General features: G+C 39.6%; 2 protein-coding genes across 3 annotated transcripts; both read left to right on the top strand.

The window, feature by feature from the left end:
* Nucleotides 1-17,786: 17,786 nt before the first annotated feature.
* Nucleotides 17,787-45,580, top strand: LOC132106691 (protein naked cuticle homolog 1-like). Of its 2 annotated transcripts, none has more exons than XM_059512614.1 (10): nucleotides 17,787-17,954; nucleotides 18,064-18,096; nucleotides 18,303-18,442; nucleotides 32,657-32,714; nucleotides 35,978-36,081; nucleotides 36,672-36,767; nucleotides 37,218-37,365; nucleotides 38,397-38,478; nucleotides 38,696-38,814; nucleotides 42,619-45,580. In XM_059512614.1, the coding sequence occupies exons 1-10, from the start codon at nucleotides 17,930-17,932 to the stop codon at nucleotides 43,122-43,124; spliced, it is 1,311 nt and encodes a 436-aa protein (XP_059368597.1). In that variant the 5' UTR covers nucleotides 17,787-17,929; the 3' UTR covers nucleotides 43,125-45,580. The 2 variants fall into 2 exon arrangements, with proteins under 2 accessions (XP_059368597.1, XP_059368587.1); XM_059512604.1 differs by having other exon boundaries at nucleotides 42,616-45,580.
* Nucleotides 45,581-61,162: 15,582 nt separating this feature from the next.
* On the top strand, nucleotides 61,163-67,889 carry LOC132106685 (nucleotide-binding oligomerization domain-containing protein 2-like). The gene is made up of 12 exons (XM_059512591.1): nucleotides 61,163-61,355; nucleotides 61,524-61,566; nucleotides 61,929-62,457; nucleotides 62,835-62,961; nucleotides 63,248-65,012; nucleotides 65,370-65,453; nucleotides 65,557-65,640; nucleotides 65,779-65,862; nucleotides 65,950-66,033; nucleotides 66,217-66,300; nucleotides 66,412-66,495; nucleotides 67,072-67,889. The coding sequence occupies exons 3-12, from the start codon at nucleotides 61,978-61,980 to the stop codon at nucleotides 67,142-67,144; spliced, it is 2,949 nt and encodes a 982-aa protein (XP_059368574.1). The 5' UTR covers nucleotides 61,163-61,355; nucleotides 61,524-61,566; nucleotides 61,929-61,977; the 3' UTR covers nucleotides 67,145-67,889.
* Nucleotides 67,890-72,089: the final 4,200 nt, after the last annotated feature.

Raw genomic sequence — 72,089 nt, 5'->3', positions numbered from 1 at the left:
CATGCACGCACACCCATGTTCTTATCACTAACAAAGAATCACTCCACATTTTAGTTCATGTAATCCTCCACAGAGGTCATCATACTGGTTATGTTAGTGGTAGAAGTGATATGAGTAGGCTATAAACAGTCTGGCCTTTAGTTTGTATAGAGCTGTGCTTTAAAGGGTCCCGAGTTTGAATCTGCTGCAGTGCAAATCAAAGCTTCAGCTGTTTTGGCTGCTAGATGATGACAGCTATAACTAATGTTGATTTTGGCATTCATCTCCTGCATCCTCTCATGCAAGTGATCCAGGGCATGCTGAAATGGGTCAGGGCAGGAACAGAAGATGATATGTGCTGACATGTGCATGTCTGGGTGCATGTGTTCTGTATGTTGTGTATTAAATGCCTGTATATGTGTATTAAATGCCTGTTGAGGTTTGAACTCTGCAGTCTACAGAGAGCCTAATGAGAAATTTAAAATGTAAAAATCATGTAGTGAAAAGAAGAGAGAGAGAGCGCGTAATTAAGGCCATGTTTATTTGTTCCCCTTAAGGTCTGCTCCTCTCTGCTTAGTTGAGGGGGTTTGTCACATTAAGGGAAAACCAAAAGCTTGGCTGTATGTTTAAATTTTCTTCTCTAATCCCACTTGTTCATAGTATAATTTAATAATATTATAATATTATAATTTCAGTGAAGCATGTGGAAAACAAACATCCAAACAAGATGTCTTTCCAAACAACTGTCAATTGTTGTGTAACAGTCTGCATTCTTTTTTCTTTTTAACAGAAAGCAGAGATATAACAAAAGAATTTGACATGGATGAACTTGTTGGGGTTCCACTGAGACAATGGGAGATTTAAGAGAAGATATAGGAAACAATACAACCCTACAGCAAGACTGTGTCCTACCAGACATTCTGCTTTGCCGCACATTTCCCCATCGCCCACAAACTGCCAAAGCATACATCACTGTGGAAACACGCAGAGGCCACAGGCCCCTCATCGTCTGCTCTTAATTACACACACATCCAGTGAAAAATCCTCAGAACACTCATAGTTGGGAAACAGCTTCAGAAGGTTATTAAACCTGCTAGAAAGACCACCTCTAAATAAACCTGCTGTGGGGCAGCAACAGCAGCCAGAAAGCTAGGAGAACTTGGGAAGCAGAACATTGCTAGGTGTGGAGTAGCAATTAGTATATGGTATGTACTATGCATATTGCAGTATCAAGTCAAGTCAAGTTGAGCTTAATTGTCATTCCGCTACATGTGTGAACATACAGTGGAACGAAATGTCGTGCCTCACAGGACCACGGTGCTACATAAATACAGACAATGAAGTAAAACAGTATAAACCTATACACAACAAACCTACTGACAGATTTTGACTATAAATATACTATGTATAAATGTTTGCCTATACATAAAATAAAAAAATACAAACTTTACGAATGCTTCACATAATACTGTACATGTGCAAAGAGAAACATGGTAAGTCAAGAAGTTGGCTGGGGAACAGTGCAAGATGATTTGTATTGCATGAGCATGTAAACATACACATATTACACAAGTCTTTTGTGGCATTATGTACACACAGCAGTGTGTGTGAAAAGTGTCCAGTGCCCACAGAGGAGAGTGTGTTAATACAGGCAGTTTGTATAGGCCCACTCACCTGTGTGTAGCAAACTTTGAATTGCACAAAAAAAAAAAAAAAAACAGTAGCAAACTTTGAATTGCACAAAAAAAAACAGTTTTTCTGTGATGTGATAGGTTTGGGAGGCGTTGAGGGGTTGGGGTGGGGGTGATATGGTCCATGTTTCAGGTGGTAGGGGGTTTTGTGTGGTGTTTCAGAGTGGGGCGGGGTAATTTGAGTTCAGGGCTCTCACAGCCTGGGGGAAAAAGCTGTTGAGCAGTCTGGCGGAGCGGTAGGAAGCTGTGGGAGAGATGGGTGGGGTCCTTCACGACACTGTTGGCTTTGCTGGAGCATCGTGTAAGGAAAATGTCCAGGATTGAGGGGAGAGGGGCACCCAGGATCTTTGTAGTTGTGTCCCCTGGAGGGTCTTGCGGTCTGCTGCAATACAGTTCCCGTACCAGACAGTGATGCAGCTGGTCAGCATGCTCTCTATGGTTCCCCTATAGCTGTGGTTCCCAATCCTGGTCCTGGAGAACCCCCAACACTGCACATTTTAGATGTCTCCCAATTCAAACACACCTGATTCAACTCATCAGCTCATTAGTGAAGACTTCAAGACCTCAAATGTGTGTGTCAGATAAGAGAGACACCAAACAGATGCAGTGTTGGGGGCTCTTCAGGACCAGGATTGGGATCCACTGCCCTATAGAATGTGGTGAGGATGGGAGGAGGGAGACTTGCACTTTTCAGCCGGCTGAGAAAGTGTAGGCGCTGTTGTGCCTTCTTGGAGAGTAACATGGTGTTGGTGGTCCAGGTGATATTCTCTGTAATGTGCACCCCCAGAAATTTAGTGCTGCTGACTCTCTCCACAGTCAAGCTGTCGATAGTCAGTAAGGTGGTCAACAGAGTTTCTCCTGAAGTCCATCACAACCTCCTTTGTCTTCCCCACATTGAGGGACAGGTTGTTAGTGCCACACCATTCAGCCAGCTTTGCCACTTCCTCTCTGTAGTGCGTTTCATCGCTGTTCCTTATGAGACCTCACTTCTGCTTTAGCTACTGTAGTTTACACTTGAAATTTGGCGTTTCAGTGCAGGGAATATTGTTGGGTTTTATGATACATTGCTTGTGCTGTTCCATATTTGTAAGTCACTTTGGCTAACAGTTTCTGCTTAATAAATAAACAATAAACAAATTGTTAAGCCACATGCAAGTGAGAACATACACATATATTTGATTTTTGTATGTTCACTCTGTTCTTTATTCATTGTCTTTCAGAATTCTTTGGTTTTTGCCAAAAACTATTATTTTTGTAGAAAAGTGCCAGTATTTGCCAGTAAGCTGTTTCCCAGTAGTGTAGTTATCAAACTTGCAGGATCCTTGGAATTCTGGGTATAAAAACAAAAAGCAAAAGATACCTTCATAATTCTTCTTGTGTTTTTCTTCCATTCTGCATCTCTTGGTCACATACTCACTCTTTCCTGCATTCTTTATTTTTCATGGCTGACTGGCTTCCATTTTCAGTTTGGCAGGGAGTGATGTTTTGAAAAGCATTCCTCTGATTAAACATAAAGTGAGAGGGTTTAAACTCATATCGGTATATTAGAATATTCATTTGGGATTATGGCAGAGTAAATGGGGAAGGATCAAAGTTCAGAATCCTTTGAAAAGAGAGAACAAAAGTAACTTGATGGATTGTTATAAACACTGGAAAGGTCAACTTCAACTGCAGAGTGAGAGAGTTTAAAATCATTGCAATCTCAGTTTGTCTGGCATACATAAAAGTATTACATTTATTTTTTTTTACATATTATTTTTTAGGACCATGAAGTTACCACAGAATCATTTGGGCCTATACAATGATGCATTCATGGAACAAATATATATATCTGTGGTGACTGTAACAGTGAGGGTTGTGTAGATAAGGTAGGATCCAATTGCAGCTTTTTATTCAATCAAAGAGATTAGTCAGACAAATTTCCCATAATAATTTCCCATAATACACTTATTTCCCATAATTTTTGGAATTCCTTTTGGTGTCTCTAATGGCACGGAAATGACTAAACTTCACCTTTAAAAACAGATGATAAAAAAAAAAAAAGTATTCAAAACCTTAAAGGGTTAGTTCGCCCAATTTGCAAAATTATGTCATTAATAACTTACCCTCATGTTGTTCCAAACCCGTAAGACCTCTGTTTCTTTCTGAAACACAGTTTGAGATATTTTAGATTTAGTCCAAGAGCTCTCAGTCCCTCCATTGAAGCTGTGTGTACGGTATACTGTCCATGTCCAGAAACGTAATAAAAACATCTTCAAAGTAGAGATGTTCCGATACCCTTTTTCTATGCCCGATACCGATTACGATACCTGGGCTCAGGGTATCGGTCGATACCGAGTACTGATCCGATACCTGGGTGTGTATCTGTATATACAGCTGTATATACTACTAGCCCTGTGTAAATTGCTAGAATTATTTTATGGTGTGCTTCAGACGTATCCCTTAATAAAACATTAACAAATACATGGTGAACTATTGTATTTATTATTTATTCATTTATTTATTTAGAAATAGGACAATGTACATCAATTAACATTCATAAATGTAAATGTACCCAAATTAGCCCGAAGGCTAGTTTTCATTGGTAGTCCCTTTGCCAGATGTTATTAGGCTCTAAACTAGTGTTTTTATAATCTGAGATGAATTTGACAGTAACATTATTTATTTTCTTAAGCAAAAAAGAACTTAAAATGCAGCCAAAAATCTAACACTATAAAAAGGTATTTTAGTTTTACAATATAACTGTATAAAAAACTGCAACATATAATTCTAGGAATATAAAAAATGATATATTAATCAGATAATCTCTTTACAACAAAACAAGTAAAAAACAAGCAACCGTCTAGGCATAATTCTTATTATTAATAGAGACGTATTATTATTACTACATAGAGACATAGCTAAATCTACTGTAGGCTACAACAGTAGCTTAATATTTTGTCAATTTACTCACGTTAAACCGAACAGTTTTCTCAAATGAAACAGTAAATTCTCATGAAGTGACGGTTTATGCGTTCGTGTCCTCATATAGTGACACACGGCAGAGACTACAAAACAGCGAGTTCCCGCGTATCTGCGCCCGTCACCCACAGAGATGTAAAATTTGCAGGAGTAATATTTAAATAGTATATTGCAGTTTAATATTCACAGACACTAGTATATATATTCGGCAACAGTCTGGAGCCCTGCGCTTAGACTAACACGGAAGCGACTGAATGCAGCTGCGGGTACTGAATATACTTGAACTTACTACCGGTACTACAGAGACGCTGGTATCATCACATTTTTTAATTTTCAGCACCAACTTGGTAGTGAAGTGGCAGTACTTGTGGCATCCCTAGTCACCGTTTTACTGTGTGGTTGGTCCAGTCTGAAATACTGCTAAACAGCGGACATACTGCTAACCACTGATCTATAATATAGAAGTGGCTTCTCTGTCTGTTGGCAGTTTAGAACGCGATGAGCGATCCAGTCATATATAGATCAGTGCTGCTAACGCGTTTTCATTTCTTCTTCGCTGCTCTAAACAGGGGTTGCTTGTGGCAACACAGCACAACTTCCTGTGTTTGCAATGCATTCTGAGCAGCGAAGAAGAACTGTGCAGCGGTTAGGCAAAGCTAGTGGTCATAACTAGGTCTTGTTTAATAAAATGGTATAAAATGGTAAAATGGTATTGTGGTACCGGTGATATTTCCGATACTAGTATCGGAATCGGAACAACTCTACTTCAAAGTAGTCCATGTGACATCAGAGGGTCAGTTAGAATTTTTTGAAGCATCGAAAATACATTTTGGTCCAAAAATTGCAAAAACTACGACTTTATTCAGCATTGTCTTCTCTTCCGTGTCTGTTGTAAGACAGTTCAAAACAAAGCAGTTTGTCATATCTGGTTCGCGAATGAATCATTCGATGTAACCGGATCTTTTTGAACCAGTTCACCAAATCGAACTGAATCGTTTTAAACGGTTCGCGTCTCCAATACGCATTCATCCATAAATGACTTAAGCTGTTAATTTGTTTAATGTGGCTGACACTCCCTCTGAGTTCAAACAAACCAATATCCCGGAGTAATTCATTTACTCACTGACTGAACTGCTGTGAAGATAGAGATAAACACCGAGCCGAGCCAGATAATGACTCGTTCACGAGTCAAGAACCGGTTGCATCGGTTTCCAGATCACCAGTAGTTCTTTCTGACAGTTCGATTCAATAAACCGGTTGAAGAAAACATTTCACCGATTCTTTTGCGCTCGACGTAATAGCGTTGTTGGCGATGACTGCAAGCCTTCGGTTTACCCGCGCTCATAACACTAGCACAGAATCAGTTCAGAATCAATCACCAAAAGAATCAGTTCGGTTCAGATGCTCTGTGTGTCGTCTGCTTCACGCTGAATCACATATGCGCAGTATCATCAGCTCCTCGGTTCTTGAATCGGACACGTCTGACAGAAACGGTTCTTGACTCGTGAACGAGTCAGTCTTTTGTTCGTTATCTGGCTCGGCTCGGTGTTCATCTTCAGTTCTCTCTTCACAGAAGTTCAGTCAGTGTACTGTTTGAGTACATGAATTACTCCGGGATATTGGTTTGTTTGAACTCAGAGGAAGTGTCAGCCACATTAAAAAAGTTAACAGCTTAAGTAATTTGTGGATGAATGCGTATTGGAGATGCGAACCGTTTAAAACGATTCAGTTCGATTTGGTGAACTGGTTCAAAAAGATCCGGTTACATCGAATGATTCATTCGCGAACCGGATATGACAAACTGCTTTGTTTTGAACTGTCTTACAACAGACACGGAAGAGAAGACAATGCTGAATTAAGTCGTAGTTTTTGCAATTTTTGGACCAAAATGTATTTTCGATGCTTCAAAAAATTCTAACTGACCCTCTGATGTCACATGGACTACTTTGATGATGTTTTTCTTACCTTTCTGGACATGTACAGTATACTGTACACACAGCTTCAATGGAGGGACTAAGAGCTCTCGGACTAAATCTAAAATATCTTAAACTGTGTTCCAAAAATAAACGGAGGTCTTACGGGTTTGGAACAACATGAGGGTAAGTTATTAATGACATAATTTTGCAAATTGGGCGAACTAACACTTTAAGACTATCCTAAACTAAACCTAAAATCTACCTAATTTTAAATGTTGTTCCAAGACCAAAAAAGTTATTGATTCAGGAACATTTGAGTCACATTATACATCATCATAAAAGAGCTTATCAATTACAAATGCAGAGTACAATATAAATCAGCTTTGATGCCATTTATCAACTCTGCTTAGTGTGTGTGATTCATTATTTTCTAGAGTAAGAGATTGAAGTGGAGTGATCATGGGAAGGAGAAATAGAGTGACAATAAGGAAATCAGGCCTATCAGGAGTCCCATACGTTCTCCAGATGTTCCCCTACACGCAGCTGAGACATGAAGGAGAAAAGCTTCACAGAAGGTCCCGACACACACACACACACACACACACACACACACACACACACACACACACACACACACACACACACACACACACACACACACACACATACTCAAGCTCTCTTTATGGTAGATCAGGACTGGTTAGCATCAAATCTATGCTTAAGGGCACCTCAGTTTTGAGTAATGAGGGTAGAAGAGAGGTCTGGTCATTCAGTCCCCCACCTAAATTTCCTGCCAGTACTGAAACTTGAACCTGCAACCTTCCGGTTACAAGTCTGACCCATTAGGCCACAACTGCCCCTTGTGGTCAGTAATAAACCAACATCTGTACGAAAGAACAATCAGCTCTCAACATCTCAATAAAGACCCATCCGTGCTTCATTTTCCCTTTCCATCCTTCCCACATTCCTTTCTCTTTCCCTCTCTCACCCGCCCTCATTTTCAGGGAATACATTGAATGCCATTGTTTCTTTGCTCAGGCTTTGTTTTCCCTTAGTACAGGCACACACACTCTAACAAACACGTGACCTTACACTCACACACACAGATGCTGTCGCACTCCGAGGAACATTTTCCCAGACCTTGAAGGGGCGACACAACACCATCCTGATGCTTGGGATCAGATGACATCATCAGGCCCTTCAAGAAGATTCCTCCCACACCCCCACCCCTCCATTCACACACACACACACACACACACTCTCCTGCCCTCTCACTCCCTATTAGCTCCACGCCATCATCACAGAGGAAAACCAAATCAATCAGTTGATCAGCTGGCATCCTCTTATATGAGAAAAGCTCTTCTCTTCTCTTCTCTTCTCTTCTCTTCTCTTCTCTTCTCTTCTCTTCTCTTCTCTTCTCTTCTCTTCTATTGTTTCAGGGAATATGTGTGTGTTTCCTGGAGGATCACTCAGTTGGGTGGGCCCATGCTGGACATCAGGGCATCACATGTTGACCTTTCCTTCAAGGGTCAGTGAACCCTGTGTCTATGAGTGAGCTCATGGAAACTATCCTCAGAGCCTTTAAATGCACCATCTCACCAGCACAGAGAATGACAGTATCTGGTTTAGAGTATCTTCTCTGTTCTGTCTGAAACTGAACAAATGCAAATTATATTGGTCACGCAACCAGTTCAACAAAATTTGTATTCAAATATAAAACCATTACAAACAAGCACCCAATTAATTTTGTTTCTATTTTCCTTTCTTTTAATTGTCATTGTTGGTTTGGCAATATTGCAACTGATGTGCAGAAGTCATGCCAATAAAGCACTTTGAAACTGAAAAATTAGAGAATAATAATATCAGCCTTCCACGTATTATACTGGCTTGTTCCTTATGATTTTATTTCTAAAATGATTTTATATTTACACAGATAGTACATATTTGCCAACCTGTGCTGTTTATTTTTTTCCCACATCAAGGTGAACCAAATAAATCACGTTAAAACAGTTAAGAAGAGATCCACCGTCTCATTCAAAACATGCTGAAATGAGCTTTTTTGTTGAAGGTTGAAATTTTACAATGAGCAGTGAAACTCTCAGTCACATTCTGAAGCATGCAATGAGACAAATAGTAACATTTGGTTGGTTGTTCATTATGAAGTAGGCCTATCTGTCAGCCAATGAAGAATAACACAGCCCTCTTTTTACAGCTGTCTCTTCTGTTTCTTTGACACCTACTCTCCTGTTCTCTTCTCCCATTGCCAAATGAGACATCATTTATAATAATCAGTATGAATGTAAAACTTGGTCAGGCAGGTTTTAAGCAACATGTTGAACATCCAGAGGCCACAAACAGCAGCAATTTAAATACTGAGATATGAAGACGTGGGTTGTATTTAATGGCACTGTAATAGGAATTTAAAAAATATAAAGTTGTCTACTGCGAAGATCAAGGAATTTTGTGACTATACTTTATATCTGCAGTGGCAAGAATATTGTTACATGACAATGTAACAAAGCGATGATAGAGAGTGGATAGTCATACATAACTAAATAATGAATGTTTTACCTATACATAAACTTTAAATAACATTTGACAAAAAAGTGTATGGCCCCTTTAACATTATGTTTTAGGTTAAAATTAGGGACTTCCTCTCATCACTGTTGTTGTTGCCTTGTTTAAATGCCTGCCAGCTTCAGAGAGAACCCTGTGCAGCTGTGCCAGACTTTCTCTTCATGGTCAGGCAAAAGAAGAGCTATCAAAATGACCATCATGATCTCATTCAAAAACATGTTCTTCCATAAACCATTCAGTTTTGGAATCACAGGAATACATTTCATTGTATAATATATTTAAATAGAAAATATATGTAATAATATTTTACAATATGATTGATTTTTACTGTCTTTTCTATTTAATAAATGCAGCCTTGGTGAGCACAACGAACCTACACTGTAATGCTATTTAAAGTAGAAGAGCTGAATGTGTCCATGTATTCAGTGGAGTATGGCAGAGAGTGTACAGCTAAGCCAGGCTGCCTGGTGCGTGAGACTGAAGCATGTTTTTCTTCCTCAAGGTCTTCTGAACACACACTGAAGGCCAAAGGAAGGCCATGATAGTAGAGCATGTGCACGTACACATTCACAGACAATCACACAAATAGACGGTGGTTTATAAAAAGGGAAGGTGAGTCTGCATGCAAGCAAAGGAACAAACACATCTGCTGAATGTGTCAGGCGGTGCAGGGATTCTGGGTAGAGGTGAGAGATCCTGCCAGGTGTTTTGATTAAATCCTAGAGGAAATTGTAACTTCCTCCTGCAGAGGACAAGGTCCTGGATCAACACACACACACAACACTAAGCATATGCAACTGTATCGAACCTTAATTTTTAACCTTTGACTCAGTCCAGACTAAAGACACGAGTGAAGAACAAATCAAATCAGAAAGAGATTACAGTTTGAAATGCAGTATTGGAATATATGAAAAATAAAGCTGTTGTATCTCAATGCAACATTTAACATTCTGTAGTCAAAAATGTTTTGTTTTTTCCAAGTTTTTCATAGACCGTTTTCACTTTAACACATCTGTGCTATTTCTGTTGTCACTCCATGATGTCTTTTGTCTTGCCTAATAAAACAGTTTCACCTTCAATAGTTTATGTCCATATTTTGCTAAATCAACACATAAATGAGATCATGTTTTATCAGCTAGTCATTGTCACAAAATTATTAGGTTATGTTATCATACTTGTATTTTGTTATACTGTATAATTCCTTAGTTCTCAGCAAACAAATTTAACATTTTGTGTTAGTTTTCCATTATTATTATTATTATTATTATTATTATTTGATTCTATTAAAAATAATATTAATTTGAATTATGACATGAAGACACTAAATAGTGGTCTTAAACCGTGTCTACACCAGATGCGACAGTTATCGTGCCGCGCCACCACAGTTAAAGTCTGTCTACACTGGACGCTACAAAGCGACATAGAAAATCATTTGAAATTAGTGCCAACACGTCATAAATAGAACGTAGCAGTAGTTTTCTGTCAGGGATTTGTCGTGTTGCTCCGCATCCAGTGTAGTCAGCATCACTGATTATACTGAGTTCTATAGTTTGTCGTGCTCGCTTCCACTGTAGACACGGTGTTGGTAGTATACTTCAAAACTAACTTTACAAATTAGTTTCTAGTCACCAAATTTGTTGTTATAGTTGATTGTTGTATAGTTTTAAGTCAGAAATGACTCTCAGTCACAGCCCTGTCCTCCTTTGCACCAACATGAAAAATAAAATAAAACAAATGAATAAATAAAAATAAATGTTGGAAATTATATTGTTAAACATGTTTAACAATTTTGCTTGTAATGGTCTTATGCCTGCAGAAATAGGCTTTCAGTTTTAGGCAACAACCATGTCTTGTACACAAGCTTGTTATTCTGTCTGTGCTTCATAAAACAAGTTTAAGCAACAGTGTTGCCAAGATTACCAAGTTAAGATTCCAAAGAGCTCCAAAATCTCTTTGTACTTAGTTTTGTTTAATTTGTGGATTTATTATGAGATCATTGACACTTCGATTCAAGATCATGTAGAATTTATTATATCCTTTCTTTCTTTCTTCCTTTCTTTCTTTCTTTCTTTCTTTTATTTTTAAATCATATTTAGGAGTTCAGTGTATTGTGTATTGTCTGTGGGAGTTTGTCACAATATTTCACTTAAATCTTTTTCTCTTTTCCTCTGTTTGCTTTTCATGCTATAGTTAGCTCATTACAAGGAAATTCCACACACACACACACACACACACACACACACACACAAACATGCATTCCCATGTTTAATGGGAACATTCCATAGATTTTCATACTGTAAACCTACCCCTGACACAAAACTACTGACAATTTAAGATTTTCAAAAGACATCCTTCTGTATGATTTATAAGCTTGTTTTCTGCAAAAACATGTCTCCCCACAAGGACAAGGATTTTGCATATTGCCATTTATTTATTTATTTTCTATAATGTAGGGTGTACCCGAACCACACACAAACACTATATACGGTTTTACAAAGTACACATGAATTAATGATCACCCTCCCTTTCTTTCTTCATATATCCAGGGTTCTATGAACTATTAGTTCAGAGTAATCTGGTTCATTTCTGCTATTTTCAGATCAGTATAAACAGAACATTTTCTTTATTCTAGCATTTAGCAGTTTGTGTTTCTGTCTGACTTTGAGTGCTGTGGATTTTTCAAATGTTCTCATTCTGGATATACACTTTGTTCTTGTGCTAATCTCAGTGTTTTATTTAATTTTAAGCTACGTGGAAGGATATATGTCACTTCATGGAACAATAGGACCAGAGAGAGAGCAAGAGAGAGAGAGAAGGGAGGATGCTTTAGGATGGCCAGTGTTTGGATCAGGAGCAGGATTTGTCTCTGAAGCCGTGGTTAAAGGTTTACAGTGCAGCGGCCCCCCAGGGAGCGTCTCACACTTAAAAGCCTCCATTTTTTCTTGGTGGCACCTCTTATCTCAGGAAACTGTTTATCTCAAGCTTCCCTTTGCTTTGTTTCTTCACTCCACTTTTGCTTCCTGTTTAGTCATTGTTGTTATCATTATTTCTCACTGACCATCTTTCTCCCCCTCTCTGACCATCTGCCCCATTCAAAAAAAAACTACCAAACTCTATTTACACTCTTACTAACCAACATTTAGTTCATTATAATGTCTGTCTTTCTCCCGTTCACCACATGCCATTTCCCTCCAGCCGTCTCAGTGTTCCCTGCATGCAGTCTTCAACTCACCTACGTCCAACCACTGTGCCAATACAGTAGCTTTCTTTCATACTCTGTCCTTCTCTTCCTTCCTTTATCTCCTCCTTTCTATGGCCTGTGACAGAAAGGATCATTAACGAGCATCATAAAGCGCTTTCTCTATTAGCCGTGCTGTGGTGAGTTTGCCAACTCTTGCGGCTCTACTATTTGATCCACACTTCAAAGATGGATCCCCACTGTTCTCCGCTCAGCGCTCTAATTGTGTCTTCATTTTGGATGGGGCAAAACCCCCCAACTGCTTCAAAACCAGCCAGTGCAGGGCACAGATAGCCAGTGTTGGGAAGGTTACTTTGGAAATGTAATAGGTTACAGATTACAAGTTACCCTGTTTAAAATGTAATAGTAGTGTAACTTTTTCAATTACTTTATTAAAGTAATGTAACTAATTACTTTTGAGTACTTTTTGATTACTTTTCTAAATTTGTGAAAATTAAAGAATAATAAATAAAAGCATATACATCAACTTAAATACAGTTATCTAATAAGCATGTGATGTATTCTGTGTAATAAACTCTTGAAATATTGGTGTTTTTTTGAAACTGCTGTCTCTGTATATGATGATAGTTTTCTCAAAATAAGTAAAATGCTCATTAAGTGACACAAAGCAGTTCTAGAAATTATGTTTATGTGCTCGTGTACTCCTATATTGTGGCAGCAGAGGTTGAAAACACTGCGAGCTTCAGTAGGCCTATGTAGTAAATGAAACTATGTCTTTGCCATTAATTTACTGGAGGGGCGGACTGGGAAAAAAATTCAGACTGGAAAATCCAAACTCACACAAACAAATTCATGGACAAAACTATTTTTTTGTATGGACCTGACATAAAAAAGGTTTAAATCTTTAATTTGGGGACATGCAAAATAATTAAAAGTTCTCTCCTGAACTGCACCTTCACTTCCATTTTTCTCTTCAGTCTCTTTATTTTGCCCTGTTATCCATCTCTCTCATGACTTTAATACTCAAGATTGAACAAAACTATACTTTACAATACAATACTCTACAATACTACAATATCTTTATAGAAAAATCCTAATACTGTACACGAGTCATGTTTTTCCCTTACAAAAAATTACCATGCTTTTATTAGCCTATATAAAAGTAAAATAACCTTGTTTTTTTGCAAATGGATTTGTATTTATTTTTAAATAAATACATTTGTAAAATAATTTTACATTTTTGGTTATCACAGTTAAACAATAGTAGGCTAACCATTTTCTCTGGATTTAAAGTTAAATATTAAAATGTTAATTTTCGTAAGGGTTGTGTTGTTGTCTGTCGTAGCTCCCCCTAAACCTATAAAAAAAAAATTTTTCAGCTAAATTACTACTGTAACATTACAACTGATAATAATGATGTCCTTTATATAGTATTTTGAGTGATGACTGATGATCAACGTGCTGCTGCTTGATTAAATAAATAAAAAAACAAAGACAAAAAAGCATCTTTACAGATGAAACTGACCTGAAACCCTGAACAGTAGTTCTGCTTCTCTGCTCCAGCAGTCCTCTCTCTCTCTTTCTCTCTCTCTCTCTCTCTCTCTCTCTCTCTCTCTCTCTCTCTCTCTCTCTCTCTCTCTCTGAGTCTGATCCCAAACGTTTGGCGGAGGCGCGGAGAGCGCGCGAGTCATGACTAACACTTCATGATTTATTAGAGATTTAATTATCAAATGGCGGATTCGCAAATGATCGCTTTAGTACATTCGGCAGGCAATTATACAATAATGATATTAAATAGTGGGGCAAAATCGTCTGCCAGGCCACCGGGAATTGTCCCGTTTCTCCCGGTGTCCAGTCCGCGCCTGATTTCCACAGAAACGCAGAATGTGCAAGTCATATATTGCATTTTTGGGGCTTTATATTCACAGACACCAGTCGATGTCATGTTTTGATTCAAGTGTACTGACCTACTTTTGATTTAGTCATCCAAAATGTGGCATATTCCGTCCGCGTTTCGTTTTTATGACTGGATTCTACGAACCAGACTGTGTTTCCGCATCCCGGAAATTATTAGGGCGGTATGTCTCAGAATAGTCAGTGCAATTTGGGAAATAAATCAGTTAAATCTGTATGTGGATGTGTGTAAATATTCAAATGTAATCCCCTTTGTAATCGTAAAAAATTTCATAAGTAACTGTAATTTAATTACTCATTTTTTCTTAGTAACTGTAACTAATTACAGTTACAATAATTTTGTAATTAAATTACGTAACGCCGTTACATGTAACTAGTTACTCCCCAACACTGCAGATAGCCCAGAGAGGGGACATACGCTCAGATAACCACTTTGGAAGAAATTTAACTTTTACGCCACCCTGTGATCGGTTGCGTGATTTTCCCAGTAATGACTGAAAAAAGATTTTAGGCTGCAAAACTTTACTTTGTGCACACAAAAATCATAGAGATTAAAAAAGCTAATCTGTGTACATTATGAGCCAAAAAGCCACTGATAACCATGAAGGAGACATTCTCAAATGCCAACTTAACGTGTATACATTCTGGATGAAGCAAAGTTACAACCACATTATCTGTTAGTCCGACTTCACACAAACCAAACTGGTACAATTCAGTCAGATTTGCATTTACATATTAAAAAGGCATATTGTTGCTTTATTCCTACTGAAAACTAACTTTTAAAGTGCATATAAATGCATCTGCATTACAACCAAAGTTAATGTTGTGTTAAACCCTATTGGCTGTGATGCCAGAATATGAGCCCTATATGTGTGAGTGTGAGTATGTGTATGCGTCTGGACGTTTGTGTGTGCCTCATCAGACAAAACAGCATTCTTAAGTGGTACACCAGTTTCTACTTTTTACACCAGGAGCCCTTACCATAAAACACCACATCGTCATCCTTTTAATTACAGGATGAACCTTTAAAAAAAGGCTTGGGCTTCAGTGCATCTTTAATCATTTGTCTTTTGTTTGATGCTACAATTAGGTATATGTAAAATTTCTTAAAGAGATAATTCAACCCAAAATAAACATTCTCTTATTAATTTTTACACACCCTAATATTGTTCCAAAATAGTATGTCTGTTATTTCTGTGGAAGAAAGAAGAATTTTACCCCGTCTCAGAACCCTCCCACCCCCTATATATAATGAAAGTTAATGGGGTTAACAGTGATGTTTTAGATCACACTGGCTCACAATATAAGGGGGAATTTTTTTTTTACAAATATCTTGAGCAGAACATAGAAAGGTTTGGAATGACATGAGAGTAAGTAATATATTATTATTATTATTATTTATTTATTTTTAAATTATCAATTTATGATTTTGTAATTCTAAAGTATATAATATAATGCAGTACACAGGGTGGTTTGTTTTACCCATCACGTGAGAAGCCCATCTTTTGACTGTGTCTGCACTCACTGCACAGCGGGGTCATGGTGCTAATCTAGCGGGCATACACATGACACACATGCCAGCCTGCTGTCTCTCACCACCCTCCCCCAACACACACAACTGTCCCAGACCCCCCTCTTCTGACACACAGCATGCTGGGTCTTTACAAAGCCCCATTCTGCAGCCGTCCCAGGACTCTGCACTGTACTGTAGGACTGTTGCCCTCTGCCCTCTCGCACACCCAGCACTCTTTTGTCCCACAAGAAAAAAGCGATGGTCACATGTCCACTGAACACCACAGCTGCTGGCCTTGTCCTCCTCTTGTTGTCTGTCTAAATGCTGAAATATTTACAGGTGATTTAAAATGATAAAATATTATGTTTCTTTTAATTCCAATGCCATCTTGGAATGTAACAGTTTTACTGCAGGGCCATCATGAGAAGAACCGCAGGATGTGTGTGATGAAATTGGATCATTTATTCGATTAGATATTGTGAAAGACAAGAACTTTCTAAAGAAAACATCTGCTTGATGCATTAATCATGTCGTAACGTAAAAGCAACTGATGAGCTATTATGATGAATTAATGTCAGTACCTCCCTTCCCCCATACCATGTATACACACACAGCCTCCTCCTCATGCAGGCTTCAAAGGCGATGATGGGAAAAGCCATCTCTCCACTGGCCGCTTCAAAGCACAGGAAGTGTGTCAAAGCGACTAGCCGGCTGGTTCCCAGCCCTTGCGTGTGTGTTAGTGTGTGAGCAAGAGAGAGAGAGAAAAATGTGTATGCAGGGTATAATAACATGCTCATCTCTGTGCGTGTATAAAAGCGTGTGTGTCTGGGAGGTTCAAAGTCAATCACTGAGAGGCAGGATGTGAAATCTGCTGTGGCATTGATGCCCAACTCTGGCATCTGAACATGTTTGTTTGTATGCACATTATTTTTTCCACGACCGAGGACATGAACAACTTGCCCTGAAAAGGGTTCTTCTTGTACAGCACATAGAGAGTAGGCTAATCACTGGAATGTCTTTCTTCAGAACTCTTCCAAACCTCATTCAGCTTTCATTAAAAAGACTTTAAGGAAGTTCAGTTGACTATTATATATTAGCACTTTATTTCACATTGTGCTTGCTTTGCTTATGGTAGTTTTCTGCACTTTCACTGGCTGTAAAGTTAAGATCTTTATTAAGAAAAACAGGATGTTTTTTTTCTTTCATGAAAACTTCATTGCATAATTTTAAATTGTCAATAGACAAGTTCGAATCCAAGTAATGAGTTTCCCAAAAGCATCATGTGCTGCAGCACAAATACAGACTGTGCATTTGTCATCTGTAGAACACTGTGCACAGAGAAAGAAGCAATTTGTGCTGCTGATTTGTATGAGAGATGAATTATGTTCTGTTCTTCCCTCAGCTGGAGTGACTGGTGTAACCTGCATGTTCCTGTGTCAAGCTGTTGTTTCTTAACTCACTGAGGAGAAAGAAATTCTCCCATGATAAGGGATAGATAGATAGATAGATAGATAGATAGATAGATAGATAGATAGATAGATAGATAGATAGATAGATAGATTGATTGATAGATTGATTGATTATTGGTTTACATAATTCGTGCTATAGGCTAGCTACATTACATAGCTACATAACTACATAGTTTTTTTAATTATTATTATTATGATTATTATTATTATTTATTTATTTATTTTAAGTTTAAAGATAATTTGTTACCAGAGTAGAATTTACAGTTCAACCAGACAATCGTTTTTCACTATTTAATGTTATCCAGCTCCTGTCCAAAGCAGCGATTGGTGTCCGCTCGGCTGGACGTGGTTAGCTGAGATCTTGCTCATGGCGCCCACGGGGGCCTTTACGCTGCTCCTTTTTATATTTGGAGGCCCCCAAAAATCCCGCTTCCCTTTCATGTACCGCCTCTGTCCAATCAGACTGAAGGAGAGGCGGCCTGCGCGCGGCGTCAATCACGCTCGCGGAGTAGCTGAAGCGCCTCGCCTCTCTCGTCTCATTCGCTTGAGCCGCAGCTCACGACTCGATCCTCCGCTGCTGTTGGATGTGTACGGAACCCGCGCGCTCTTCTTTACGGACGCTCGCAAATATCGCACTCTTTCTGGATTGTGTGTGTTTTTTTCTTCTTCTTCATTTCTGATGTTTCTCAATTGCTCTCCGATGCAGAGAAATGGGTAAACTTCATTCCAAACATGGTAAGACGGCATCTCTTTGGTGTTGTTGGGCAAGTCTTTGATTTTAAAGCGCTTCTGGTATAGTTCTTTCGAGTAATCTATTTATACGACGTCTTTTTCCTTTTTAAAGCTGCTATTTGTAAAGCGAGGGAGAGTCCTGAAGGTGAGTAGCCTATACTACTTACAAATAATATAAATAATACAGTATTATTAGAAACGGTTGAACTGGCTAAATGACTAATAAAACAAAGCTGCATCTTTGAAGGTTTGCTGTAAACAGAAAGAAAAGCTTTATAAAACAAACTTCAAAACTGTTTAACTGATGAATAAACACCGGTATGTATAAATTGTAGTATCTTGCTCTCTTAGGCGATAGTTTTGTAGTTAACGCGTGTTTGGCGAGGAAAGGAGCGGAAGACTGGATGGTTAAGCAGAAGTATTACTGCCCGAGCTCTCGTGTAGATCAGCAGGACTGCCAGCAGAAGAATACCTGCGGACTGTCTCCACGGGTACGTGGACGCTTTTAATAACTTTTCAGCACAAGTGCATGTTAATTGTGTGAAGATTTTGGACTTTGAGAAAGTGAACTTGTGTGCGCTTTGCCTTCAATTCAATCCAAGACTACAGGAATCAACTCTTATTCTTGACTGGAGAAATGTTGCGCGCTTTGAATTAAGGGATGCATGTACGGAACTCTTTCAAGTTTGCATTTCCACCGATCAGAAACTTGTTTCGTTGCGATAAACATCGTTTGCCACTGTTTTTTCTTTCCGTTGTTCTGCATGAATTCAGTTCATGGGTAGGCTAGTTGCGCGGTGTGACGCACTGTAACTGATCTAAATCTATTTTAAACAAAGAATTTCAATTATTCTGTAATTATATACATGCGATTTTATGACCTCATGTTAACTGAGAGACTAAATGGAATATTTGTAAATGTAAGAATTAAGTTGTTGCATGACACAACCAACTAACCTATTTAAAATGAACTAGTAAAGTAAAAAACAAATAGTTTAAAATGGTGTCGTACTTAGGTTATAAGAAATGTTGACGCGTTAAAAAAAATAAAAAAATCTTTACGCATGTGTACATCTTAATGTCCATGTTGAATAAATTAATGGACACATTACAGTCAACTACCCTTATTAGGCTATAAGCGTATATCAGCAATATTCGCGTTGCAGTATGATCGTTGCCTGCTTCTAGAGGCCACATGTGCTTCTAGACCACCCAATTCACGCGCTTTGAAAACGATCGTGCCATTGTTTTGTGACGTCACCAAGGACAATAGTTTACTCTCTGGAAACACTCTGTAGTTTGAGTCCAACTATAAGAGCCAGTGGCGTTATTACCAGGAGTGATTAAAGGGGAAGAGCTCTCTGAATACACGTTTCCCTTTAATGATGTCTGTTAAAACGCTCGCCACGGTTTCAGCTGCTGCCTTTGAAGCCAGAGGAGGAGATTTGTGTTTTTATTTCTTTGAATGATAGGAAGAGGAAAAGTCTGGTTTCCAGACAGTTTCAGGCTGTTTATTTGTGACAGGCACATCATTTAGAGAGGAAATATCAGTAGGTGAAAAAATAAGTCGGTTTGGCATGTATTAGAAAGTATATAGTTGGATTCTTATCGCCTTTCTTCTCGCAAGCAAATAATTAGCATGTTTCTATCTTGAATGGCGGCTCACATGGGTAAATGGTTTATATGAACGTGGTGGGAAGAACTGTGTGAGGGCTAGGAACAGATGCAAGTTCTCTCTGTAGGAAATAGATCACGGTGGGTTGAAAGCATTGCAGGCTGACAGGCTGGTGACAGCGCTGTATTGTGAAGAAGAGAGAGGGGTGGAGGGAGGGCCAGTCTGTCTCTGATTTGGCATCCTAGTAAACACATAAGAGTGCTGTCGTTTAGGAGAGGAGAAATCCTCTGGAAATACCTCGGAGTAAGCCTCTTTTGGTCAAGGGCTTTTGCAGAGTCTCAAAAGACGTTTTAGAGGCTTGGAGAGATAGTGAGAGATGCTGAGAGTGACAGAAAAAAGTGAAAGGAAATCCAGAAGGCTGTTATTAAACAACCGTTTCAACCAGTAGGAGAATGCAGCCACAACTTCTTAAACCCTGTCCTCATATGTGGATGTCCAACACAAACCTTAAACTTAAACTCTTAAACTTTCAGAGTCAGGAGTGTTGCTGGAGAAATGCTGCATTTCTTTTCTAACTCTCTAAGAAACTAGTGGCAATAAATGTTTATTTAGCATGTATGATGCATAGTACTGCATTGCAAGCAAATAAATTATAAACACATTGGTGTGGATTTTAGATCATGTGGTCTGAAGGGGAGAAAATAAGTTTAAAGCGCTTGAATGCATAGTTCTTGCCTGGTTCAAAGTTCACACAGTTTGAAGTTTATTACTTTTCTCGCTCTTTGCTGTGAGAAGGAGGTTTTATTGTAGCTGGAGAGGTTATAATGCACTGAACAACAGTTACAAAGTCTGAAATGACTTCATTGAGTTACCTGTTTTATATTTATGTAACTTTATAAAGCCATAAAGTTGTTCACTTTTTTCTTTTAACATTTGCCATCATTACTTAAATATGATAATCTGAACCAGGGTTTGTTTAAACAAAACCTGATTGTTTTTCCTCTGATGTACTGATGAGGAGTTTAAGAAACAATGGATGAGAAGTGTTTGTGTGTGTGTGTGTGTGTGTGTGTGTGTGTGTGTGTGTGTTTCCACTCCTGGTAATAACGCCACTTGCTCTTATAGTTGGCCAGAATGGAAAAGGATCCCCGATGAATGAATTCAAACATTTGAACACATTTTTTAATAACTTAATTGGTGTATGCTTAATGGAGTGGTGTGAGAATAAAAGAATGGGAAAAGGTATTTCCGTCAATATTTATTTGGAAATGCTCATTTTGTTTTGGCATAAAGCATCTTCAGAATCGGGACAATTTAATGTTTTATATAGTGATGAAATTTGAGGCTGGTTTAGCTGGAAAGGATTTGCATCCCTTTGTTAGTTCTCACTTTTTGATTTGATTAATAAGTGAACAATGTAAGAATGTTTCAAATATTAGTTATCTTTATTATTGTACTGAGAAATATTGATTTGATCAGCTTGTGGAGTCTTTATTAAAAACATGTTTTTTTTTCTTAGTGTCTCTGGAGTTTTTTTTTAAATGGTCTTTAGTGGTGCTTTAGAATAATGTTGATTCTAATACACATATTTTAAAGCCAGCTTGTCACAAGTTATTATAAGTTAAACTATCTACTTTAGATTTTTCTTATTGAGAATTCAACGAATTACCTCACTCACTGAGAATGAAAAAAAAGCATAAACCTCACTCATAAATGCAGGCTGATAATATTGGGACTAATAGAGGCTACCTGGAGAGTTATCTATAGCAGCTGTGCTTTAGTTCAGACAGTTGTGTGTGTCTGTGTTGCAAATGTGGTTCAGATGGTGTGGACGGCGGGGAGTCTGAGTCAGGAATCTGTTTGATGAGTGTGTTTGTGTTGTGCTGTGTTAACTGGCATTCACACACAAGACTTTATGTAGCACTGCCTGTTACATTTTCCAGTCTGGTTTGCATAGGTCTTTTGCTATTAGTAAACTACACTATAAGTTATTGTTCAAAAATAGGTAGGGGTCAGATTTGTGGCCTTGCTGTAAGCTTGCTGAACTGTGGCTTTTATGTGGGCAATGTAAAATTAAGTTTAACTCCATCATTACCTGTCATCTATATAAAGCTTACTGTTTACCTTTTTGTATTTTAGTCTAAAGTCAGTGCAGTGTTACTTTCGTTCCCTTTAAAGTGATTGATTGGTGTTGTGTCGTGTGGTGCAGTTTTGTCATTGTGTGGCTTACAGCTGCATTTATTGGTCATTGTGTGTGTGTTAGTCCCATTAGCTAGCTGTTTTGAACCTCAGCCACTATTTTCATCAGTCAAACTGAGATCAGACCTTTGTCCACACTGCCAGTCCGAATCACACTATCAGTCAGAATCATAGTGCCAAGACCAGACGATGTTGCTGCTTTGAAATGTGGCTTTTGAAAACCACTCTGAAACCAGTTGACACAACAGTTCTTAACTAAAGCAAACCAGACACCAAACACAATCTCCAGCACAGTCAAAAGCAGCCAATAGGTCAACTATAAACCAGACTTGATCATGACTTTGAAAGCATTCTGTATCACTCTATGTGTAGTATCACTTGGAGACCAAACACTTTGAAGCTTAGATCAAATAGAGAACTGTAATTCTAAAAAGAATTTCTTTTTGGATTTTCAGAAATTTTGGGGGGAAATTTTTCGGATTCCTTTCCTGACAACCAACACACTTTTTCTCTCTCTTGCTGTCTTCACTAAAGAATGGCATTTGTTGTAGCACAGAGAATGACAATATATGCACTATATCCTTTGTCTCTTTTATTCCCTTCCCGATATCCAAAGTATTTCTTTCACTTTAAGCTTCAAGTGTGGTTGTCACACACTTACCCTCAGACTTTTTTCTCTTTCTGTTCTAGGTGTCAGGTTTACCATGTCTCTCCAGGGCTGGTTTAGAAAGGATGACAGAAAGAGATTGAAAGACAGACGGTGGGGGCGGAAGTGAAAGGCTATGTTTCTTTATAAAAGAGAAAGAAAAGGGAAGAGGGTGCCTCTGGGAAGTGGGACAACACCTGGCTCCAGTGTAGGGCTGTTGAGAGGCACCTAGTGTAAGAGACAAGAAGGAAGAAGGGGAACAGAGAAGAAATAGATTCTTCTTCCAGGACAGGAAGAGTGAAGGGACCTGCCGGTGGCTGCTCCATCAACTCCTTTATCAAGTGGTTGTCATTGCTTAATGTTAACTTTACTGCCACAGACTGAATTAACTTTTTTTTTTAATCCTGGAACACACACACACATATATGTGTGTATATATGGTTTATGAGGACACAAATGTGTCCCCATAAACCAACATACTCAATGGTGTTTTATGAAATTAAAAAAATTGCCAGTCGTTTTTTGTTTGTACAGTTTGTACAGTATAAAAACCATACAGGGACTCTCCATAGACATAATGGTTTTTATACTGTACAAACTGTATTTTCTATCGCCTACACCAATCCTACACCTAAACCTACCCTGTTTCAACTGACTGTTAGAGTCTGGCTTCCATAGACCCCCCCCCCCCCCCCCCCACCCCACCCCCATGTTAGAATGCCCAACTTTACAGCAGGAAAAAAGGTTTACAGCCTGGTACAAAAAGTGCTTTTGGTCTGTATAGGTATATATGAATCTGTATTTTTTCCTTCATGACAACTGTGAGGGGGTGAATTTTTTTTACAACTCATTCATTTTAAGTTATATTAAGCCTTATAGTTCTTCATAATTAAGGGCATGGCCACTTGAGTGACAGGTGGATTGCCGCTTATGAAGTGAAGAAGAAGTGAAGTGACATCCAGCCAAGTATGGTGACCCATACTCAGAATTTGTGCTCTGCATTTAACCCATCCAATGTGCACACACACAGAGCAGTGAACACACACACACACACTGTGAGCATACACCCGGAGCAGTGGGCAGCCATTTATGCTGCGGCGCCGGGGAGCAGTTGGGGGTTCGATGCATGCACTCCCCCCACCCACAATTCCTGCCGGCCCGGGACTCGAACTCACAACCTTTCGATTGGGAGTCCGACTCTCTAACCATTAGGCCACGACTTCCCCTGTCACCACCGTCAAGCTAGCCGGGCTTGGTTTTAGCAACCAGCTCCAGCCACGTTCCGCCTCTTTGCCCAGGAGTGACGTGCTGCCAAGATGGCGACGGTGGGCTCTGCCCACTTTAGGCTTCAGAAATGTACTTCAGAATTATTAGAAGATTATGAATAAGTCTGTATCCAGGAATAACAGCAAATGCACTAAATATAAGTTGAGATAACCTTTAATGAAACGTGGAACTTGAAAGTCAGTCTCTGAAGTAACATGGACTTTCCTCTGGAGTTACTCTTGTTTAGTATACATGCAACGCTGGCTTGTAAGTACAAACTGAATGCACTGCAGTCATCTCAGTTGTAGATGATTTAAATGGTTGCCCGTGTTTTTTATGTGTTTTTCCATTTATAACTATGTGTAATGCAAGTGTGTAAGTATGTGTGTAAAAATAATGTTTGAGTATGTGTGGCATGGGGGTGTGCTTGGTGCAAGGATGGCGCCTGGCTAGGTGCATCAGAGAGAGAAAGTGTGTGTGTGTTTTGTGCATTAAAGCACGTCTGTTCGGATGTGCTCTAGAGATCAAAGTGCTTGGTGGGAATGTGTGGACTGAGTTGCCAGGATTAACAGCTGAGAATTGGGCTGTGTTTTCTAAATTTCCTTAAACACACACACACACTCCACAGGCACAAGCAACAGAGCTCAGGTCAGTGTTGTTGTGCAGTCCTTATTTATTCAACTGCTCTGGCACATTTATGTTTCTTCTGTACTTCAAATTGTAAGATTGAGATTCTTGATTTGTTATATGAAAATAAACATTTACTAGTATGTATATATTGATAAACATGCATAAATAAAATCCTCAAAAAATTGTTACAGTTTCCACAAAAATATTAATCAGCACATCAGTTTTCAATATTGATAATAAGAAATTATTCTTTAGCACAAAATATGTGTATTAGGATCATGTGACACTGAAGACTGGAGTAATGACTGCTGAAAGTTCTGCTGTACCATCACAGGAATAAATTAAACTACATTTTAAACATTAAAATATAATAATTTATTAATAATAATATTCCATTAAATTACAGTTTGTTTTTCTCCAAAAATGAATACTTTGGTGAAAAAAGCAGTAAAAATCATGCAGATCCCAAATTTCTTGGATAAATTTTATAATTTGTTAGATCATAACATTATGATACAGTAATAAGAAAAAGCATAAAAGCTCATTTTTTGTCACCCTGTTTAATTCATGCTTGTATCACTCTGTCTGTATTTAGAGTACTTATTAAATAGTAATATTGAAGGATTTGGTAAATGTCTGACTTGATGTTTCCACAGATCTCCAGCTCTCTGTTACTCTGGTCTTTAAAGTCCTTCAGAGAGGAACAGGCTGGAGTTTCAAACACGTTGTTTGAAAAGTCTTTTCTCTGTATTTTGGGGCAGTTTAATTATTCCTTTTCTCTGCCTTTAAAAAGAAAAGGAAGAGGGGAAATAGGGAGAGGGTAAAGGAGGGATCACCTAAGGGGAAGAGAGAGTAGAACAAACGGGGACCGCTGCTTCATTTTCAATGTTTCAAAGCGCTCTCTCACTCTGTAGCTTTCATGATTTAAAGGTGTCTCTAGTAAGAGAGCATAGCCTCACCAGTACTGTATGTTTGCTTCATTTTATCTGTTTTGTTATTTGTTTTTTTCATTTTATAAGTGTCCTGTTGTTGCCTGCAACAACTACAGGATCAAACAGATTTGATAAACACTATCATGCTCACATCCAGTTTAATAAATCTGCATTATGTTTATTGCTACACTAGTGGATGACTATAGAGACAGTGAGTGTGTGTGTGTGTGTGTGTGTGTGTGTGTGTGTGTGTGATTATGGACAGTAAGTGTGTGGTGACATCAGTGTTGAGCACATTGATGTGGGTGAGGTAATGTGTGGGGAAATGTTTGCAATGTTAATCTCATCTTAGAAAGTTCTAAGGAGCCTGTACAGACACGGACACAAGCAGCTGCCCACACACACACTTTAATGATTTCTTTATATCCACCTTTAAAAAGGGAATAAACTGTACAGACGCATGTGTAAGGTTACGATCTAATCACCAGTATCGAGGATACCAGACACAACACCGTCTCCAAACACTGCGACTGCCAAAATGTAGCTGATATTGAGCAGTATTTTGCTAATTACTTGACTGCCTGGCCAAACTCAACATCTATAAACACCACACAAGTAAACTGTTCACACACAGCCTACACACACCGTAATACACACAATACAGATATTTCACACAATTAATACATGAAAGTACTGTATTTGACTTAATAAATGAACATGTTGTCTATGATTTTTCATTTAAAACTGATTTTAGCTCTTTAGCTCAAAGGATACTTCACATTTAACATGAATGTTTGGCATATGTGTAATGCCATTGCAAAGTCTTCAATTTAACATGTATTTAACCCCTCACACAAATGCTGATCAATGCAGGTACCTGTTGTTTTTGCTTCTCCAGTAGTTTCTATGTACAGCGTACACATACTATACTGATGAAAAAAGACTGAGGGCATATTTGTTTATGGCCAGGTTATGTAGTAATGTGGTCAGTTATGTCTTCATCTGACTTCATTCGGAGTTCTGAAGAGATGGCTGGAACTCCAAAATGAGAATCCATCACTTTTTTGGTGTAAATAGTCTATCTTTCAGCTCAATTTTTCTCTGCTGAGTGTGCTTTCTCAAATCTGTCCCTATGTTCTGTTGTGGCTGTTTGATGACAGGAGTGTATTATTGAGATTAGAGTAATGTTTTCAATCCTAGAAAAATACATCAGTGACATATACAATACTAAATGTCTAAAAATGCTCTAATTCTTCTATTATCTTTGCCTTTGGGCAAACTAACTATCTGAACAGACACACAGATACACACGCCCATTGACTGCATTTCTGTTGTTCAGCTTGACTTGATTTAGAAACCTGTGATTCAGTAAATTAGCAGCATGTGTTTGGATTCTGGATGCGTGGAATGGGCTTTTTGTGCCAGGGTGGGTATACGATTATCAGGACTCGTAACTTAAAAATGCTTGAAACATTGAATCAAGGGTTGTTTTACACACATTACACGGTACACTACAACCATTAACAGTCCATCTTCTGCCAATCTCCCCTCACTGTTCTGATCATCTGTGTTCAGTCCAGCCAGAATGTTATTTTTTTTATTTATTATTATTTTTATTTTTTAGATTTTACAGTTTGAGCTCACTAACTGATTGTTCTGCTGACTTTTAAGCCAGAAGTAGCATCATATACCTAATCGTTCAAAGCAAATCGAAGAGAGTTGATGTGCATGACCATGTCTGTCAGCAGGTGAGCATTTACAGACCCTCCAACTCAACTTCCTGCTGAGTTAATGGCCCAGCCGACTCTTTTAGGGGTTAAGTTGAATCTCACAGCTTTAAGATTGACCATTTTGCATATTCTCACTTCCAGATTGTGCTGAAGAACTGATGGGCCATATTGCTTGCAACTTAAAGAACACAAATCCATCCTGTCAAACGCTGTGTGCGAGCATTTTTTTCTGCCATTCGCTTAATATTGAAGGAATAATAAAATAAGAAAGCAGCAATGTTTTGAGGAATGTAAATCTTTTTCTCTGTGAAGCTAACAAGCACCCCGGGGCACATGAACATATACTTTCTACGGCAAGCCCCAAAGGGACAAATACACAACACACGCATTCACAGGGTGAAGTCACTTCTTGATTTGCATCCTAGTACAATTGTCTCCATTTGCATGGTGCTTCTTTCTTTGTTAACTAGCTGCCAAAATGGGGTGTTGCAATCCATGACAGAGAATCCGAGGGGAATCTCAGATAGTTGTTTTATTTGTTACCTCTCTTCCTGTCTTATTCTGTATGTGTGACAGAGCTACAAAATTTCAGTAACAGCAGCGAGACATTGGTTTATTTGCTGGTCAGTGTGGCTTTATCATTAAAAAAGCTGGATCACCCAAAAACTAAAATGGTTAACTTTTACTTTCTCTCATTACTTTTTCTTCAGTGGAATATGAAAAAAAGGAAAAAAAAGGAAAAAAAAGAGTGTTTTTGTCCATACAGTGACAAGTCAACAGTGTGCAAAACAACATTTACTTTAATGTATGGAAACACACACAGAAACTTTTCAAAATACAGAAGACGAGTGACAGGTGTAGAAAGACATCAAGGTGAGTAAATAATGGTCGAATGTTCATTTTGGGTGACCTGTCTTTCCCTTTAAGAGTGCAGTATTGACACTCAGGTTAGTAGTTCAGGTTGTCTGGGTTGTCTGTTCTGCTCATTATGAAGTACGAGGTGCTTATGTAGGTCACTGCACTTCAAACTCTTTTATTCTCACATGTAGGAAAATATGTAGGGTACTGGGAGGATTGTAGGGATTGTGCTATTTCGATGCGCTAGCATATACATCCCATCTCCTGAGATCCTGTGCATGTAACTGTAAACGCTTAAGCAAGATTACAGACATGCAAGATTACACGGGAATTCAGTTGCTAGTCTTTTTCCGTCAGTGCTCGTGATTATGTGTTGGTAGTTGATTGTGGCAGTTGTAGGTGTATGTGTCTTTGTGAAGGCTTAAATTGTCTTAAAAATGGAGTGGTTCTGGTTCGCTGTGGTTCACAGCGCTGAAAACTTCCATCTTTCATTCCTTGTTTTAATATGATTAAGACTGTGGTCTGTGAGTGTGAAAACCGAAGGTGACAGAGAAGGAGTGAGAAGGCGACAGAGAGAGACGACAGTCTTAATTAGGTTTCCCTGGGTTTGATGATGTTCCAAGGCTGTGGCCTAGTGAAGGCTTGGCGACTGTTCATGTCTGTGTGTTTTATGTGTGCGTGTGTGTGTCTGGCCTGTGATCATGGAGAACTGTCATCAGCTGCGTAAATTGTCCATCAGCCCTTGTGGCATGGCAAGCAGACAGAAAATACATAGTTGTGTTGGACTTTCCACAACATGCACACTCCCTTACCCACAGACATTCAAACGTACAGATACAGACACACACATACCCGAAGGACAAAATGAACAAGGCCACATTCATATGTGGAATCTAATTGAGACACATATCCTCATACCTAACCTGGTTAAGAAATCCCCCTGGCTTTCTCTTTGCATTTTTTTTTCTTGCTTTGAATTTTATTTTTCATAGTGCTTACATATTAATGTGCCAGACACTTCGGGCTGACACTTATACACACTTGACAATGTGTGTGAATGTGTTTTCAGGTTTAAACTATTACCATTTGAGAAGTTGTATGATACTGTTTGGCATGTGATGCAGTAATTTGAAACCCCTAATCTAGACAGGCACCACAGACTTGGACAAAAGGAGCTTTACAATGAGCTTTATAATGAAAGGAGTTGTTTAGAGTAGCTTTAACTCTATAGCATTAAGCATATAGGATATATTCTCACAAGATAATAATCTGTCGACAGGGTTGGCGAGACTGGAACTCATATTTTATTTGACTTCTCCAAAATAACACAAAAGCAGTTGCACTCAACGCACTTTAAACAACTTTTTTTTTTTAAACAACAAGCATAAGTTAAATATAACTCCAAATATAACTTCAGTTTCAGCGTCTTTCAGAGTCTCTCTTTGCCCAGTCACCTTTCCCAGTGGCCTTTATCTGGTCTCTCCATGCCAATTTTGAAACAAGACACAGGTGTTTGTCATTTGCATTTGATCCATTTACGCGCCGCTCGTCTCCTGTGTCTCTCTCCCGTTGCAGACCTCACTGAACCACGCCCCCTTGCCACATCCGGCTCCTAGATCAGATTGGTTTGTTGCACTTCCAATTTAAAACACATTTAAATGCATTTTCATAAAATAGTTTCAAGTTACAGTATACAGTATAACGGTATAAACGCTCCAGATAAATTTTTTGGTATGAAAGCATCTATGTTCCCAAACGACTGTTGATTTTAACAGAAAAGCAAGCATACTGTTTGGAATGACAACCAATATAATAACCATTGCCTTACCTAATGCGGCAAAATTCTGCATTTAATGTGAGGCATTGAAGTGTGTACGTGGCTGCTGGCTAAGCATGAAAATCAAAAGTTTTATACAAATTCTGAATATGTATTATATAAATGACATATCACCTAGACAGCACGCAAAGAGCATCCTGAAAAAGCTGTCACTCATCTCAATTCATCACAATTTCACAAAGTTATGTTATAATCAATGAAGATGACTATGCAGGAAATCTCTTATTTACATAATGTTTTACATTTACAGCATGCTTATCAGAATTGGACAAAAACACAGAGCAGCGAGCGATTCTGTCTAACGTAAACACCAAAATTCCAACCCCATCCCCCTCAGTCCAGAGGGGGGCACAGTGAGCCCCCCCCCCCCCCCCCCCCCTAGTGCTGGGCCTGTTTTAAATGATTTTAAAAGTATTTTCATCGCAGTGGCAAAACACAACCAAAGAAGTCTGTCTACCACTTATGTACATAGACCAAAAAAAGCGTCCTGTGTGAACAGTCCTTAGTCTGTGTCTCTCTCCTGCTCTTAGTTCTTCTTTAATTCACTCTTATATTTGTCTCTTTATATTGAAAGATTCATTTAGGCTATTTCCACTGATCATAGGGCCAACAGAAACACAGCCCTGGGGAGCTTGATGTATGTGTTTATGTGTTTTGGCAAATCAGTAATGTGGGTTCTGTGGGCAACTCAAACTTCTCTTCTTTCCTGTTTTGGCTTGTGTTAAAACAAAAAGATGTGGTTGGTTTTCCACAAAGTGTGAAACATGGTGTCTGGGAAAGAGTTTCTGGTTGCTGGCACAGATTGAGTGAAGCCCTTGTTTATGTTCCACAGGCCTTTTCATGATGCTGCTGAGGCAAAAGACCCACAGCACAAATGTCATTGTTCCATCTGTTATAAACATTTATAAACACAAGCCAGTAACAAATATGGACACGAATGTGTTCACACCAGAAGTTAGTCACAGGACACAAGTTCTCTCAGATGTGTTCCATTCTTTGGTTAAAATTTCATCTGTGAAATTACAAGATAATGTTTTTAATCAAAGCCACTTTGCTTCTCACACGCAAACTCTGGCCCTTTTTTCTTATTGAGTTTTCAGTTGCGCTATAAATGGCACTTGGTCTCCGTACATTAGTAAGTGACCTGAAGCACATGGTCACCCTCTCACACACTGAGTGTGTACAGATCCCTCTTCAGCCTCCCATTACACAGCTGAAGAGAGATCAGACTCTATTGATTACACTCTCCACAGTCAATTAGTCTCTGATGTTATCTGGAAAGTGTACAAAAACTTTGGTCTGTCACTGAAAGGCAGTTTGTCCATTTGTTATGTAGTTTGAGTTGCACTGTACTGCAGCCTTCCTATTGGGAAGGTGTCTTGATTTCATTATTTAAAAATAGCATGAATATATATCATGGTAATTCCATGGTGTGTATAGTTTTAGATATTTTGTAATATTTTAATTAATTTGACATTTTTTTTAAATATAATATATTTGAATATTTTATACAACCATAGATATTATATGATGATTATTTATCAATTTGAATTATAATATTGATTATTGTTGTTGTTGAAAATGATATCATTATTCATAATTTATATAATAATGATGTTATTTATATTTGTATTATGTCATTTTGATGTCCCTAGTACTCATACTCAGGTGTTACCAGTATATGTGTGAAATTTAATTGTTCCGTATTCCTGATCAAAAATTGTATTGCATTTGTAATACAAAGTGAGAAATTCTTGGATTTGTGAAAGGCTATATTTAAATAAAAATGTTTTTCATTATTGTAAGGGCTGTGTGAGAAGTTTTCACATATAGTAGACTGTGGTGGGGATAAGAAAACAGAAGCAGAGAAGCAAGAATAGGGGCTTTAATATATGGGGGTGAGTGGGACTCTAAAGAGCTTTTTAAGAGTGACTGAGAGGGGCGGACAGACGCCACAGTGATTGTGCTAAACGCCACTTAGAGGTGAAGTTCAGGGATTAGTGAGTTTCTCACAGCCCTCAATGTCATGCGCAACAACACATAGCCACGTATCCACGCTCTCAAACACAGCACACTCATTCAATATGGCCAAGTAGTGCGTTAGCCAAACTTGACCTTAAATGATAGAGAGAACAACAAAATAAATAAGAGAAGGAGAATTTCTGCTGACCGATTCTCATTTCAACCAACTGAGAAGAACTCATATTTATAATACAGGTCATCCATCATCCAGACAACACATAATTAACTCGTTCCCCTCACATGCTGTTGGCTAACCTCTCGAGCATTATGGTGAACGTGTGTTTGTGTGCGTGGCTTTGTGTCTCTAGTGACCAGTGTATGGCTTGAGGCACTACAGCAAGACATGTAGTGTGGATGAAGACAAAGCAGCTCCTCATTGGCAGAAGCAGCATGTACACACACGCAGCTGCAGAGCTTCAGCAGACACTGTACGGTCAATCTTTGGGCCACAGAAATGAATTGTTAGTATGCAGACAGCTGAAGTGTTGAAATGAGACAAAGGTAGCAGGTGTGTTGAGACAATAATCTTCTTGACTTCTAGACTGATGATTAGTTTGGAATAAGACAAAAGTGCTTGTGCATGTGTAACATGGATTAATATCTTAGATGAGACACTCCAGTATCCATACATTGTCTGTTATGGGATGTGTAGTCAGGATCACATCACTTTTAGCTATTACTCTCTAGGTTTTTCAGTCACTCTCGAATGTCCTACATCTAGTCTTTGGAAATGTTTAAGTGTGCTAGTTCAAACCCAGCCTGCAGCGTGTCCTCATCCTGTTCACCCTTTTCACTATAATTTCCTGTCCTTGTAATACAAATTGCACACACAAAAAAACATTTTTTTTGTCTTAAATAATGTCATCGCTTTAGTTTGGCATTGCTCCTTGTCTGAGAAGTGTCATATTATCATCTTACAGTCTTTTTCTTTTGAAGAGGCCTCACTGTCTTTTCCTCTCTGTCACTGCAGGACCCATTGGATGAAGGTTATGCTGAAGGAATCAGTGATGAACATTATCGTTTAGAAGGTAAAGTACCTCACTATATCCACTGAGCAACTGCTATTCTCTTGCATATAGCTTCTGATCTCTCCTCTGCTCTTATATAAAGAGAAGTTTTATTATTTCTTCTGTTAAATCATTTGCACGATGTTGGCATGGTATGATTTATTTCTTGGGATTTTGATTGAGTCATTGGACCATAAATTGAAGGTTGTAATTTGCGAATTAAACTTATAGTAGCATGTTAAAAGACTTTAGGATTTAAAGCGGATCTTATCTAGACTCTAGGCAAAAGAAAATCAAATCATTTGACTGTGAATTGAAGGTAATGTTGGAAATGCTACAACAGGGTCAGATTCCTGTTCAAACAACGTCTACAGCTTATGTGCTTTAATGTTATCTGTGTGGGTCAAAGGTCAGTGTTTATGGTGTTATTGTTGCCTCATAATCAGTAGTTAAATTGTACCTTGTCTGGTGCCTCTGGAATTGGATCTGGCTCCTTTTTAGTGGAGCTGTGAAAATGTAAAACAAAGATTTTTGTTAATCATATGTTAATGCTTCTGTCATGTATTATTTTGGCACATACACAGAAAGAAGACAGTGGTTATATACCAGTGTATTTAAATAAATGTAAGAGAAAGATATCCTTGATAACAAAACAATCGTGTGTAGACAGCTTTTTAAAATGTAATAGGAGCAATGTAGTTTTTTTAGTTTCCCCCAAACTTGCTGGATTTGTTATTACATTAGGATAGCATAGTTAGGCATAAAATCTACTTGTTGTTTTACAACAGTTTTACAGCACTTCAGCCTGTACCAAACATCTACACTGAGGAAACACACCCTGCTTTAGCTATTAACCAGTCAAAACACAGTTTATTCTGAACTCCAGGTGAACCTTTAGATTCAAAGCCACCTTTGGGATGCTGCCAAGCTGTCCTCTGTGTTGTATAGCGCAGTTTTTAAGCTCCGTCACCGGAGCTCTGTAGCGGGTTTGGCTGTCTCATCACTCTGTGGGGAAGGACTTTGACTATTGCTGTGAAAGTTAGCACTTCCTTTGTGTGTATGGTGTGTGTGTGTAGTTTCTTTGTGACCATTTGTTAGTCCTCTAGATAAACAGCTCCTGTATTTTGTGTGCTGGCTGGCAAGCAGGCTTTGGCCCTGGAGCTCAGCATTGCCTTTGAGTTTCTGGCCCTGATCAAAAGCCCTGATCTGACGCTGTTTCCCTCCAAAAAACCTGTAAAAGCTCCCTGGGACGACTGCTCTCATCCTCTGGTGCTTTTCTTTTCTTTTTTCATCCTCCCTTGCCTCTCGCTGCAGAGGGACAAGACAGGTCCTCTTTGATCTGAGCAGATCAGCGGAGGAGAAGTGAATGAGAGAGAAAGAAGACAGAGAGATACTGTTGTGTCTGCCTATCCTTTTGGCTCATACAACAAACAGTGTTTCAGATTTGACTTTGCTTAATTAATTAGAGATTCTGTTTTACAGACGGACTGATCCTGGGCCAAAAGGTTTGAGAATGGAACTTCAAAGCACAGGGATTTGGGGCAGGGGGGAGGATTTAGCCTGCAGGACCCAGCCTGGTGCTGAGCCGTGTCCTCACTGTGCTGCGTTAGATCTGCTCTCGTTTAAAACATCTCCATCTTATTACCCGCAATACACAAAGAGACAAACTGTCTCTGAAATTTGTTTGGTATTTAGTTCAGGAATAATTCTGACAGGCAGTCTCTACATCAGAACAGGCAACTGTTAGACTTTGTTTTTCACGCTAACTCGCTTTAAATTTGCTTGGGATTTCAGACATTGACACACATAGGATATCGAGGATGTTTCTGAAGTCTGGCCTAAGGTTGTGATTTAGGCCTGCATTTAGGCCTGTTTATGCCTTTATACTTACAGTGTTATCTAGGCACAGAGCTGATTCCCTTAGTATGCTCTTAAAGGAATAGTTCACCCAAAAATGAAGATTCTGTCATTGTGTTGTTTTAAACCTGTAGTATGACTTTTTTGTGTGGAACACAAAAGAAGGCAGTTAAGCTCAATAAACAGACGCTGTGAAGCTTCAAAGATAAAACACCACAATAAAAGTAGCCCAAAAGACTTTATATTTCAAGTCAACAATAGTTTTGTAAGGAAAAACAAGCCAAAATTCAAGAGGTTATTGACAGAAAATCTTGCCTTCTTCAGCCAAAAAACTCAAATCTCAGTTGTGACATATTAAACTCGGCATGTCACGGTTGGTTAAGTTACATGCAAGGAACCAGTTCTGTTTAACATCAATGACGTCAGTGCTGCCACATTGTGTTTTGATTTAAACTGCTTACATTTTGATCTGTTGGTTCCTCAGGCTTCTTCCTCATCCTTCCTAAACATCTTAGACAGTTTTGCCATACGACTGTTGGCTTTGGCTCACTTAGTGGAGGATGTAAGACACACTTCTTTGTAAAGCTGCTTTCGGGTGATCCATTGTGAAAGGGCTGCCACTGCACTAAGAGTGGTCCTGAATTGAGATGTGGACATGAGCTACGTGTGTGCTACATGCCCATCCATGTTTTCCAAGACTCCGACAAAGTGTGTAGAGGAACATGTGCTTCTGAGATTAAAATTCAGGGTGTGATAGCAAATTTTTTTAGCAAAGTTTTATGTCCCATACTATAAGACTGTATGAGTGTCTTCAATGTAAAAAAAAGTGAAAGTGACATTCAGCCAAGTATGGTGATCCATACTCAGAATTCATGCTCTGTATTTAGCCCATCCAAAGTGCACACACAGCAGTGGGAAGCCATTTATGATGCTGCACCCAGGGAGCAGTTGGGGGGTCGGTACCTTGCTCATGGTATTGTCATCCCCAGATATTCGAACCCACAACCCTAGGGTTAGGAGTCAAACTCTCTAACCACTAGGCCACAACTTCCCTTAATGCATTGGACATGGCTGGATAAAAAAATAGCTGGGTGCTTCCTAGGCATTCTCCTTTATCTCTTTCCCTTCTCTCTCCTCTGTCTATTTTAGTTCATATATTATCATAAATATGTTTCTCAATATTTGTTTCTCATTAAAAAAGAAAAAAAAAAATACAAATTTAGAACTGAATTGCACATTTGAACAAAAGGTAGAGGCACACTCAAATGAGATGAAGACAATATATGTGTATATATACTGTATATATGTGTGTGTGTGTATATATATATATATATATATATATATATATATATATATATATATAGTAAAAGGATTTCTTAAGTATGAAATGTTCTCTTATCATTATGTGAATGTGTGTCCCCATTCAGTGGCCCTGCCCCCTGAGAAGACTGACAACTGTAGTGTGGAAGAGAGAATACAGGACACTGAAGGCTCAGCCACTGTCGGACCACACAAACAATTACAGTTTGAGGTCAGTATAAAACACACATACATATTGAGTAGGCTTTTTAAAAAATGAATACTTTTATTCAGCCTGGATTAAAGCATTAAAAGTAAATTGATCAAAAGTCACACTGAAGACATTTATAATGTTACAAAAGATGTATTTATTTATTTCAAATACATTTATATTATACTGAAGTTACTACTAATCAAAGAATTCTGAAAAAATATGTTTCATAGTTTCCACAAAAATATAGCAGCACAACTATTTTCAACATTGATAATAAGCAGAAATGTTACTTGAGCTCCTAATCAGCATATAAGAATGATTTCTAAAGGATCATGTGACACAGTGGCTGTTGAAATTTCAGATTTGCTTTCATAAGAACAAATTACATTTGAAAATGTATGAAACATTTTTTTTTTTTTTAAACGGTTATTTTAAATTGTAGTAATATTTCAAAATATTGCTGTTGTACTGTATTTCTGATCAAATGCAGCTTTGGTGAGCAGTAGAGCATTCTTTTTAAAAAACATCAACACACTCATGCCGACCCAGAATTTATGAACAGTCTTTTTAACCGAAACAATGATTATCCATTGTTGTTTATTAATCAGGAGTTGGAGTGTGCCGTATCAGTTGAAGAAGATAACAGGCAGGAGTGGACTTTCACCCTCTACGACTTTGATAACAATGGCAAGGTCACAAGAGAGGTAAGACCAAGACCTGTGTGCATAAGGACCATGACTGCTGTCTTTTGTCATGGGAAAGCCCAGCAACAGAGACAACACTTACAGGACATACTAAATAGATGTCACTCACTAACATTTTTGCCACACATTTCCCTTTTTTCCCCAACCTCATAGTTGCTCTGCATTTACATTTCACTTGCACATGCTAAATATCCTCAGATGTAAAGCATGTTTCATGATTTTGTGCACATGTGTCCTCCACTGCCGTCAGCATCTGTCTTACCTCCCTGAGGCTATGAACACTCTGATTAACATTATTATAGACATGTTTGTGTATGAATTATGAATAATGCATGTATCTTATCATATATCATGTACAGGCTTGCACAGTATATAAAAGACTAATTGACCATCTTGTGTCAGTGAGGATCTCTTCATTTCATGTTCTTTTTCCCTCTGTATCTCATTCAGGACATCACCAGTCTACTGCACACCATTTATGAGGTGGTGGACGCATCAGTAAATCACTCGCCCAGCAGCAGTAAGACACTCAGGGTGAAGCTCTCCGTCGCTCCAGACTCCAGCCAGAGATGGAGGAACTGCACCCAGACCAACACAGGTACAGAGCGAGTTTTCTCCGAGCAACAGAAAATCAATTGAGAGATATTAGGAAGAGTTCACTCAAAAATGCAGTTATCATTTACACACAGTCATGTGGTTCCATAACTATATGACTGTATGATGTCTACCATGGAACACAAAGGGATTTTAGCGCTGCTCTTTTCCATACAGTGATGGAATGGAATGGTAACTGGATCAATCAAACTTGATCAAAAGGGACAAAAAGACACTATTAAAGAAGTCAATAGGACAAGAGGTTTGTGTGATGGTCAAACTGCAATCTGGACATGCTTTAAATAACAAATTTTGTGTTCCATTATAAAAAAAAACAACAACAACATGAGGGCAAGTAGACAATGACAGAATTTTGTGAGAACAATTCTAAATTCTTGTTAACACTGTCTCCTCCTTTTCCCTGTCTTTCATGTCATTGCATCTTGTGTAAGATGAGTTCATAGTCAAAGGCAGAAGACGACAGAAAGAAAAAACCCAAACCTCTGCAGCTCTGAGCTTTTGGATTTCTTTTGGAAAGTGCTATCTTATCCCTCTCTGAAAGCCTTCTTTCAGATAGTCTTTTGCTGTTTGAAAAATAAATAAATCCACATTTAGCCACGTTCTTACTGTGTTACTTGGTAAAAGCATTGTGACGGAGAACAGAAAGTACTCTGAAGAAACAGAAGTGTTTCTGTTTGTTTAGTGCTGTCGTCTGGGCTATTTATACCCGTCATGTATTTGAAAGAGAAGAGCCTTTGAACAGCAGCTGTCTTCATGCAAATTCACAAGTGTGTGTTTTTTAGATTTATATGAGGCCTGAGTTCAAAATAGAATAAATGAAGCATTGTTGTTTTTTCTTCTTTTATGAAGCTTCAAAGTAAATAGAAAGCAGGGAACAAAGGTATCTTTATTATTTTGGTTGGTGTTTAAAATTGCTGCAGTATATGTGTGTGTGTGAAGCTGTGCAACTCAACGTCGTTCTCTTTTATAAAGACACCCTCTTCTCTCTTCTCTCTCCCTCTCTCTTTTAATCAGACACTTCCCATCCCAAGCATAAGGGAGAAAAGTGCATTGAGGACTCCAAGACTTCAGACAAAAAGTCAAGAGCAATTCTTAGGTACTAGGAAATTAAGCTAAACAGACCACATCATATGCAAATCAGTTTCACACATCAGTGTCTGTAATTGTTACATAAAACTACAATATAGAACATAGTTGAATCTTTAAATAAATTAACATTAGGGTTAGAACATAGACTGGTTCAAGCATGCTTTGTGTATACAACCTCAGAGCAGTGTACTTGCTGTCATGACAATATGATGCTGTTGTATTAGGCGTTCCCATGCTGACCAGCAAGGTTGTCAGCGGCACAATGTGGATGAGAACTTGGAGAGAAGAAACCATTACCTTGACCTGGCCGGCATTGAAAACTACACATCCCGCTTTGGAACAGGTACAGATTTAATTGCAAAGAGTACATGGAGACAATAGAGGTTTCTCATTTAGGCCCTACTCACACCTGGTGTTTAAATCTGTCTGGTGTGATCCAGGCGCAAGCAATCTGCCCAAAAACCCTGCTGTCTCAAATGCATCAGATTCTATACATTAAAGCCACGTTTCCACTGCCCAGGAACTAGGGACTTTGGGCCAGTACTCTGTGTGTTTCCACCGCAGGAACCAGGAACTAAATAAAGTTCCGGGTAAAAAAAAATGCCCCTCAGAAAGTCCCTGCTGGCGAGATACTTTTTCCAAGTTCCAGAACTTTTGGGGGCGGGACTTGGGCGCTAATTGGTTGAGTTCACGCAGCATTGTGATTTCAACCACCATTCATTCTGATCATTTTCAAAATATTACTGTTATTGTGTCATGAAGTGTAATTTTAAATGTATTTCAGGCGAGAATGTAGTTGTTTAAAACTCAAATCTGTGGTTTCTTTAAAAAGACAGCGCCTATTTAAAAAATGTGTTTCGCCTGTCTCGGAGACGGTGAGCTCCACGCGATCAGCGAGAGCTCAGTCCTCATGTATCCACCGAGAAGCAGCCTCACCTCGGCTAGACCTTCTGATGTGTGCCGCTGGCTTTGATGTCCTCTGTTGGCCCAGTGGAAGCAATAGTAGCATTTCCACTGTCGGGCCAGTGCGAGCCAGGGCTTAAAACGGGCCGGATGGGGCTCATAGCCTCGGGCCAGTAGCACCGAGGCCAGAATAGCCCAGGGTTTCCACTGTCGAGCCTGAAGCTCCGCTGCGCATCACTAAAACCCACCCTCTACACGCCTCTCAGAACAACGTCTTGCAACCTCATCATTTCACAAACAAAGAGAAGTTATCAGAAAACTAAGAAATAAGTCACTGGAAATAGCGCGATCACAAAACGAACACGATAAAAGAGGCGTTTGTTTGCATGCTTTGTTATATATTCAAATTCAAAAGCATTGATGTTTTAACTATAGAATAAGTGATACATTGATCATATTGATTTAATTTATCAGGACTCAAAATTAATCACACATAAATACAGTTATTTCTATTTTATTTATTTATTTTTAACACTTATGAAAATAGCCTGCTTATTCAGTCGAGTCTGTTTCTGTTTATTTGTAGCCACAGTAGCCGTCACATTTAGAATGAATGATAATAGTATCTCTATTTTTATAAAAGCTCCCGAACAAAAACATTATTATATTTTTTTATGATAGGGAACGTGAGCTAAACTCTCGAGACGAGGCTTGTGACAGATAATATAAGTTACTAAATAAATACACGATTGTGATATGGAATAAGAAGCTGATGTCTGATTTCTCCAGCTGTCATATTTACCATGTTTACTATGGTAACGTTAATGCCCAGCGTGGATAGTCTTTTGCATCTTTTATAAATATTTCTGCCTTGTATGGTGATTATAATCCACATTGGATCAAGTTATTTCAAACACTCGCTTCTGACTGAAAGTGAGTTTTGAGCTTGACTTATTTAAAAAAAAGTGTTTAATGCTGGTGTTATAGCTGTTATCTTTCTGAAATGATCCGCAACACAGACTCTCTATTTTTATAAAAGCTCCCGAACAAAAATCATTATTATATTTTGATGATATGTAACGTGGAGCTAAACTCTTGAAACGAGACGACAGATAAAATGTTACTTAATAAATACACAATTGTGATAGAGAATAAGAAGCTGACGTCTGATTTATCCAAGCGGTCATATTTACCATGTTTACTATGGTAATGTTAATGTTTAGCGTGCATAGTCTTTTACATCGCTTATAAATATTTATGCCTTGTTTAGTGATTATAATCCAAATCAGATCAAGTTATTTCAAACACTTGCTGCTAACTAAGAGTGAGTTTTGAGCTCAACTTATTTTATAAAGTCTTTAATACCGGTGTTAAAGCTGTTATCTCTCTGAAATGATCCATACTGCTGAGCTATCTAGACACGGAGAAACTCTGCCTTTGTTCATAACCCCTCCTCTAGCCCCAGCTGGCCTGCTTTAAAAAACCCTGGCCGTTGGCCCCCTAAGGAAGCCCCGGCGAGGCACGAACAAGACCGGAAGGGACAGTGGAAACGCGACTGGCCCTGGCACTCACTAACACGCTCGGTTTAAGCTCGATAGTGGAAACGCGGCTAATGACGAGGCACGATCAAGCACCAGAAGTGACAGTGGAAACGCGACTGGCCCTGGCACTCACTAACACGCCAGGTTTAAGCTCGATAGTGGAAACGCGGCTAATGACGAGGCACGATCAAGCACCGGAAGTGACAGTGGAAACGCGACTGGCCCTGGCACTCACTAACACACTCGGTTTAAGCTCGATAGTGGAAACGCGGCTAATGACGAGGCACGATCAAGCACCGGAAGTGACAGTGGAAACGCGACTGGCCCTGGCACTCACTAACACACTCGGTTTAAGCTCGATAGTGGAAACGCGGCTAATGACGAGGCACGATCAAGCACCGGAAGTGACAGTGGAAACGCGACTGGCCCTGGCACTCACTAACACGCTCAGTTTAAGCTCGATAGTGGAAGCGCGGCTAATGACGAGGCACGATCAAGCACCAGAAGTGACAGTGGAAACGCGACGGGCCCTGGCACGCACTAACACGCCAGGTTAAAGCTCGATAGTGGAAACGCGGCTAATGACGAGGCATGATCAAGCACCAGAAGTGACAGTGGAAACGCGACTGGCCCTGGCACTCACTAACACGCTCAGTTTAAGCTCGATAGTGGAAGCGCGGCTAATGACGAGGCACGATCAAGCACCAGAAGTGACAGTGGAAACGCGACGGGCCCTGGCACGCACTAACACGCCAGGTTAAAGCTCGATAGTGGAAACGCGGCTAATGACGAGGCATGATCAAGCACCAGAAGTGACAGTGGAAACGCGACGGGCCCTGGCACGCACTAACACGCCAGGTTTAAGCTCGATAGTGGAAACGCGGCTAATGACGAGGCACGATCAAGCACCGGAAGTGACAGTGGAAACGCGACGGGCCCTGGCACGCACTAACACGACAGGTTTAATCTCCATAGTGGAAACGCGGCTAATGACGAGGCACGATCAAGCACCGGAAGTGACAGTGGAAACGCAACGGGCCCTGGCACGCACTAACACGCCAGGTTTAAGCTCGATAGTGGAAACGCGGCTAATGACGAGGCACGATCAAGCACCGGAAGTGACAGTGGAAACGCGACTGGCCCTGGCACTCACTAACACGCTCGGTTTAAGCTCGATAGTGGAAACGCGGTTAATGACGAGGCACGATCAAGCACCAGAAGTGACAGTGGAAACGCGACGGGCCCTGGCATGCACTAACACGCCAGGTTTAAGCTCGATAGTGGAAACGCGGCTAATGACGAGGCACGATCAAGCACCGGAAGTGACAGTGGAAACGCGACTGGCCCTGGTACTCACTAACATGCTCGGTTTAAGCTCGATCATGGAAACGCGGCTAATGACGAGGCACGATCAAGCACCGGAAGTGACAGTGGAAACGCGACTGGCTCTGGCACGTACTAGCACGCCCGCTTTTAGCCCGACAGTGGAAACGCGACTATTGACTGGTCATGAAAGAGTTTTGGACCACTTGTACGTGTATTTAGTGCTGGCTCGTTTGTGATGACATGCACTTCAACTTATAGTAATACAAGATGTGCAAGAGATCATCACTCTTTTGTGGTGAAGAAGCTATAATTTTATACTATTAAAACACATATAATAATAACCATTAAAACAAAATATTTTGTTCTTCCTCTAGCAGCTCCGGCCACAGAACCAGCAAAACCTCACCACACCACGCGTTCATCAAATCAGACACGCTCACATTCTCAGGAACCCGAGAATGGCCACGCTTACTCCGCTCACCATCGGCGCTCACAGACCATCACCACAGATCCTCCTGCCATCCTCTCCCGGCACTCACACACACTCCGTTCCCCCAAAACGCACCGCATGCCGCCCACACAGGCCTCCGCCGGTCGGGTGATGAGAAGAGGAGCACCCCCTCCCCCAGCGGTCCCCAACCAGACCCCTCCGCACCAAAGCTCAGGTCCGTACCGACGACACAAGCAGAGGCCTAAAGAAGGTCTGCACTACCGGCCTCTTGGGCCTACTGTGACGTCTGGTCCAGTCATAGAGAAAGAGCATGTGAGGGATCTGCCCAGTCTGGTGCTATATGAAGGAGGACTAGCTCAGGTGGTCCAGCGACATGAGCATCATCATCATCATGAACATCATCATCACTACCATCACTTCTATCAGTCCTGATAAGTAAAACACAGACGCCTACATAATGGATCTAAATAAGAAGTACCACGAGGAACGTAACAAATGATCTTAAATCTTCTTGCATGGCCACAATAAGGCTGAGAAGGACACAAAGAATCATTTTCATGCCAAAGTGGCAGACAATATGTAAGCATTTGTATATATAAGTGTGTGAGTCAGTTTGAATGTGTGCTGTTGTATTCAGTTCTGTATTTGGCAGCAGGAGAGGTTTACTTACTACGTAAGGGCTCTATCTTTCCCTTTTCTCTTCTTTCTTTCTTTCTTTCTTTCTCTCTATCACTCTGTCTGCCTACTTTGTTTTATTCTCTGCCTCTCTTATCTTGTTATAGTTGTTCTGTTTGGTTAAGATGTGGTCAGCCCTGTTTAATGAAGAATTTTGAGTTGTCAAACCACTTTTTAAGGAATACAATTCCTTGATTTTGTAATTTACATTGTGTGTGTGTGTGAGTGTGTGTGTGTGTGTGTGTGTGTGTGTGTGTGTGTGTGTATGTGTGTGCATACAATCTGCGCTTCTATGTGTGCCTAAGGTGTCTCTTTTACACTTATCCTATTGTTGTTTTTTTCCACTGAAGACCACTTGAAAAGCACTTGTTGTGCCATTGCATTCGAGACACTTTATCTATGAAGAGCCTCTCTCTCCGAAACAACAGATCTGAATCAACACCTATAAAAATGCAATACAGGACACATGTACATAAAAGAGCCAGTAAAGATGCTCAAACCGTCAAAAAGGACATTGTTGAAGGACAGTATGAGAACTACTTTCTACCAATCTACATGAAGAAAACAAAGCATCATAATCAGCTGCTACCTCTAGTATTATTATGATTATCGGTATTATTGACATAATTTTTATTAATCAGATTTTTTTATTTGTCTGTCTGTTGTAATATCCCACAAATCTGCAGTCATGTCAAGATGTATCGGATTTAAATCCATTGTAAGCTTTATTACTGAAACATTTCTATTCATATGTTTTTTTCCTCTCCCCATAACTTTAAGCTAATTGCATTCTAAGACCACTAGGCATCAGAGTTTATAGTGTAATTATGTGTATCAGACAATATGAGTTCTTAAAATAATCTTCTGATGATTGTAGAATAATGTTTTGAAGCTTGTTAAAAAAATAATTTATTTGAAAAGCATATTCCTGTCACGTTTATTGCAAGTCAAAATGGGTCTAATCAAATTATTGGAAAACATTGAATATATTTATATCGTATGGCACAATATTATACCTGATAATGTGTTTTTGCTTGTTTAGTTGTGGTTTCAACATTTCCTTATCAGTTCAGTCATAAGGCAATTCGAGTTGTAAAGTGTAAAGGAATCTATGCTGCAAAGGAAAAATTTTTTTTTTATTTCTCAGGTTCACTTCACATTTGAGTCATTGATTTGACAAGACAATATTATCGGTATTGAAGGGAGCTGTAAACCACTGAAGTTTTTTTTTAATTTTGGTATAGAATTACCATTTCGAGTTTTTAATTTCTTTCAGAATTCAAGATTATGTCCTCAGACTGAATCAGGATCTTTTAGACAGTATGGTAGTGCCTTTAGCTCAGTATTGGCAGAAGGGAGATGGGTAGCGAGAAAAGGAGTCCGGTTTATCAGGAGTTCATCTGTTCCCCTGCAGCAGTTTAAAACAGCATTTAAATAGTACATTATGAATCTATTTTAGGTTCGATGGTCACCTGGTCACCTAGGGGGATTGAGTGAGTGAGTGAGTGTGTATGGCAGCTGCCTCATTCCTCAGAGGCAGGATGACAGTATCGCCGCCTAGGAGTCTCCACTCCTGCCATAACTCACCAGTACTCCACTGACAGAGTTAATGAGTGTGTGTGCAACTGAATACAGCACTACAGAAGATTATGAAACAAAACAGCCTTTGTTCAGACTCAGCAAAGCAGGTGTGTGTTGAAGCTCACAGCAGGTGTTTTAATACTCCAGGTTTGTGTGATATGTCTCATCTCTCCTTTTTATACACAGAAAAAAAACATGTATTGAAATCTACTAAAATGTGCACTTGCCCTTGCAATTTCGGGCCTCAATATAGACACTAGTTACATAAAAATCACTTTTGCAGTTATGAGATGAGTCTGTAAGAGCCTGTTCGACGTACTGATATGTTTAGAGTAAGATCGGCTGACTCTTATGCTTAGGAGGACAGTGGAAATGTGAGAGCATCTCTGGAAAACCCACCTGCAGCTTCAGGGTGGTCTCATCGCAGCGACACTCAACCTTCACTCAGTTTTGCTGTTGCAGGGGAATGATTGCGTAGTTCTCCCTATCAATTTCTCTCTTTATGGTGTTGTCATTTGAAGTGTTTCTGATCATTTCTTAAACATGTATTGCTGCTAAAAGAAAGAAAGTAAGAAAGAAAGAAAGAAACCAACCAACCCATGGCAACATGATACATTTTAGACTATAAACATGTCACATGTGGAAAACATCTAAGTGCACAGCAGATTCATTAATATTATTTCATTCTTGTCCTGCAGTGTTCCTGTTTATCCTTTAAACGTTGACCACGCTGATACTGTTTAGATGTTTGATAGGATCGGTTGTCTAATGGTTGTAAATACGACATGAACAGACAGCTGTATAGACAGATTCTGTTTTATTGATCTGGATGATCAGCTATTTTGTATAGTCCCATTACTTACAAAATGTCTTGATTTCTATTGTGCTTTTGTTTATTGAGTGAGTGTGTGTAGGATGACAGACTCTCTCAAACTCACAGCAAATGATTCATGGAGGTGCTTGTATATAAATAACACAATGTGGTAGCATTTCATGCCACACCTTAACCCTAGTCCAGATAATTTGTGACTTTTCCTGATAATTTTTCATGCTTTTTTTTATTAGTTTATATAGATGGATGGAAATAATTGCTTTATTTATTTATTAGCAAACCTGTGCCAAGAGACAACCTTTCATTAAAAGCTGAACTGTTGCTTACTGACTGTGTGGCTGTTGGTTTTGAGAATGTTCTGATGATTTCTTTGCATGCATGTTAATTCATCATGGCTGCATGCAGAGATGTGTTTCGGCTTTTGAGTAGAAATACTTTTGCCTGTCCTCTGTTAATCTGTTGCTTGCATGTCTTGCTTCAAATATTTCCCACAGCTGCAGTCACCACATGGCCAAAGAAAGTACTGATGTTCTGTAAGTTTTAAGTTACATCTAACATATCTCCATCCCATACCATATATTTGGGGTTGGTAAGATTTGTTTATGTTTCTGGGGGAAAAATAATAATTAATTCTTATGCTCAACAATTCTGCATTTATTTAAACAAATATACAGTACAAATATGTGACATATTATACAAGATCTATTTTAAAACATTATTTATTTCTTTGATGGCAAAGAATTTTCAACAGCTATTACTCCAATCTTCAGTGGGACATGATCCTTCATAAATCAAATTAAAATGCTAATAAACATCTAATATATTAGGCACTCAAGAAACTTCTTAATCAATGTTGCTGTTTTCAAAAGATGTTTTCAAACGTTGGAAAGGTACATTATGTAATTTAATTTGTGATTAATAAATACAATTTATAGAAAGTGAGCAACACTATGGAAGTACACCAATTTACTGTACACCCAGAAGTGAAAAAGTGTATGTTTGAGTGGTTCTATTACATTTGACATATTTTGTGAGGGCATAATGTGAAAAAATATTTCTAACCAACGATCAGAAAAATTCTATTCAAGGCTAAATGTTATACAGAACTGGTATTTTGATGTCCCAGTATTGTTTACATTTACTTTATTAAAAATAGCACTGCATTAAACGTATATATATATATATATATATATATATATATAATTTTTCAACTGATTTTCAACAATTATTTTCACAAGAGAATAAAAGTGACACCTAGGTTCACATTGGCTACTGGATTTGTGTGGTGAGGATGGTGAGGACTAGGTGTGAAAGAGCCATATCTCTGTCACAAAAACAAACAGACAGCAAGCGAGCAAGTGAAAGATGCCGTTGACTTGAGCGTGAGTGAGGAGGCTGCTTCCACATGTGTGGAGTGTGCTTTGTCTCCTGTAGATAGACACATTGCTTTGAAGTGCGGATTTGCCCAGTGGGGTGCTAGCTTCTGTTGAGAGGAGATGCTAAACACAGAGGATGTGAGGGACACGCGACTATGCGCTACACTATTACCCATAAAGGAGCAAAGAGGCCAAAACGCAAATCCAATGATAATGTACATCTGTTCTAGAGTATTTAGAGGCTTTGAATTTGTTTGTTTTTTTCTGTGGGATAAGTGGAGCCCTTTTTCTAACATGTATCTCACAACTTCAAAGCAGATTCTCTGGATGCAAATGATTGGAATATAGCGCTTTCTTGCAGGCTTGAAAGCATGAAAAGCAAATTAAAGCTAATTGGTGTGGCAGGCTTTTATGTATGAGAAGACGGGCGAAATAAAGCACTTTATTAACCGTCGAGTTCACTGAATTGGGCGAGAAGCTGGCAGAGTGCTTAAGTTCACATCGGTGCCCTGTTGACATTTGCTCCACAGTGATGTCTGTTAAGGGTATGATGAGATAACAGTCATTGAGATTAAGAGCATCCCGTTGTAATCACAAAGGCATGTTTGAAAGCTGATTGAGGGAGATGGTAAATGGAGGTGTGAAAGTGACTGGCTTCATACGTTTATGAGAACACAATGCAATGTTAGTCTTCGTATTTATGTGTTTCATGACAATTAAGTAAATGTTTGAATATTTTCAATAAAATAATATTAACATAAATTAAAATAAAGAAGAAAGAAATGTGAAAATTAAACATAGCTGATGATAAGTGTTATTGATTTTATGTTTTGTTACAATTACTAGCGTTTTAAGTGGCCAGTGTTGTTATTGGAGTTGTTATTGGTATGGTCTGTGATATTTTTGACTGATACTGATAAAACTATTTACACATTTTGCTGAAATAAAGCTGAAATATAAATATGAGATCACAAACTAAAAATTAAAAACCCATTGCCTCGGCAACTAATTGAAATAAGTTTAAGTAATAAAATGACTAACTAAAACTTAAAAACAGCAGCTAATAGAAATATTAAAAACATCACTTAAACTAAAATTCAAATGTAAATTGAAAAAATAATTGCTAATTGAATTAATAGGCTGCTATATTAGTAAATTAATTATATGAAAATAATATGCTGTGACTACATCTGTCTTTTGCAGTGCTGTGGAAATACTTTGATACAAATGATGAATGTATGTAACATAAATCATAAGAATTTATTTTGAAGAAAAAAAAAACTGCTGAGTGCTAAGTCTCCCAAAGCTCTCCAAAAATACTTCAGAAAAAAATATTCAGAAAATGACTTTTAAAATTTCCGGTCTGATTGCTCCATTTTTTTTTTTTTTTAACAAGAGCCCTGTAATTACAACATTTTATATGGTAAATTGATACTGATAAGAGAAACAAAATATGGCATGTTTAAAAGCCCTTCATCATTGTGAGGTTAGTTACTTTGCTGAGACCAGGGCTCAAGTCCCACTGTCACAGCATAACCACACCTTTATAGACGTTAAAGGGATAGTTCACCCAAAAATTAAAATTACAACATTATTTACTCATCCTCAAGGCATCCAAGGTGTATATGACTTTCTTCTTTCAGACAAATCCAATCAGAGTATATATATAAATGACCTGGCTCTTCCAAGCTTTATAAAGGCACTGAAGTCCAATAAAGAATATCCATCCATCATAAAAAGTGTCCCACATGGCTCTGGAGGGTGAATAAAGGTCTCCTAAAGCGAATCAATGCATTTTTTTTGTACGAAAATATCCATATTTAAACTTTTCTAAACAGTAGCCTAATTTTGAGCTTCTGCTAACTGTCGTAACGCGTTCACTAGAGAGTGCCATTCCGGGTGGATGACATAAGGATGTAGGTGTAGCGGTCTGTCTTTAAGGTCTGTGAAAAATATGCGATATCTCGAGAACCAAGGTTTGTTTAAAGGAGCAAAGGAAGCAACATTTCCTTTATTTTGCAAAGTAAAACGTACTCGGATACTAAACGTAACCTCGGTTCTCTCTAGAAGAGCGAACGAGTACTGCGTCTTAGCTAAGACGCTATGGGAAAAGTCTCTTTTCACGAAATACTGAAGCAAAAAAAAATTATCCTTAATTTTGTATTTTTGTAAAGCGCATTTGCAGCAGTACACAGCCATAGGCGAGACGGCTCGTTCGCTCATTGGCTTGTTCTGCGGCAACTGCACAGCCTATCGAGCGCAGGCTGATGCAACATCAGACCAATAAGGGCGCTTCGCGCCCTTCTTGCCACTTCCCGCTGAAACGGGTGTGGCCCAACCTATAAAAGGAGCTCGAAAAGGCTGACTCACCTGATTTATTTCATCGCCGAAGCGAACCAGAGTGAATCGTACGCACGGCATAGAACGCAGTACTCGTTCGCTCTTCTAGAGAGAACCGAGGTTACGTTTAGTAACCGAGTACGTTCTCTTACGAGAGCTCTCTCGTACTGCGTCTTAGCTAAGATGCTACGGGAACCCAATGTAAAACGCCGTGCGCGCAGGGATCACACACCAATAAACCTGAAGCAACGCTTAGGATTTACAGTGCACAGTCACCTGAGGGACTCACAGAGAGTCCAGGACAGGAAGGGGGGAAGCCCTCCGTCCCATATCTAGCAACATCCGTAGATGCGGCAATATGACATCACACAGCCGAGGCAAGGCCTGACCAATGTGGCAATGCGGGTCTTACGCAATACTGCCCATATAACAGTCGGCATCGCATAACGCTCACGAACTCAGAGTTCCCCTCAGGGCCCTGATTCGACTATACCAACAGCAGCCTTGCTTGCAAGGCGGGAACCTCCAGGTTATAGAACCTGATAAATGTAGACGGCTAGGCCCAACCTGCCGCCATACATATATCCTGCAAGGAGATCCCAGTAGACCACGCCCACGACGAGGCGACGCCCCTTGTGGAGTGTGCTCTGACGCCCAGCGGGCACTGAAGGCCCCTGAAAGCGTAAGCTAACGCTATGGCGTCAACTATCCATCTAGATAGAGTCTGTCTCGAAACAGCCATTCCCTTGGAACGTCCACCGAACGAGACAAACAGCTGCTCCGTCTGCCGAAAGGCAGCAGAGCGAGACACATAAGCTCTTAAAACCCTGACAGGGCAAAGAAGACTCGAGTCTCTATCCTCTCCTGATATCGGCAGGGCAGACAGGGCAATAACCTGAGCCCGAAACGGCGTGTTGAGGGATTTCGGCACATAACCGTGCCTAGGCTTGAGTATGACCTTTGAGTCATTAGGCCCAAACTCCAAGCACGACTGGCTCACCGAGAGCACGTGTAGATCACCCACACGCTTCACTGAAGCGAGAGCCAACAAGAATACTGTCTTGAACGACAGATGCTGAAGGCTAATTGATTGGATAGGCTCAAAAGGGGGATCCTTCATGGCCTCCAAAACCGCCACGAGGTCCCACATAGGGACTGACGGAGGTCTGGGAGGATTCAGCCTCCTAGCTCCTCTAAGGAAGCGGATGACCAAATCATTCCTTCCTATTGACTGACCGAGCGCTGTTTCAGAAAAAGCTGCGATGGCCGCCACATAAACTTTGAGCGTGGATGGGGCTCTGCCCTTATCCAACAGCTCCTGTAGGAAGGAGAGAACCTCCGTCACCTCACAACTAAGGGGTGAACATCCTTGAGCTCTGCACCAGCTGGAGAACACCGACCACTTCGAGGCATACAGACGTCGTGTCGACGGAGCTCTAGCCTGAGTGATGGTATTTAGCACTCCCACTGCGAGATCAGCAGGTAACCGTTGAGCGCCCACACATGGAGAGACCACAACTCTGGTTGAGGGTGCCAAATCGAACCCCTGGCCTGCGAGAGGAGGTCCCTCCTCAACGGTACTGGCCACGGGGCGACATCTGCTAACTGCATCAAATCTGGGAACCATGGTTGGATCTTCCAAAGAGGTGCTACAAGCAGTATTTAACATCTCGTTTGTCTCACCCATTCTATCACCTGCGGAAGGAGGGAGACGGGAGGGAAAGCATAAAACGGGCAGCACGGCCATTTCCGTGACAGCGCGCTTTCGTTCTTGGTAAAGGACGCGGGGCAGTGAGCGTTTTCGTGGGACGCGAAGAGGTCCACCTCTGCCCCGTCAAATCTCTCCCACAACAGCTGGACTGTTTGCGGGTGTAGAGACCATTCGCCCGTAGGAACATTGCCTCTGGACAGCCTGTCTGGACCCAGATTCTGTAACCCAGGCACATGCACTGCCCTCAGCGAACGCACGTTGCGCTGAGCCCAAACCAGGAGGCGTTCCGCCAGCCTGTACAGGTTTCGGGACCCGACACCGCCCTGGCGATTTATGTAGGACACCACAGACATGTTGTCCAAACAGACCAAGACGTGGTGGTCCTTGATTTGGGGACAAAAGCGCATCAGCGCGTTCTCCACTGCCAGCATTTCCAGACAGTTAAGACCTTAAGACCTTAAGACGCAGCCGGCCAGAAACCCACGCTCTGCGCGGCACCCGCGCCTTCAGCCAGAACTGCAGGGGGTGCATGCGGAGCAAGCCCAGCTGCAGAGCCGGAGATGCTGAGGCCATGAGGCCCAACATCTTCTGACAGTGCTTGAGCGACACGGTCGCGCCGCAGCGGAAATAACTCGCTGCGCGCTGAATGCCCAACGTGCGCTGTGGTGACAGCCGCGCCGTCATGGAACACGAGTTCAGAACTATACCCAAAAACAGAATCGTCTGACTGGGGTTCAGCGAACTCTTCACCCAATTGACACTGAGACCGAGCTTCTCGAGGTGATCGAGTAAAACGGCCCTGTGCTCCACGAGCTCTGCTCGTGATCGAGCCAGAACCAGCCAGTCATCCAAATAATTCAGCACTCGCATGCCTCTGAGTCTGAGAGGAGCGAGCGCTGCATCCATGCACCTCGTAAACGTACGAGGAGCCACGGACAAGCCGAACAGCAGGACTGTAAATTGGTACGCCTGGCCCTCGAAGGCGAATCTCAAATATCGCCTGTGATTTGACGCTATCTGTATTTGAAAATACGCATCCTTCAGATCTATCGACATGAACCAGTCCCCTCTGCGAACCTGCGTGAGGAGCTTCCTGGTCGTAAGCATTTTGAAACTGCGTTTCATCAATGCCTTGTTCAGCTGTCTTAGATCCAGTATGGGCCTGAGACTCCCGTATCTCTTGGGCACCAGAAAGTATCTGCTGTACAGCCCCCCCCTCACTTTGAGCTCGAGACACAGGCTCTACAGCCCCTTTGCTCAACAGTTTTGATATTTCGGCCCGAAGTATGTGTGCTACTTCTGCTTTGACCGTAGTTTCGACAAAACTGTAGCGAGTAGCCTCTCTTTATAATGCTAGCACCCAATCCGAAACCCCTGGAAGCGCTGACCATGCATTTGCATGGATGGCTAAGGGCTGGATGCGAAGCGCGCTCTGTTGACTGGGCAACGGCGGCGCTCGAGTGTGCTGCGCATCTGAGGCGGGGAGCGCGCTGATCACAGCGGGCCGATCGCTCCTCCTCGACCCCGTCCCGGCGCTTAACCAACTGGGGGAGGGCTGAGCGGGTCCCGTGGGACTCATGATGTCTGCGAGTAACCGTGGGCTGCATGTGTGCACATTTACCACTTTCAACTCGCTGTCTGCCTGTGCAGAGCATACGTGCACGGGCCTCGTTTTTACAGAAGCCACGCGCCATATGTGACATAGTGTATGTGGGCACTGAGGAGTGGGCACGTTTACTATGCGGCGCGCTCGACCGATCTGTGTCGATCTTATGTGCGCGAGCCCTGTGTGCAGGGCTGTGCTTACATGTGGAGATGGGCACTGAGGAGTGGGCATCGTCACTACATTTATAGCACCATTGGCTGTGGCCGGACGAACGTGCATGGGTTTCGTTTTTACAGAAACCACATGACGCGTGTGACATAGTAATTGTGGGCACTGAGGGGTGGGCACGTTTACTATGCAGTGCGCGCGATTGACCTGAGTCGCTTTTATGGGCGCGTGCCCTGTGTGCAGGGCTGTGCTTACATGTGGAGATGGGCACTGAGGAGTGGGCATCGTCACTACATTTATAGCACCATCACCAGAACACCAGAAATAACACTCTTTTCGTGAAACATCTGGGTAGCCGTGATAACGGCTTTTGTGTGCAGGCAAGCGGGCACTCGTGCAGGGTTGCGCGTTGCAGAAGACGCTGAGGCAGTCACAATTCCTGGAACTGCAACAGCGGCGCGCTTGGGTGAGAGCTCGGCCACAGCGGAACTCGTACACCGGCGCTTTCCTAGCAGTGCTAGGACGTTTTCGGGGCTTCTGGCTTCAACGCAATCCTCTGCCGCGGCTCCCGCGGGGCGACGGCTTGAAGAGCGATAACTCTCGCCGAAAATGGAGCGTTCCAAGCTTTCGCCACTTACACCAATAAACCTGAAGCAACGCCCAGGATTTACAGTGCACAGTCACCTGAGGGACTCACAGAGAGTCCAGGACAGGAAGGGGGGAAGCCCTCCGTCCCATATCTAGCAACATCCGTAGATGCGGCAATATGACATCACACAGCCGAGGCAAGGCCTGACCAATGTGGCAATGCGGGTCTTACGCAATACTGCCCATATAACAGTCGGCAGCGCATAACGCTCACGAACTCAGAGTTCCCCTCAGGGCCCTGATTCGACTATACCATATGTATTCGTGAAGCTCAGGAAGAAAGGGGGCGTGCCTTGAGCTTGGAGAAGAACGCTCATCCGGGAGAAAGCTACCATCCAGCCGGGAACGAGAAGGGGGCGCTGGTGCAGACCACTCGAGGCCGAGGCTCCAGGCTCTAACTTTGAGGATTATTTATATAGAAAGAATGTGGGCTATTTTAGACTTGTGAAAAGTGGATATTCACTTCATGTTCTCTCGGGTAAATGTGGCATAAAATTCCCTGGGCGATCTCCTTCGCTGAGTGGGGCTCTGCACGAGCCGCACGAGGGCATCTTTAAAAAGACACAGCTTTTTCTGTGAGTGTGCGTCACAGGGCGAACACACACAGGAATAATGAAATAAGGATACAAAGGATATAGGTGCCGGACAGAGCAGCAGGAACGGCAGTGGAAGAAAAATCAGGTGAATCAGCCTTTTCGAGCTCCTTTTATAGGTTGGGCCACACCCGTTTCGGCGGGAAGTGGCAAGAAGGGCGCGAAGCGCCCTTATTGGTCTGATGTTGCATCAGCCTGCGCTCGATAGGCTGTGCAGTTGCCGCAGAACAAGCCAATGAGCGAACGAGCCGTCTCGCCTATGGCTGTGTACTGCTGCAAATGCGCTTTACAAAAATACAAAATTAAGGATAATTTTTTTTTGCTTCAGTATTTCGTGAAAAGAGACTTTTCCCGTAGCGTCTTAGCTAAGACGCAGTACGAGAAAGCTCTCGTAAGAGAACTAGTCTCCTCTTCGCTTATATCAAAGTCCTCAAAGACATTTTTCTTTACAAATCCTCATTTAGTACTTCTTATTTGTGACTGGTGTTTTGTTTGGTCTCTTCTCTGTGGTTCTGTGTTCTGATCTGTACAAATAGAAGACATGGACAAGTTATCCAGTAAATCTGGGCAGAATATTCAAATCTTTACTCTTAGCTCAGGTTATTGGATTTACATGGACCCGTCTCCGATCATGTTTCACCTTTAGTTTTTTCTTTCTGTTATTCTCAAGCCACTTACTTTTTCAAAAGTCTGCTGGATCTTTTATGAGTCACTTGCATATTCTTGAGTGTTTTCTCCTGTAATGCTTTACTTATAACTTCAGTGTTCCCTCCTGAGTCACCTGCTCTTCTGAAGTCTTTTCATGGTGAATCAGTCTGTGATAAGCAAGAAAGCGCTAACTTTCACCTCTTCACCCTTACGACTGATCCACCAACTGCATGAGTCCACCTGAATTGGTGGTCCCAAATATGTGTTCTTGCATGATATTATATGCAAATAACTTAATCAATTGTTAAATATTTTTTTTCTCTCTCTCTGTTCTTTGACCTATAAATGAACAGAAGAAATTAACTTTTTTACTTTCAAAAGTGTGTTGAATTTCCGTGGTCAGGCTCCAGAGAAGTAAATAAGAAATACAGAATGTTTCCACTGACATTCAATCATTTTCTATTGGACATTTTGAATGCTTACAATGAAAATTTGAACAACCTTAATTATCCACAGTTAACCAATTATTCATTTAATTAAATGTGTTGCAGTTCAGTAGATTTTCTCTTTTTGGGTATTGGGGTATTAACATGCTCACACTGCACTGGGCATGTGGAGGCTTTCATTTAACATATTCCAAATAAATAAATAAACGTTATTGTGTATAAAAACAATCTGTTGTGATGTTTGAAACTGGTATTTATCATATTATTTCAATCTATTATGCAATAAACTTACAAATAGTTTTACAGTTTGCAACATTTTGTTCTTCTATTCTTATTCTATATTGGCTAACAAATCAAAAGTACCACACATTCACAGCTTCTTAAGGTTGATATGCAAAACCTTTATTTCTGCCATAGAAACATTGTTGAATTCCTACTTTATGGCAGGATATGATCTATAGACAATTTATAGGCAGGATGCTGTAGATGTTCTCCACTAAGGATGGGCGCATGACATTTTCACAGTGTGAGTCGAATTGAATTACTTTCCAATTATTCTTCTTATCTGCATATGACATTGCATATAGTCCTTGATATGTTAATTCCATGCATACACATCGTTCACATGTTTTCAAAGATGTAAACAGGCCATTGTTTTTATAGTTAGCCCTGGTTATCTTCATCAAGCTGTGATGAAGTCTATCAGAGGCCAACAAAATGAGGAAGAGAGAGAGAGAGAGAGAGAGAGACAGAGAGAGAGAGCATATGGGAGAGTGAGGCAGCAAAAAGTTCCATTGGTTTTGAGTAGATCATTGGGGCTCTTTATTTTTGCAACATCAAAGGGCTTGTGTCTGCTTTGATGTGGCAGCATGCTGTTTAAGGTACAGAGTGAATGGAAAGATGTCAAGCTGCAAGGTGCCTCTGTAGTTTGCGAGGAGGGCTCTGCAGAGCAGCAGATGAAAGGACCAAACAGGGTTTGATAATGAATGTCCAACAAGTATCCCATCTCAGGCAGTGCTCACGCAGCGGGAGCCAGAGCTAACCTTCAACGACGCACATAACGCCCCACACTCCTCCTCTAACTACCTTGCTCTCTTTTTAGCCATCCGCTGAAAACTGCAGAGAAGTGAGCTTTAATCTTCTCGTCAATTAAAACTCAATACAAATGCAACCGCATAAACACACAAATAAAGGCACATGCCTGCGCCTGCGCTGGCACTTCTTCTGTTCCATTTTCTCTCTTTTTGAAATACATTTGATCTCTTTTTTTTTGACAGAGCATGCCTCTCTAAGCTCTGCACTAATTGGCATCCAATTTCACCAAGACTCGACTCAATTAGGACATCGCTTACCAGCTTGCCTGCCTGGTCTGTTTGAAGCCATTGTCCACCGCTGTGCTGGCAGAGTTTTACATCAGACTCTCAAACAGTGTCAACTCACCTATTTCTTTGAAGTGCTATTTCAGAAAAAGAGTGCGGACTGACAATGTCCTGCAACGCATGTGTGATGAAGTGTTGTTAGGCTGAACGGAACTGAAGTCTGATCAAACGAAAGAACAAACTTGTTAAAATGAGAATATCTATCTTAATTGATGGTTTTTATAGAACTAGATGTTATATAAATTGTGTTGCAAATATATGTCTGTTACATAGTTTTCATGTGATGTGTGATGTGAAGCAGACCTCTTCTTTAATAATGTAAACGCAGTCCAACACTTTGAGTGCAGACCAGGCTCTAACTTTGAGGATTATTTATATAGAAAGAATGTGGGCTATTTTAGACTTGTGAAAAGTGGATATTCACTTCATGTTCTCTCGGGTAAATGTGGTATAAAATTCCCTGGTGTGCTGCCCTTCCAAGCAGCCGTAACCAATGTGTGAAAATTAAGCTATACAGAACCTTCAAATGAAGTTATTTAATAAATAATTAGTAATTGGAGTAATAAACTTATCAGAGTTATGTGTGTAGTCTGCCAGTGTGTCCTGTAACACTTTTTATTGACACTGCCCCACTGCTGAATCTTTAGTGCCTCAGCACAAATTTTTTTTTTACTTGAGTTGTGAATGTGAATTCGCTGTACTGAATGTAATGCGATAAAAATACAGTGAAATAATGGTAAGGAGCGCACACATAAACAAAGTGGCAGTGTTGTCCGCTTCACAAACAAATGATTCTAATAATATGATTATTTTAATGATTACAAAACATATAGCATGACCAGTGTAGTCTTGATACCCGAACAAAGTACTCTCATCTATCAGTTTTTTTATAGAGAATCAAAAACTTAAAGCCTTATAAACAAGCAACAAAAAATTACCAGTATTGTCTGATACCCAAGAAAAAAAGGGAATTTTACAAACCTGTTCTTTTTAGTGAATCAAAAACATTTAGCGCGATCAGTGCATTCTGATTCCCAAACAAATGACGATTATGAGCCAGTTCGAAAAGATAAGACTGAGACGAGAAAATCACTCTCATCTCGCTCCAAACCTGTATGCATTTCTTTCTTCTACAAAAGAAGGTATTCTGAAGTTTCAGTTCCCATTAACTTTCATTTGGCCCATACAATGGATGCCAATGGGAACAATAGTGTTTGGTTACCAATATTCTTCAAATATCTTGTTTTACATTACACAGAAGAGAGGAAGTAATAAAAGTTTGGTATGTCTTGAGGGGGAGTAAATTATGACAGCATTTTTTATTTTTTTTCAAAACTATAGACACATTTGTGTTTGTTGTCTGCCTCCACTTCACATGTATCATCCACAAATGTTAGCCTAGCACACGGTCACCTTACCATGCTGAGGGGACAGTGAAATTCCTGCATCTCTTCATGTCCTCCATTATTTACAATTACAATTAGGAAATATGAAATGACAAGAACTGAATTGAAAAATTTTTTGCTAAGGGAGTTCAATTGACAGTGCTTCTCTGATTATATTAGCATTTCTGTCAGAACTCTGCTCTCTGTAAAGCAACAGTCTCTGTGGAAAATCAAGGTGACAACCCACACTTCACTGTTTGTCATTACATCTGCCATTCTTGGACTCGTCAGAGCTGTATATTCTACACCAATAAGAGAGATGAAAAACTAATCATGGCACATGAGGAAATATGAGATAAAGTAGTCATGACAAAACAACAGGCATTAAAAGAACAAAACTATATTTCTCATGTTTTTATTATGTAGATCAAAGACAAAGACAGACTGGAGAAGCCACATATCTCTGACACACACACACACACACACACACACACACACACACACACACACACACACACACACACACACACACACACACACACACACACACACACACACACACACTTTAAGTATAAAGTACGTTTTTGCATTGCTTGCAACTGTTTGAGTATTATGCCAATAAGCCTGGTTAATTTTCATAGCTCTAATATTTTTTCCTAGCTCTGAAGCTTTGTTATGAGAGTTTTGCAAGTGTAACAGTGCAACTTCTAAAAAATCTGAGATAAAAAATAAAGAGTAAGAAAGCTGTAGCACATTGAAGGTAATAAATGTCTGCCTGCCCACTATTTTGCTCTTTTCCTCGTCTTAGTCACTAGCCAATTGTGTTGTCACTGTCAGCACATGTCAGCTGGCCACTCCATGACTGTTCTTCTGTGTTCAGTGCAATGTCAGAAATGCACCACATTCAGCATGATAGACAAGTTGTGCTGTTGTGCAGGATTATTTATTATGGTCTATATTCCATGGACTTTTGGCCAAAAAGGCTCTGTCTTTTACATTGTGGATGACAGAGCTACAGAGGGATGGAGACATCATGCTGGTCAGCTCTGGTCTCATCAAAGCCAGACAAACATGATCAACATCAAACCCTCACAGACACTTCCACTGCCCAGACCGCCATAAATGTCATATATTTCTCAGCTGACTGCTGGATCACATCATCAGAAGATATCATAACATATTATACAATAATACTCCAGAACTGACAATTTAGGATTGCAGACTAAAATAAATAAACGCAATAAATGGCTCAGTATTTACTTGTGGTATTAGTCTGTTCTGTATAGGCCTACAGAACAGAACCATTTCCTTAAATGGTTTAAGGCCATAAGCAGTTGAGGCCACTAAAGCAATCAAAAATTATATTAAAAAAATTGCTTTTAATTTTAACTTGAAATTGTCTGAAAAGGTTTCTTAAACACTATTAAGAAATTATAGAAAAAGTTCACACATAGAAAAAGAAAACATTTAAAATAAATAAAATAAATAAACATAAAAATACAGGCTTAATACAAGCCTATTAACATAAAACTATGGATTATAAATATTTAATATGTATTAAAGCTCACTGCATTTTTTCCTCATAAGTTAATTTAACTTTTTAAATTTTTATTTTATTTTATTTAATTTAATAATTATTGTAATTCATGGGGTTATTCAATAATTCCAAGAGTTACATTCCAGACATCATCTCTATACATTAAAACATTAATTAAGTGAAATCATTCAATTTGAATTCCTAAAGGTGTTATTATGGCACATCTTCCATTAAAATATGGGAATTAAATAATTTATGTATTAATATATCTGTACATAAGTCATAGAATATTTTACCTTTCAGATAAACCTGATTTACTGGGATTCATTGGATTGGCTATTCAATTGTTCAACTAAACGGTCAAAACTCATCGAAAATACATTTTGGTCCAAAAATAACAAAAACAACGACTTTATTCAGCATTGTCTTCTCTTCCGGGTCTGTTGTGAGATTTCAAAACACTGCAGTTTAGTGATATCTGGTTCGCGAACGAATCATTCGATGTAACCGGATCTTCTTGAACCAGTTCACCAAATCGAACTGAATCATTTTAAACGGGCCGTGTCTCCAATACGCATTAATCCACAAATGATTTAAGCTGTTAACTTTTTTAATTTGGTTGACACTCCCTCTGAGTACACTCCTAAACAGTACACTGAACTGCTGTGAAGAGAGAACTGAAGATGAACACTGAGCCGAGCCAGATAACGAACAAAAGATTGACTCGTTCTCTTCAAAAAATTCTAACTGACCCTCTGATGTCACATGGACTACTTTGATGATGTTTTTCTTACCTTTCTGGACATAGACAGTATACCATACACACAGCTTCAATGGAGGGACTGAGAGCTCTCGGACTAAATCTAAAATATCTTAAACTGTGTTCCGAAGATAAACGGAGGTCTTACGGGTTTGGAACGACATGAGGGTAAGTTATTAATGACATTATTTTGATTTTTGGGTGAACTAACCCTTTAAGGGGGCAGTCCCCATCTTCCACAACGTTTTACATGATGCTAGACTTCCCTCTTGTGTTTGAAGTGTGGATCTGCATCCTTCTTCACAACTGTGAAAGTGCTGTCCCTGTTTCCTTTTCACAACCAAAACGGCTCTACGTTTATTTGTGTCAGTCATCCTAGGCATTAACTCGTTTAACTCACTTCCGCGTTTTAACCTGTTGTCACCCCCCAAACTTTGCCTACATGACTCGAGGAGCGTTGGACCAAATGAGCACCACCCTCCTGATGTGACAGCAGAAGTTTTATAGCTTTATATTGTGTAAAATTAGGGTTCACGGGACAAAAAAATCAGTTAGTAACAAGTATTTGTATTTGACACTAACTTTACGCAGTATCAGCGACGAGAAGCCTATAATTAAAAACATTTTAAAAACCGAAGATAGTTATGTGATTATTAAATCAAAGTTTTTGTCATATTGTGTAAAACTGCAATCACTTACTGTAAACAAAGTGTCACAACACCCTCGGTCTTCTCTGCAACAGTGTTAGACTGAGCCTGCGTCCCAAAGTGCACGCTATCCATGCTAAATTCTGTGTGATATTAGTCATTTTCAATACTATTTAGGACAGATAGGGCGGATAGTATGACGCAGGGGAAGACTGCTTTTTATGAGTAACCGACTCGACAGTAAGGACTTCCTGAAGATTCGGACAGCACCTCTTTCACTTTCAGTTCGGACGATCATTATCTTAAAGTGACTAAACGGACTGTAATGTAAGTGTGCTCGTGGTGTTTTAATATCACGGAATATCTAGTAAATAGACATTCGTAATCGTGTTTCGTTTGCGATAGAATTTTGAAAATGTCAAATGAGACAAACGCTTTTGTTATTAAATGATACGCGTAACGTTACAGCATGAATGACACATTAAATTGACCTTTATAGCTGGGGAACAATGACATTCAGGATATATTTCAGACCTTGCCTGGTAAGTGTTTTTTATTTTTTTATTTTATTATATTTATTATTATTTACTTAACTTTCCTAATGTCTGCGGAGTATATTTATTCAAAGTCAATTTTATAATGTTCCTTACTTAACTAAACGATCAACACGTAATCTAGACGTAAGTTTAGGAAATAAAATAACAACGGGAACATAGTTAGACCGCTTTAGGAAAAAATGAGGATATTAGTGGCTAAATTTACTCTAGCTGTTCAGAGTATTAGCCTATAATAAAATGGATGCCATCTCTCTGATATCTAATAAATGCAACAATATAAATTTACAAATGGTTCATTAGTGAGAAGTTGTGATGTTGTTGGTCTTCTCTCTGTCTCATCCCTGTAGTTGGGTTCTGATTGTGACTGATGGCTTTGAGACAAGGCTGAGTACCACTATGAGTACTCCCCAGTTGATCCTAAAACAGCGAGCAGAGCTTCTGGCGGTCCTGTGTGGTGGAGGCAGTGCCGAACCTCTGGATTGTGTTCTGGACCTTCTCCTGGCCTGGGAGGTTCTTGTCTGGGACGATTATCTAAGCATACAAGTGGTAGAGAAAGCTCTAAGTTACAAAGTCAGGCAACTTTTAGATGTGGTATATGATAAAGGAGAAGATGCATGCAGCCTTCTCTTGGCTGCAATGAACCAGGTCTTACCTGAGGAGCAGAAGACTGGGCTGTGTTTTGGGGAAGAATGTGCTGTGGTGGGCAAGAACAGACCAGACACTGCAACTTTAACATTACTTGCTGACAGGCCAGTGTTAGTGAGAAAGCTCAGAGATAATATTGACGGAGCATTGAATGTTTTACTAACGACTGGCTACTTCACCATTAAAGATTGTGATGTGGTGCAACTACCTGTATACACACCCTCACAGCAGGTAATTTATCTGAACACTGTTTTAATCCATTAATTAATTTATTTCTTTGTGTTACGAAATCCCTGAAATTTAGTGTGCTCTATGACTAACTGTCATGTCATTTTCCCCATGACTACTCATTGATACTGACACAATTTGCCGAACAATTTTCAGACAACTGCCAACTGAAATTTGTCACACTGTGATATATATATATATATATATATATATATATATATATATATATATATATATATATATATATACTCTGAAAATGTAACTATTTTCCTTTAGTACTTGATAAGTGCAATTCAGCTTGGCATGTAAATATTTCAAGCTTGTTAACAGTAAATGTCAATTACTTGTGGATAGACAGTGATCTTATTGGATTGTGGCAGGTTCGGAGGCTGTTAGACCAAGTCAGGTTTAAAGGGGAAACTGCTGCAAAGACGTTACTACAGTATCTAGAGCAAACAGAGACAACCAGACCAAACCCTGAAGATAAAGAAAATCATCTTTCTGCCAGTATGAGACATTTTTCTTTGTCTTTGGTGTTACTGATTGTCAAATGCACAAAGATGGACATAATTATGTTGCCACTTATAATTACATTGTCACTATATTAAATATAAATATGTAAATAATTATGAAATAAATATTTTAACAAACACAATTTTCTAATCGTTTTTATATTCCATTATTTTCTTTATTTCTCATAGTTAGAAGCTCAAAAGCATAACTTTAAATGTACTGAATACAAACTATATATTTGTCACTACAGTTTGTATTTTACTTTCCATTGTTTCTCCAGATTGTATGCTTTACCAGGAGAAGCTGCGAAGCTCTGTTGCTGCCCAGTCCCATTCCCTTAACACCTATGGCGGGACAGGACATTTCTCCTTGGATGACATTTACACAGATGGACTTCTTGAAGTAATGGATGGCTCTGGGGAAACTACTACGCTAGGGCTAGAGGATGTGGTGGGTCCATTGGGGACTCTAAATGACGATGCTGACACCTTTCTTGTTTCTGGGGAGGCAGGAAGTGGCAAAAGCACACTGCTTCAGCGACTGCACTTGCTCTGGGCAAGAGAAGCCTTGCTCAAAAACATTTTCCTGCTGTTCCCCTTCAGTTGCCGCAAGCTGAACGCAGAGCACAGAGAGCTGTCTCTGAAAGAGCTCCTCTTCCTGCACTGCTGCTGGCCTGATCGAGGTCAGGATGAGGTTTTCCAGTTCATCCTAGACCATCCTAATTTGGTCCTCTTTACCTTTGATGGGCTCGATGAGTTTAAACAGGGTTTCACAGATGAAGAACGCCACTGCTGCCCCACAAAGCAAGTGCCTGTACCTGTTTTGCTTTTCAATCTGTTGCAGGGTACGTTAATGAAGGGTGTTATGAAGGTGGTTACCAGCAGGCCACAGGCTGTGGGCCCATCACTGAAGCGCTATCTCCACAAAGAAGTGCTCCTGAAGGGTTTTTCTCCTGGAGGTATTGATTGCTTTGTTAAGAAACATCACAGTGACCCTGCTATGGCTAGACGTGTCATAGAGTCCCTCCATGCTAACTCGGTTTTGCTAAGTCTTTGCCACATCCCAGTCTTCTGCTGGATTGTGACCAAGTGCCACCAGGAGCTTCTGGGTAGCCAAGATGGTATTCCCCAGACCATCACTGATGTCTATCTCCTGGTCTTACAGCATTTCTTCCAGCGAAAGTCATATCAGCCCCAAGGAGTCCTGGGAAAGGCCTGGTTGGAGGAACATTTGAACACAGTGTTAAAACTTGGACAGCTGGCATTGGAAGGTCTGGAAGCCTCTTGTTATGTGTTCTCAGGATATGAGCTGCAAAGAATTGGGCTCACAGAACAGGATGTTAGCATGGGCTTCCTCATTTACTCCAGTGGCCTATTTGTTACAGACTGTAAACGCTATGAATTTCTGCACATCACCTTACAGTGCTTCTTCGCTGCTCTCTATGTCGTTCTGAATCGTAACAGATATCGTTCTGCTATCTACAGACTCTTTCAGCCCAAGTACAAGCAGTTGTCGGGCCTATCTCAAAGATGTCTGGAACCTTGTATTGACAGTTCTGTAGTGGGGGTGGAGTCCCGTGTGACAGAGACACCAAACCTCCAGATTACAGCTCAGTTTGTGTCAGGACTTTTATCCCAGCGGCATCATAATCTCTTGCTGGAATGCTGTCCTACTGCTATGCGGGAACGCAAGGCCAAGCAGGTAGTGAAGTCTTTGTCTAAATGTATGCAGCGACATTTCAAGTCCATTCCTCGTCCTTTAGAGGGTGAAAAGAAGAGCATGCATGCCATGCCAAGTTTTGTTTGGCTAATTAAGTGTATCTATGAAATGCAAGACAGCAGTATTGCTCAAGATACCATGGCTAAGTTGGACGTTGAGCACCTGAAGCTCACCTACTGTAACATTGGACCAGTGGAATGTACTGCACTGGCGTATGTGCTAAAGTACCTGAGGAATCCTGTTGGGCTCCAATTGGACAACAATTCAGTGGGGGATGTGGGAGCGGAGCAGCTTCTACCATGTCTACATATTTGTCACTCCCTTTAGTAAGATGAGAGGTTAAATGATTAAGGTTTTGTTATAATTGTTGCTTAAAGGAATAGTTTATTCCAAAATGTTAACTTCATCATCTACTTGTTCTTTCAATTACTCAACCTGTATGCATTTCTTTACTCTGTGAAACATGAAAAATACATTTTGAAAATGGCTGTTTTTGCAAGTCAATGTAGTACAATGTCATTTGGACCCCAAACATTTTCAAAATATCTTACAGTATAAAGAAGGCAATACGGGTTTGGAGTGATGAGGGGAAAAGTATATGGTGACATTTTTCATTTATGTTTTTTTTTTCTTTCTGAAAACTGTTTTTCAAATGGATTTATATGAATTTCTGAATCCTGCAGTTTAAGGAACAATAACATATCAGATGAAGGAATCCGGAAACTTCTGCAAAAGGGAATGAAGTGTGAAAGATTCCAAAAAATAGCGTGAGAATATAGAACATCTTCACTTTGCATTTTATGCATAACTTGTATTTTATTGTATTACTTAGAATAACCAAGTTTCATTACTACCTCAATATTTCTGCAGGCTTTTCAATAACAACCTTACAGATGCTTGCACCCAACACTTTGCTTGGCTGTTAAAATCAAAGCAGAACTTCCTGTCTTTGAGGTCAGTGCTTATTTTAGCTCAGGTTATTATATGCTTTTTCTGGCCAGTGGGATGCTGATCATTTTATTAACATCTTTTCATGTTGTACTGCACATCTTGAAACACGTTTCCCAAATGAAATATATAATTGTTTTGTAGACTTGGAAATAATAACATCACATCGCAGGGAGCAGAGCAGCTGGCAGAAGGCCTAAGCTACAACCAGTCTTTGCAGTTTCTAGGGTAAGGTCAATAATGAGAGTAATTCATTTTTGTATGTTCCAATACTGTGCCTATATTACATTGTATTATCTGACTTTTTATTTCCAGACTATGGGGTAATAAAATTGGGGACAGGGGAGCCAAGGCATTGGCAGATGCACTTAAAAATAGCACAACGCTAATATGGCTAAGGTAATCTTTTTTTAGTCCTGTATCTTAATCCTATATTACAATAATTCTGCATTCTATGTATAAATATGAATATATATATATATATATATATATATATATATATATATATATATATATATATATATATATATATATATATATATATATAAAATTGTGGGTAGTGATAATGTTGTTTTGTTTCAGTCTGGTGGATAATGGTGTGGGCAGTGCAGGGGCATGTGCTCTGGCAAAAATTATCAGTCAGAGCAAATCTCTGGAGGAATTGTGGTGAGTGACTTATTCAATCTACTTCGTTTCTTATTTATTTATTAATTAATTTTTTTGCATGTCTGTATGCCTTGGATTTACAAGCTCACTCTCTCTCTCTCTTTCACTTAGGCTAAATAAAAACTGTATCAGCAGAGAGGGGGTTGAGTGTCTAATAGAGGCACTGAAAGTGAACACTAGTGTTAAGGAAATCTGGTAAGATCATATTTAATTGTTTTAGCTGACTGTATGTGCTTGTTTTTACTCAATAAATGTTAATTTATTTCACTCAGTCATTCGTTGAGTCAAAAGTCCAATCAGACAAATGTGTGTTTTCTCTAAAAGTTGCACTGTATGTTGGTCAAACCCTCTTAAGTTATACATAATGCCTGCCAAACTAAATTAATTCCCAATATATAGGCCTATATTTTTTCTCATCAGTGTATAAACAGGTGAACACAATAAAACCACAATAGCATACATTCAAAACACGTCAAAACTCAACAGAAGTGTTAACAGACAAGTTAAACTGTGTCCTCAAGTTGTCACACGTGAAAGTTATACATTTGCATATTATTTATTCATTACAATATTTCTGGCCAAAACAACAGTTTTTTTTTTTTACTGCTTATTAAATTATTTATAGTCGTTTAACTGTTTAAATTTTGCGGAAAGGATTATAGACAGGTGTCTCAATAGAAATTAAATGCTTTATTACATTAATACCCATGCCCGGTGAATGATTTGTGTTAATACAGAGGCTTTTTGCTCTTTTTTTTTTTGCTCTTAAAGGCTAAGAGGAAATAATCTGAGCCCAGGGGAAGAGGAGGAGCTGAGCAAGCAAGAAAGCAGATTGACCTTCTGAGGGCAAGACAGCTCTGTAAAGCCTGCCACCAAACTGACAAATCTAATGCCCATCATTTTCCATAAATAAAAAAAGACCGGACCTAACTGAGGCACACACATAAGCAGCATAATAATGTAAAATGCGTATATGGTGTTGAGCTATATCTTAAAAGCTAAACATCCACAGTACTAATCAGAATGTCAGATAGTGCTGGACAATGACTGAGATCCCCTGGCTGTTACCATTGTGTCTTGAATTTGTAAAAGTTTCTTTGTAGCCAAAAACCTCACAATATTAATAAGGGACATTCAAACTGTCAAGCCAGTACACAAACTGAACCTCTAAAGGGGGGTCTGGTAACACAAGATTTGTATGGCGCTGTCCCTTGCACTGATTCCCAGTTTACATTTATTATATATAGATTGTATGTCTTTTTTTTTTTTGTATTGTATATTCATAATCTATTTAGGGTCTGTCACTTTCCTCACAGAATGTCAGAGTTTATGATGGTTTTGAATTATTTTCCTTACACCTTCTATGACTTATATTAAGTTGCATAATAACCATGGATTTATTTGTTTACTTGTCTTCACACAAAATTCATTAAACATTTGTTTACTGATACATGAGCTTCTATCCAGGATAAATGTAAAAAAAAAGAGAAAAAAAAGTACAAAATGAATAATAATAATAATCATTTAAATATGCATCCATATTTGCAGTATGCATTGCATTTTTAGACCTAAACGCTTGGAAGAACTGAAAGGAAATAAACTGTAATGTACAACCTGACACATTGCCAGTTCCTTAAACTTGCCAGTTACCAAACTACTGGAAAACCCCAAGAGGCGGGGCGAAATAAAAGACATCCGAAATGACCAATCAGAGCTGTAGCTGTCACTCAACGGCCAATAGGAGAGCAAGTTTCTCTCCACTACTGTAGCATGTTTGGTTGAGCCGTCACAATTACACAGTAAATAGTACCCACTGATTTCAATTGAAACAACGGTCTCGGCTCTACCGATATTACCGGATTTGTTCGTGTTTTCCTCAACGCCTTGCTGAGATTTTGGCCAGCGGTATTAAACTGCACGGAGGAGGCGGCTGTCCCTCCATTAACCGGTAGTAATGCGGAGTGTAGCCAGCGCTGGCTTCAGCTAAGCCCACCCGACAATGTCACATAAACACCATCATCACTAACAGCGGCACGAGATCTTCACTGGAATAATTTCTTTCCAAATGCCATCGAAGACAGACGGGTGAATACCGGGATATTTAAACGTCAGGTAAGAGGAGTCTGATCAGCTCGTGCTGATGTCACCTGTTTACCTATAGAGTCTGATTCTTAGATCTGTAACGTTAACTGTAACCGGATCCACTGATTATACATGGCAACACAACGGTATCCAGCGATGACATTATATCTAAACCGAGCTCTAGGACTAGGAATAACAGCTAAAACAGAACCTGTTAATTTGCGTTTAGTGTGGCCTGTCCATCTGCTGTATCTTTTGACCCAGCAGTCACTGTCTTGAGAAGGTGCATAACGTTGATGTGATGTTTACATTGGTGTATTACATAATAAATACAGTGATTGCACTTTTAAAAACCTGTTCATATTGCTAATGTATTACATGTATATTACAGCATATTACAGGTGTTCGCAGCTCTCCATGTTTTTTTTTATACTTCTTTTATAAATATACTTCTCAGATCACTGTCTGTTGAATAATAAAAGATAGATGATGTGGAAGGAAAGACAGTCATGTTGAGTCAATATAAACATTGTTGCTCAAAGCTCATAGTGATTTAGTATTTTTCAGAGCTGTGATTCACGATTTTACAATGTCATGATATGCTCCACAGCTCAGATTATTGATTTTAAAATAACAGCCAAGTAATGAAAAAAAAATTGCTTTGTCCAGTTATTATTGACTTCCTTGAACTAACCTGTCGGCCTAAAATCAAGTAGGTTTGGCTTGAAAACCCCTTGATTTGTTTGCCCAGATCCCTAATATTTACCAGCATGGAAAACAATGCATGCATAGAATGAAAAGTTATGTTTTCAAAACTGTGTTGGCCTTTTTATGGATGGCAAGGAGATGGCGTGAAATATCAGTAAAAGGTGAAGCAGTGAAGCATTCGTTGTCTTATCTTTTATTCTTGATATTAGTCCTTATGCAGTAATGGTATGTGTGCACCATTATTGTGCGTACAGGAAGCTCTGAGTGAGGTTTAATTTGCTGTGAATTCCCCTGCTTCTGGGGAAAAACCGAACAGTCGTTAAGTCTCTGTGTTGATGTAAGTGTGTTCGGCAGGTTATTGTAATTTCGTGGTCATTGATGAAGCATGACATTAAGCCAAGTCAGTGGTTGTCATGTGATGTTGCTTAAAGCAACAGTTCACCCATAAATTAAGTTAAAGTACCCCCATGTAATTCCATAACTTCATGACTTACGTTTTTCTGTAGAATACAAAAGAAGACATTTGAAAAATGTTGGAAACAGTACTTTATCACATGGTTGCCACAAACCCATGCTTATCAACATTTCAGGTAATATTTTGTTTTACCATGAGTTGTTTTGTTCATGATTTTTGAGGTTAAGGACATGTCAACTGGTCCTTATTGGCAAGCTTCTAATTAATGACAGATATAAATTTCACACATTTATTTATTATTATAATTTGTTTGATGCATTGTTGTTTGACTCATTTTTAGTGTAGTCGCACTGTCTGTTATATTGAGTCCCGTTTAAAAAAAAAAAAAAAAAAGCAAAAATACCCCCACTTTATTGGTATTTTAAATAGTAAATGTTGAACTTTATTTATTAACAACCCTATACATTGCAAGTAAACCACTCGCATATGCGACTAAATCTTCAATCTGTGCGACTAAATGATGCCTAATATTAGCCACTGGCTAAGAAATTCTCAGATTTTACTCACCAATGTGTGAGTTGGAGGCTAAGTATAAGTTAACACAGATATATTTTCACTCGCAGAGCACACTAACCAAGTGCTTCAGAGTTTCACTCTCCATCAAGCGATCTGTTTTTCTATTTTTCAGTTCATCTCAATGGATTCACAGCGCACCTGTATTTGACGTACCGTAAACTCTAGTGTGACGCTTGCCGTCGCTTCGTCTCACACACATGCATAGAGAGAGAGAGAGAGAGAGAGAGAGAGAATATACGCACTACAAGTAAACTATATTCTTTGTTCTATTTTCCTGTCAAAATAACAGCATTCCTTTGGAATTCTTCAGCTTTTCAGAACTGTCGGGTTTTCCTGTAGTAGGCAGAACTAATGCGCAATCGGCAATCTCATTTGCTGGCGCTCACCTATTATCGCCCCATATTGATTTCATCAAATCAGTTCGAGCAAACACACACAACCTGATTAATATTCATGAATCAAGCAGCTCATTAATCCTTAGTGTGTTTTACATTGTTCTTATTAGTCAAATTCGTATCATTATTATCTTAGCAGTATTTTGGTTATTGTTTTTCCCCATTGGTTTTTTTTTCTTTTTTTTTTTAACAGAAACACTGAAAGACCAAAAAAAGCATCACCAGCAGTCCAGTTAAAATGACTTATATGCATTCAAACATGGATATCATTTTTCTTTATTGTACTTGATTATCATATTGTAATGCTTGGCAGACTGATGTTAAAAGTGTACTTTTACCCCCAATTTCCACCAGATGCGTAACGGCTGCGGAACGGCTCCGCTGCGTGACAGCTCCGTGTTCCGTCGTCCGTCAATACCCACCAGGTCCGTATTTGTTGCGGAACGGCTGCGGTCACGACTGACAGCTGACGTCACGATGCCCCATGTAATCTCGCGAATTCTGGTGTGATCGCGCGATATGTAGTTTCTATAAACAGAACTACCAAACCAGGAACAGTTTTCCATCCGAAGGAGTATAGGATAGAACTCTTTTCTTTTCTCTTTTCATTTCTTCATCCATCGTGTCAACGGGGTTAACTTCAACAAGCCTGTCTCTGCCCATTATGACGTTTTCAAGGTGTAGTGTAGGGAAATATGAGCTCGGTGTATTTTATTTTGAAAATTAAACGGATATTTTATTTTGTTTCTGGCCCTTCTGTTTTGTCACTCGACTTCCTGTCCTGCGTACTCTGCCCTGTAGTGCTGCGGAGCGCTCCGGCATCCGGCAAAAATAGAAGCTCTGCGTATCTGCTCCGGAGGGCTGCGGATCGCCGGAGTCGGAACGCAGCTGTAACGCATTCAGTGGAAATACACTCATTGACTTTAATGGAAACCTATTGACTCCGCCGCCGTGCCGCAGCCGGTACGCATCTGGAGGAAATTGGGAGTTAGTAATTAATTTGTGCCATTTTACAAACATATATATTTACACACACACACACACATATATAGAATATACAGGGTGCGATTTATGAAAAAAAAACTAGGGGGGAAGCTTTTGAAATTTTTTATTAAATGCTTTTTAATACGACGGAAACGGTATTTTATGTGATCTCAGTTTAATAAAAACATTGTAGGCCTACGTAAGGCCTATTAATTGTAATGATTTAATATCCTCTGTTATTCAAACAACAAATTATATAGAAAAAGTGAGCAAAGAACACAAGCTTTTTGAAACTCCGAATCAGTTAAACCATTGCGTCGCGAAATGATTCACCGTTTCAAAGCACTCCAATCAGATTGTGTATTGCAAATCATTTGATTCAGATCGGGACTTCAAAGCATGTATCACAAATCATTTGATTCAGATCCGGACTTCAGAGCGGGTTTGCAGGATGTTTTTATCCCCACTGGGGATAAAAGTAATTCAGCAGAGACAGGGATGCATAGAACACACACACACACACACACACACACACACACACATATATATATATATATATAAATATATATATATATATATATATATATATATATATATATATATATATATATATATATATATATATAAAT

This window comes from Carassius carassius, chromosome 2 (assembly GCF_963082965.1).
Source record: "Carassius carassius chromosome 2, fCarCar2.1, whole genome shotgun sequence".
Classification (NCBI taxonomy): Eukaryota; Metazoa; Chordata; class Actinopteri; order Cypriniformes; family Cyprinidae; genus Carassius; species Carassius carassius.
The sequence above is the reverse complement of the archived record's forward strand: the minus strand, read 5'-3'. Positions and strand labels throughout refer to the sequence as shown.

Bases quoted from the DNA above. Each gene is read 5' to 3' on its own strand.
- LOC132106685 (XM_059512591.1), top strand. From the start codon at position 61,978: ATGAGTACTCCCCAGTTGATCCTAAAACAGCGAGCAGAGCTTCTGGCG. The intron at 65,454-65,556 runs GTGAGAATATAG...ATATTTCTGCAG, and splicing joins GAAAGATTCCAAAAAATAGC to GCTTTTCAATAACAACCTTA. The intron at 66,301-66,411 runs GTGAGTGACTTA...TCTTTCACTTAG, and splicing joins AAATCTCTGGAGGAATTGTG to GCTAAATAAAAACTGTATCA.
- LOC132106691 (XM_059512604.1), top strand. From the start codon at position 17,930: ATGGGTAAACTTCATTCCAAACATG. The intron at 18,097-18,302 runs GTGAGTAGCCTA...TTGCTCTCTTAG, and splicing joins AGCGAGGGAGAGTCCTGAAG to GCGATAGTTTTGTAGTTAAC. The intron at 38,815-42,615 runs GTACAGATTTAA...TTCTTCCTCTAG, and splicing joins CACATCCCGCTTTGGAACAG to CAGCTCCGGCCACAGAACCA.